The following is a 72,089-nucleotide window of genomic DNA, read 5'->3' as shown; positions in this document are numbered from 1 at the left end:
CCTTGGAGAAAAAAGGCTGCTTTGGTGGGTAGACACTATGCCATTATAACCCACTGAAGTCTCTCCTTGCCCCCAAGCCCAACACCCCCCCAAACTCCACCCCCAAATCTCCAGAAATTTCCCAACCTGGAGTTGGCAAAAAAAAACCACCCAAAAAACAAGCAAACAGTATGCTATAGAGACTGGAAGGCCAGACCAGGATCTGTGGGTAACCCAGGGTCAAATGTCCACTCAGATCCCCTTGGGCCAGTCAAACATGTGATGTTGTCTTATACTGAATCAGACCATTGGTTCACGCAAGGTCAGTAATGTCTTCTAAAACTGAGAGAAGCTCTCCAAGGTTTTATGTAGAAGCCTTTCACATCCTTTTAAATGGAGATCCTGGGAACTGAACCTAGGATCTTCTGAATGCCAAGCATATATTCTGTGTCACTGAGCTACAGCCCCTCCAGTCATTCTCTCCCAACCTAACCTGCCTCACAACCTTGTTGTAATGGTAAAAAATGGAAGAGGTGAGAGCCCTGTATGCTGCCCTGAGCTCCTTGGAGGAAAATAAAGGTACAGATTAAGGTGTTGGAAATGTAAGAACAAGACTGCTGGCTGAGATCTGTGTTAAGAACTGAAGGTTCAAAAAACCTGATATACATTTGGGAGCTTTCTGCTTGGTGGACTAAATGAATTTTCATCATTGCCAATATTAGCTTTAATTTGGACTCACATGCCCCCCCAAAATGCATTTTTATATTTATCTTCTTCTGAGTATTAGTGCTAGGAGACCCCTAAAATATGCTGAATTTGATCTGGGACTCTCTCCTGAGATGCTTAGCATAAATTTAAAACAGGATTGACAAAGCATAGTCCAGCTGCAGAAGCTTTATTCTCACTCTGAACAAAACCCCTGTCTGATTCACTCCTTTTTCTGCTTTTCTTCCCATCGTTTAAAATGAACAGTCTTGTGGGATTTATCATTTGTGATTCTGCATGAACTGAGCCAACTCTGAGCCAAGCATAAGAAAAGGTCCCCCCTACTCATTCCATTCCCTGACCTGGATGGCCTAGGCTAGCCAGATCGTTAGACCTCAGAAGCTAAGCAGGATGGGCCCTGGTTAGTACTTGGATGGGAGACTCCCTCTATGAGCCCAAAAGGGCTTTACGATCTGTCAATCAACATCTTTGGGTGGTCCCTGACCCCAGGGATGCCCGTCTCACCTGGACTAGGGCCAGGACTTTTTCAGCCCTGGCCCCTACCTTGTGGAATGAGCTCCCATACGAGATCAGGGCCCTGCCGGACCTTCTACAGTTCTGCAGGGCCTGCAAGATGGAGCTCTTCCACCAGGCTTTTAACTAGGGCGACAGAAGTCCCTCCTTCCTTACTGGGCCTCCCCTCAGCAGGACAGAACTGCACACCAGAGATGGTATCTGTGAGGCCTTAATTTTAACGACAACTGCACTGGATAAAGGATAGTGTTGTATTTTGTTGGTGTTTTTTTTTTTTTTTTTTTGAAAATCTATTTATTTAATTTTCCACCAATTTTCCCACTGTTTAACAAATATCAAATTCATTGCTTTACATTCAATCAGAACTTGTAACATATTTCTTTAACAGTATACATTTCCTTCTTCTTTTTACATATGATATTCAATATAATTTCAGTTAAACAGTGCCTCGCGCTTAAAACTTTCCCTTATCCTTACTGTGCTAGTCTATCTTTCACCTGTCATAATCCTCTTTATTCCTAACCATTCATAAACAGGTTTCCATCTTTCCCAATATTTCCCTTCTGGTTTTTGTTGTAACTCCATATTAACTCTATCCATTTCCGCTATTTCTAAGATCTTATTTTTTAATTCTTTTATTGAGGGTAATATATTTGATTTCCATCTTTTTGCAATTAGTATTCTGGCCGCTGTTATTATATGTATAATTATGTGTTCCGATTTCCTAATATCATCCGGAAGTATATTTAGTAAAAATACTTCTGGTGTTAGTGGTACTTTTATTTTAATATTTTTATTCAATATTCTTTGTAATTTTTTCCAAAGGCTTTGGATCTTCTTACAGTTCCACCAAATATGCATATATGTTCCTGTGTTATTTTTGCATCTCCAGCATTTATTGGAGGCATTTGGAAAACATTTTGCAATTTTGTTGGGTGTCCAGTGCCATCTATAGTACATTTTATATATGTTTTCTTTAAGTGGCACTGCTCTTGTCATTTTAATTGACTTCCATACTTTCATCCAACTATTTTCATTTATTTTGTGCCCAATTTCTTTCTCCCATCTTATTCTAAGCTCTTTACCTTCATCCTCCAATTCTCCATCTTCCATCATTTTTTTATATATTTTTTGTATTAGTTTGTCGCTTGTCGAAAGCCAAATTTTATCTAATTCTGTTGGGCTGCTATAGAAACCTCTTTTCTTATCTATATTAAGTCTAGTTACCACTATATTTTTATCCCACCATGTCAGTTCCACTCCTTGTTCTTTTAATGTTTCATCCGATTTCAATGTCATCTCTTTTGTAAGTAGATTGCTGTATATTTCCTTCGTTCTCATTGTTACTAATGTTGGTAATGTAAAAGCCTCTAAAGGTGATACCCATAGTGGCAATTTAGTGTAATTCTTTTCCTTTATTACATTCCACACTTTAAATAATGCCCGCCTAATTATATTTGTATGAAAGTTTGCGTGTATTTTTACCTTATCATACCAAAGGTATGCGTGCCATCCCATTGCTAGCCCTTCCCCTTCCAACGTTAGTGCTCTTTTATTTTCTAATTTTGCCCAATCTTTTAACCATACCATGGAAGCTGCGAAATAGTATAGTTGCCAATTTGGTAATGCACATCCACCTTTGTCTTTTAATCTTTGTAGATTTTTCAACTTAATTCTAGGCTTTTTGGACTCCCAGATAAACTTCCCTACTATTTTATTTAATTCATTGAAGTATTTATAAGATTTTAATATCGGTAAATTTTGCGCTAAAAATAGAAATTTTGGTAGTATGTTCATTTTAATTGTTGCTATCCGGCCTAATAATGATAATTGTATTTTACTCCAGCGGGTTAAATCTTCCTTTATTTCTTTTAACAACTTCGTGTAGTTATCTTCAAATAGTGTTGAGGTATTGTTTGTCAGCCAAATCCCTAGATACTTAACTTTCTTAACTATCTCCATTTTCGTGAGCTTTTTAATCTTTTGTATTAACTTTTCCTCACAATTTTTAGTAATTATTTTAGTTTTTTGAAAGTTAATTTTTAGTCCTGCTACTTTACCAAATTCTTGTATTTCCTCAATTAAATATGTCAGGGATTGTTCTGGTTCTTCTGTAATAAATATTAGGTCGTCTGCAAACGCCTGTAGTTTAAATGTTTCCTCCCCTACCTTTAATCCTCTTATAAGGTTGTTATCTCTAATTCTATCTGTTAATGTTTCTAACGCGAATATAAATAATAAAGGTGATAGCGGGCATCCTTGTCTTGTACCTTTTAGAATTTGTATACTATTTGTAAGTTCACCGTTGACTATCACCCTCGCATGTTGTGATGTGTATATCGTCTGTAACCACGTTATGAAATTTTCTCCACATTCCCACTTCCTAAATTTCTGTAGCATAAATTCCCAATTAACATTGTCGAACGCTTTTTCAGCATCCAACAACATAATTGATACTGGACTGCCCGGGTGAAGTTCATAGTGTTCTAAGATGTTTATTACATTCCTTATGTTGTTTTGTATATTTCTTTTAGGGAGGAATCCCGATTGATCTGTATGGATTATTTGTGCCAAAACTCTTTTCAGTCTACTTGCTAAAATTTTTGTAAATAGTTTGTAATCCGCGTTAAGTAACGAGATTGGTCTATAATTTTTTATTTCTGATTCTTTAGAGTCTGGTTTATGTATCAAGGTGATACTTGCTTCGTTCCATGAAGTAGGAATTTTCTTGGCTATCACTATATTTTGTAGCATGTCTTTAAATGGTTCCACTAATTGATCCTCAAATGTTTGATAAAATTCCATAGGAATTCCATCTGGGCCAGGTGTTTTCCTTTTCTTCCCTGCCTTAATAGCTTCAGTTATTTCACACATGGTGAAAGGTTCATTTAATTGTACTACCTGTTGTTTGCTAAATGTTTTCTTTTCCCACTTATCTAGGTACTCGGAAATTCCTTTATCTGATGTATCTGTTTTGTTATATAGTTTCTTATAGAAATTTTCCACTATCCGTTTTATTTCCTGTTGATTAGTTTTTTCCTCTCCCCTTTCATCCCTTAGTATTCTAATACTCTTCTTTTCTTGCTCTTTTTTAAGTTTATATGCCAGCCATCTGGATGGTTTATTGCCATATTCAAAGTAGTAAAATTTTGCTTTTTCTATTTTTTTAGCTATATCCTGGGCTATTATTAAGTTGAGTTGATGTTGAAGTTTATTTATTTTAGTTCTCTTGCTACAGTCCTCTTTCATTTTCCTTTCTTCTACTGCCATTTGATCTTCAATCATTGCTACTCTTTTCATTTCTTGTTTTTTCTTCCACGCTCCCTGGTTTATCCACCACCCTCTAATATATGCCTTAAAGGCATCCCATATTACTTCGCTAGCCGTGTCTTGCTGTTTATTTAACCGAAAAAATTCTTGTATTATTTCCTTAGTTTTATCCAGAATCCCTTTATCTTTAATCAGTCCCATATTCATTGACCATCTCGTTTTCTTCTCTACCGTGCGGAGTGTAAGCATAATTGGACAATGGTCTGCAAACGTGTTTGGGAGTATGTCTGCATCTTCTATCACCTGAGTTAATGAGGTCGATGTCCATGCCATATCTATTCTAGACCACGTCTTATGTCTGGCCGAATAAAACGTATAGTCCTTAGTGTTGATGTTTCTTGTTCTCCAAATATCTACTAGTGTATGCTCTTCCGCGATCTGTAAAAAAGCTTTGGGTAATAGATTTCCTGCTTTCTTTCTCTTTCTACCCTGAAATTTTTTATCCAATTCAGGGTTAAAAACTGAATTGTAATCGCCTATAATGCAAATTTCATCATGATGAATTTCTGATAACGCCTGGCTTAACTGTTTAAAGAATTTCTTTTGTTTTTGATTGGGTGTGTATATATTAACTATTAATAATGTTTTGTTCTGCCTTTTTATTGATACTGCTATCACTCTTCCCTCTTTGGAACTAAATTCAAGTTTTGGTTGAAGGTGTTCTTTCACGTATATTGCTACTCCTTTTTTCCTTTTTTGGGGGTCCGAATCCGAGAATAATATACCTAATTTATTCTCTTTTAAATACTTTTCTTCTCCTTTTTTTATGTGTGTTTCTTGTAAACAAACTATATCTAAGTTAAGTTTTATCAATTGGTGCTTAATTCTACTCCTCTTTTGTGGACCATTAAGTCCATTGACGTTAACCGAGAGTACTTTAATCTTCTTCCAGTTCCCCATCCTCCGTGTTCTTAACATACTTTCCTCTTTCCTTATGTTGGCGTCTAGTCAATACACTTGATGCTGTAGTTTCTGTCTTCTTCCTTCCTCTCTTTTTCTTTTTTTCTTGTGTTTCCGTTGTTTCTACTGTTTGCATCTCCCCTATTTCTTCTGCTGTTACTTCATCTGAACTTCCAGATTCTTCTTCCTCATCTTCTCCATGTTCCCCCAATTCTTCTCCGTAGTTTTCTAAGAAGTTTTCCATCTTGTGTATCGAGTTAATGTTGAATCTTTTACCTCGGTACGTGAACAGCACTCCTTCGGGCAAAAGCCACCTGTATACTATACTATTATCTCTCAGTAGCCGTGTAAGCTTCGTATATAAGAACCTTTTCTCCCTCACCCTCCATGGCGTATCTTTTAAGAATTTTATTTCATCTTCTCCTACCATCACTGATTTCTGGTTAGCATTTCTTAAGGTTTTGTCTCTAGTCTCCTTTCTGTTGAACTTAATGTGGATTTCTCTCGGAGTTTTGTTCCTTTTTGCATAGGAAGTATTTTTCCTATAGACCACATCTATATCTTTATTTACATCTTCTTTCTCACCTATTTCCAGTTTTTCTGATAGTAATGTAACTATTTCCTCCTTCAGATCCTTCCCTTTTCCTTCTGGCACGTTTTGGCATCTTACCACCATGGAGGCTTTTTCAATTTCCAGTGTGACTAGTGTTTGTTCTAATCTTTCAACATTCGCCCTGTGTTCAAGAAATTCTTCTCGGATTTCTTTATTTCCTCTTTCTAGTTTCTTTATACTTTTAGTATTTTTATCAATTTCTTGTTTGTAGCTATCCAATTTGCTCTTGACTCCTTCCGTTTCTTGGAAAATTGCATCCATTTTTCCCTGCAGTGGTTCTAATTGAGCCTTCATCACTATCGGCAACATGCATTCCAACGTTTCTTTAACAGCTTCTCTGACTGAAGTTTGCACTGTCTCTGTCACCATTTTTTGAACCCATTCTTTTAAATCTACTTTGAGGTCGTCTATTGTTGTTGCTGGTTTTGGGTTGATCGTTTGTTGTATGGTTGTTTGAATCTTTGGGGATGGAGCCGAACCTTTCCTAGGGGGTATACCTGAAGCCATTTCGTTCTTGTTGATTATGTAATATTTATATTTTGCGATTTTCGTTTGTAATTTAATCCGATTTTTTAAATGCAATTTTTGGAATCTGTTCATCAACTTTCTTTAGACAGCTTGGATAACAAAATTTGGTTTTTTAATTTTTATATATTTTATATTATTATTTTATTGTATTTTTAGTATATTACTATCCTATTAGCCCTCCTTATAATCCAAACAGTCTTCTTTATTCCTTCTTATAAACTATCCCTTTTTCTCTAGAATTCTTAGCTTCCTGTAGTCACAGAGCCTCTACCTCTTAAGTTTTATATCAAGTCAATTAACAGAACACAGAGCACAATAACCCAGCAATAACAAAGCTCTATAACCAAGCAATGCCAAAAAACAAACAAACAAACACGTGACTCTAGCAATGTCAGTATTGAGTAGTTCGCCAACTATCAATGGTCCTCTTTTCTATCTTCTTTCCACCCCACCAGTGCCGTGCTCGCCTCCTCTGGCTCTTCTTTCTGCTTGCTTCCAGTCTTCTTCGCTCATCCAATTCCACTCATACAAAACAAGCAAAAACGTCAGAAATTAGTTTTGTCCCTTAATCCTCAACCCCTTGTCAACCCCTTCTCCCTCTTTTCTCGCTGTTTTACCGCTTCTTTTTCTCCCCTTATTCTTGTATATCCTTACTGTAGCATCCACGCTTTATCCATGTATCAGCTTTTCTAGCCTTTTAAATCAAAGATAGCAGGGATATTTTTAGTTTCTCCTCCCCTCCCGTCCTTCTGTTGCTTCTCGTTCCCCGCTAATGCTTTATACTTAACTTCTTAATTTTCGGCGTTTGTTTCTGGTCATGCTGTGTTCTCCGATGCACTTCCCCTCCTCACTGGGTTCCGTCACGCTCTTTCGCACTTCCGCCACTACTCTCCTCGTCTTCCGCCTCCAACACCACACCACGCCGCGTCACGTTGCTTCCAGCTCCAGCCCCGCCCGAATTACTCTCCGGTAAGCTTCTCTGCACTCTTCTTACTCTTTTGCCGACCCTCTGTGCAATTTGCAAGCTCTTGCCTCTTTCTCCTATCTTCCTTGTTAGAACTTCTCTTTTTGCGTGATTTCGCTAGTAGCCGCTCTTCTTTTCTTTTAACGCCTTAAACCTGAGAAAGAGACTTTTATTTTTATTTGCCCTTGTTCCTCGCCTTATCCCTCACTTAGCTTTACCCCTTTTTAATTTCCCTCATTAAGACCAACAAGAGAAAAAAAACAACAACACTTATCTGCAGTTTGTTGTTTGTAGTTTGTGGTTTGTTAGTTCAGTCTGTTTTATTTACTAGCCGTTGTTACTGGTTAGCGCTGGCCACAACGCTCGCCTTTCCCCGGCGTTTCCTTCGGGTTTACCCTCTGGGCTTCTCTGCCTCGGTGCTACTTCAATAACTCCACAACGGTTCGCTCCACAGTTGCAGTTGAAGAAGCTCCTTGCTCCCCTTCTTCCCAGAAGCGGTCTCAGGAGATCTCTTGCCTCCTTATTCAAGAGAAAAGCCCTGGTACAGCAGGTTGTGTTGGAGCAACTCCACACACACCTACCCTCGGCAAGCTCCGGCGGCCATTTTGTATTTTGTTGGTGTTTTAATTGTGTTAATTTTTGTATATTATATTTTATCAAATCTGATGTAATCCTCCCTAGCCTGCTATGTGGGGAGGGCAGAATATGTTGAATAAAATAAATAAAGTCCAGGGTCACTACACAGAGGCAGGCATACCACCTTTGAATGTCTCTTGCCTTGAAAACCCTATGGGGTCACCATAAATCGGCTGAACTTGAAGGCACTTTCCACCACCACCATTACCACCACTCATACCATATCCATCCACATGAGTACAAGGCCCTGAGAACTTATCACACAGTGTGAGGATGCCTTTATCCTGGGAAACCACTCTGAACTCATAGCCCCTTTGCACCCATCTCTTCTCATGTTTTTGTTCATGGTACATTTTCTCAAGACACACTGTGTTGACAACAGGCTGATAGATGCAGTTCTTTGCAGCTTACATTAGGGATGCCAACTCTGGGCTGGGAAATACCTGAAGACTGTGGAGGGTAGAGTCTGAGCAGGGCAGATTTGGGGGAAGAGAGGGACCTCAGTGTGGTATAATGCCATAGAGTTCACCTTCTAAAGTGGACATTTTCTCCAGGTGAACGGATCTCTGTCACCTGGAGATCAGTTTTAATTCCAGAAGATCTCCAGCCACCACCTGGAGGGTGACAACCCTATCTTACACACTATGTGTTAATCTTTCTGCCAACCAGTTTTTTAGAACCTTTCTTATCAGAAGTCTTATTTAACACGAGGCGGGGTCTAGGGCACAACGATGGTGGACACCTTTCCCAGTTCTCTGGGAAGGCGCACTGCACAGCAGCGGGGGGGAGAGGTGCCGCTGGATCGGCACCCCGATGGGAGTTTGGGGGGAACTCCCAAGCCATAGGGCTTTTGAGGGTGAGCCTCTTTTCCTGCTAACTACAGGGAGGCTCCCCTCCGCCCTGACGGTCCCTCTCGCTGACTGCATCCTCTTAGCGAGGCCACAAGCTGTGTCGACCCGATCAAGTGCAGGAGATCTAGTGGAGGAGTGATTAAGAGCGTGGTCAAGATAAAGACCAACAATGAACTGTGAGTTAAGGAGCGAACTGTGAGTTAAAATGAGTGATTTGTCTTCAGAAGAGAAAATCCCTCCCCAAAGAAAACTTTCTGAGCGATTGGAACGTGCTGAGAGAGGGACGCCTCTCAGATGCATTTACATAAATGAAGAAGGGGGGGAGAGAGAAACAATTGTAAATAGATACTTGAAGCAAAATCCCCCCCCAAAAAAACCCCTTAAGCGATTAGAGGGGGTGCCCCTCTGTTGCATTTACATAAACGGAGGAGGGGAGGGGGAGAGAGAGAGACAGCTGTAAACGGAGTAGACGTCATTGCTCTTGTAGTGGGAGCCACCAAGCCGATTCTGGAGCAACTTGTTGGTATTAACCAGCAGCTTGCCAAGATAAATCAACAATTTGTGTCCCAGCAGCTCCAGTTGGCGATAGTAGAAAAAATGGAACTGAGGGCTTTCAAAGCAAATGAGATGGACACTAAATTAAACAGCAATCTCAATGAGAAAAGGAGAAAAAACACAAGAGAAACAGGAAAGATTTACAAGGATTCAACTCCTTCCTTGCAAATGTTTTTAGAAAGTGTCATCTTAAATCCTGCTGAGAAAAAAGAGCTGGAGTTTCCCTTCACAATCAAGAAACCTTTGAGATGCCACAGGGCCCTGAGGGTGAGACCAGAGAGGAAGAGGCTTAAGACTGGCGGTTTTATCCCTTTGGATGGAAGAAGACTGGGCTGCAGTGAACGTCTAAGAAGCTATTAAGATTTTAGAGAGTTTTAGTATAGATGTAAAGGTGGAGGGACTTTGGAAATTGCCTTTATGAAGCGAGTTGGAGGAGATGCTCGGGAAATCTTCTCATAACAAGTAACAAACTAACATATAAGCTTAGAAAGACAGGTCCTCACAAAGTATATTGTTTATTGACAGCTTTCCCCCCCCCCCACTAACAGTAGTTTAACAGGGAATGATCTCCTAACCTTGGGTTTTTAGTTTAGTGTGGGTTGCCTTTCCTTTCTCCTTAATTGTAGTTCCCCTATCCCTATTTTTTCTTGGTAGTTTGTGTAGTATTAAAAAAATAAAAAATCCCCTCCAGGGGCTTATTTTAAAAAAAGAAGTCTTATCTAACACTTATCTAACAATTCAAGATAGAAAGGAACACGTTATGACCAAAACCACAGGTACTTAGTAAAGCGTAATTGAAATACAATTATGAATCAGCCTACCTGCTTGGCAAATCGATTCAGAAAGCCAATACAAGCACATTTCAAACTGCTTTACTGTTTTTCACACATCAGAAAACCTGTTACTGCAACATTTAGAATTGGCTTTCTGTTTTTCACGCGTGTGTACCAATGGCAAGAGAAGGGCAGAAAAGCTCTTCAATTGGCACATGCAAATGTGGCCTTTCTAAAGGCAAAAAGGAAAGTGGTATGAACTCAAGCATGTAAGAAAATGTGAAGTAAAGAATAATAGAATTATACTAGCACTTTTACAGTATGTAGAGATGGTCGAACTTCTTAATTAATGATTTATACCACTGATTTCTGCGATCTGTCCTTGCATTTGCCAATTGTTAGAGGTCATGTTTATTTTCATTCTTTTCTTGCCTTTGTCGTTTTCTTGTTTTTCAGAGAAACAAAATGTTCCCATTCCTGAAATCTCTGCTACAAAACATTTGAAATGCATTTGAATTACATGCACCCCTTTTTTGTCATCTCATTTACTTCCCCATCCCTTTTTGTCACCCTTCCTGAGGCAAGAAACCCAAATAGGTCCTGTGTAATTGCTGTCAAGAGAACAGAACAAAGTGTGAATCCAATGACACCTTTAAGACCAACTAAGTTTTATTCAAGGTATAAGCTTTCCTGTGCGCACACACTTCTTCAGGTTTGAGAGTTCATACCTTGAATAAAACTTTGTTGGTCTTAAAAGCTGCCACTGGATTCGATCTTTGTTCTGCTGCTTCAGACCAACAGGCTACCCACCTGAATTTGTCAAGAGTGTGTTAGTGATGGCAATGCTGCCATCTATTGGCCAGGGAATGAATACAGCTCTGTTATGACCAATGCTTGACTGCGGAGCACTTTAATAGAACATTAATCTCTCCGTGTCCCATTTGCTCTGCTGCAGCATAAAGCATCCACCCTGACATTGTTGACTGTATCTAAGAGCTAACTGGCTGGTCCCCTGAGCAGATTGTGAAAGCTGCACAATGAAGCCGCCCACAAACAAACAAAGGGTCTCTACATGTTTATGAACATCCCTAGGTATGAGCAAAATATTGGGGTGTTGTTGACAAACAATCTTATGGGGGGTTGCTAGGGTTAACACAGGAGTGTGTTTTGCAACACTGGAAATTGTGTTTAGGGCTACTACCGTGCTTTTGACTTTGCTACTGGCTGACCAAATGATCACACCTACCTTATGTTTGGGGTTAATCCCAGTGTAGCAGCATTGGATCGCTGGATCCTCCTACCTCCTTTACAGTTTATTTTGCTGATAACAGAGAGAAAACTATGCCCGGATGCAGCATTGTCCATAGGGATATTACAAAATATAAGTTTTTCAGATGGTGGTGCAGGGGTGTAGACTTTCCAATTTCCCGGGGGGGGCTGGGGCTTGGCCAGAGGCACAAGACAACCAGTACAATTTTTCACGGCTGACTGAAATCAAAGGGAGGCAGTAATGAATCCAGCGACCAATTTAAATTTACAATTTGTAACACAGCCATTCAGAAAGAGCCCATAACCCTGCCAGAAGACCCATGCTGGCCTTGGTGCGCTTGTTTAATGTTAAAAAAATACTTCCCCACCCCATTCTTCCCCCCCACCACCACAGCCTTTCTTTCTTCCCCCCCCCCCAAAAGGGAAGGAGGAGATTTTAATGAAGAAAATCAAAAGGGCTTCACACACACACACACACACCCCATCTGACAGAACGTTTTCTCCTTTTACCATCATACACCCAATTAAATGGATGGACAGTAGATCCTGGAAAGGCACAAAAAAGTACTTCTTTTGCAGAACGTCTAATGATCGAAGCTTCTTAAAAGCTTCTTAAAAGCAGATTAAACAAATTCAAGGACAGACTATCAACGGTTATTAGCAGGCAATTGACAATAGCAGGTGAATAACAATAGCAGGCGTTGCTAGATTTAGGTAAGACATGCAGCAGGATAATCGGTGTGGTTCCTAATGTCAGAATGCTTTCTTTAAATTAAAAAAAACCCACAAAACTAAACTGAACATAATTTGTAAGCACCAAATGTACTACATTCACGTTTGCAGGCAAGAGAGGGAGAAATGTTAAAACAAGCGGATTAGCTCTGAAGGGCAGAAATGCCCTAGTCTGAACTGAGCCTGGGAACTCCTGCACTGATTTCAGAACAGCCCCAACCACCTTCCTCCCCTTATCTGTCCCGTCAGCCAGCAATGTCACCACTGATTGCTGTAGCCTATAGGGCATGATGGGAATTGAAGTTCTTCATCATGCCCGAGCCAAGGAAAGGTAGGCCACTTTCCCCTGTACTAAAACTACATTTCCCATCTTATCTTTTGCTGCAAGGAAGCCGACGACTAAAGCCATGTCCTGGTGACGGGAGGCTAAGCTCTTCTCCTTCTGCGGCTTTGCGCAGCAGTGCAGTCAGGGAGGGGGAGAAACCACTTTATTGCTTGAGGAGGGGGGAGCCTCGGCTTCTCCCCCTCCTGCTCGGGGAGCCATGGAACTGCCAATGCCCGGGCGTTTGGCTGGGATGAGCTAGTGCAGGGCTCCCCAGCTGGAGTGTGCTTTCCCCTGGGGTCTCCCCCCAGTCCCCGGGGCTTGATTTATCCCACCCCACCCCTTCATTTTCCTTGATCGTTAACCCTTGAGCTCCCCCGTCCCCTCAACCCTTTTCCTTTGCAACTCCCTGCCTCTTGATGGTTTGCTGGAAGCCTTTGGAAAGGGAGGGGAATGCCGTCTCTATTGCTCCCCGTCTCTCTATGCAGCCTCTCCCATTTTCCCGCGACAGTTGAAGCCCTTTGCTTTATTGCAGTAAAAGGAAGGAAGAAAATCTGCTCTCTTCATTCCCTTGGTTCCCCTGCGGCGGATGAGGGATGTTGCCGCAGCTTTGCTCTTCCTCCTCTTCGCAGATCATTCAGTGCAAAAGTTAAGACCAAAAGAGCCCCGGCTTCCGAGGGCGAATCCTCTGTCTGGGGCGGGGCAGGGAAGAGGAGAAACGAAACTAACCCCCCCCCGGCGTGTGGGGTTCACTTACAGGGTAGGGGACTCAATCTGCAGCTGCTTTTGCTGCTGGAGACTAGTGAGCGTGGAAGGCAGCTGGGTCCCGGCAGCAGCCGAGGTCCAAGCGTCGGCCCCACCGCCCCCTTTGGAGAGCAGGAAGAGCCAGTTCATCCTCCCCTCCTCATGCGCTCGGGACCCCGGAATAGGCCTAGCAGGGGAGGGCGGGGCACACACGTGTTTCCACGATGGCCGCAGGGCCGCTCTTGGCGGGGGCGGGGCTGGGGCCGGGCGGATAAGTCCTTGGCGGTCCCTTTCCCAAGACTCCTTCCCTCCCTCCCTCCCTCCCTCCCTCCGGCAGAGTCCTCCGCGGCCTGCTGGGCTGGCTCCTCCCTGCCCGGGAGGCGGCCCCAGGGCTCTCTTCCACGTCGGGCTCCGGAGTGGGCTGCGCGGCGGACAGCAGCTGGGGCGCCCATAACTTGGAGGCTTGGGAGGGCGAGGGGTGGGCGGGGCTTCTGGGGAATTTCGGGGGGGGCGCCAGCCCCCCAGCCCCCGCGAAGATTACGCCGGTGTGGTGGTGGGAAAGAAATTGTGGCCCCAAACTGGTCGAGATCTTGTGGCTAGAAAGTCCCCTTAGTGCAGATGCCATTTCTTTCTCTGGCCCATGTGTTGGAATCATAGAAGCCCTGTGAACATTATCAGGAATGCACCTGTCCCAGCTTCACAGGACAGCTGCCTTAAATTGGTGAAGTCTAGAATCTCTTCAGAATATCAAAGGGAAACTGAGAAAAGTTTAGTCATGTTTAAAGAAGACAGAATTTTGTTTACTTCTTTATTGTTCAAAACCAGCATGGTTTGTCCAGGCATATGTTTTAAAGGTGATACCCGACTTCCTTTAGATACAAAGAGTTTAGAATTGATCCAGTAGCGACACAGGCAGGATGGTCTATTAACTGTACTCCACTGGGGGAAATCTGCAGATTTGTCCTAATTCTCCTTGCTGCTGTATGTCTCGTATAACCTGGAACCAAAAGGCAAAGACATTCCCTGCTAGACATTCCTAGTTTTTTCTCCAGGAAGCAATTGCTATTGATGGCCTATCTGAAATGGTCAAAAGAGCATCTCTGACGGTACAAAATCAGTAGCCTATATAAAATATAATTAATTCTAAAAGACAATTTAATAAATACTTTATTTTAAAAGGCCATTTTCTAAACTTAAAAACAATAAAGGGGAAGTCATTCCCCCCATAATTAGCACACCATTGGAAAGACACATTACAGTCTGTGAAAGGCAACAAGCTAGCCGGACTCTGCCCCAGAAAATCTGGGCAGGGAATTAGAGGCCATCTACAAGAGAGTTGGTTGAAACGGAATCCACCGAAGACGGAGGTCCTGTGCCTGAGCCGGGGTGGTATGGGTTCAGGAATTAGGCTCCCGGCCCTTGACGGGGTGCCGTTGGTGACTGCGCCATGGGTTAGGAGCCTGGGTGTGATCCCGGATGCCTCACTTTCTATGGAGGCCCAGGTCACCACCATTGCCAGGTCTGCCTTTTATCATCTTCGGCAGGTCAGGCGATTGGCCCCTTATCTCTCTGCCCAGGACCTGGCCACAGTGACCCATGCAATGGTCACTTCCAGGCTAGATTACTGTAATTCACTCTACGCAGGCTTACCCTTGAACCTGACCTGGAAACTCCAGAGGGTGCAAAATGCAGCCGCTCGCCTGCTGACTGTGATGCCAATGCGGGCCCATATTCAGCTGGTGCTCCGCCAGTTGCACTGGCTACCAGTTGAGTATCGGATCTGTTTCAAGGTGGTAGTGCTAACCTTTAAAGCCCTTAGTGGCCTGGGAACCGCATATCTAAGGGACTGCCTCTTCTCATATACCCCCCGGAGAGCCTTGTGCTCCGCTGATCAACATCTACTGGTTATCCCTGGCCCAAAGGTCTACTTAACCTCAACCACGGCCAGGGCTTCCTCTGTCCTGGCCCCTACCTGGTGGGACATGCTCCCACTTGAGATCAGGGGCTTGTGGGACCTACTACAGTTCCACAGGGCCTGTAAAACGGAGCTGTTCCAACAGGCTTTCAGTTGAGGCAGTGGACACCCAAATAGTTGGCCTCCTTGCACAGATGTTCCCCTGACTATTTGCCCTATGCAAAGTCTGGGTATTATATGAGCAATACTGGTTGACTCCAGTTACCATCAGTCTGACTTATGGGAGTCTGAACTGTTATATTTAATTTGCCATCTTTTAATCATTTGATGTTTTAAGAATTAGTTCTATTACCTGGTTTTAATTGTGCATGCACTTGTTGTTACCCACCCTGAGCCTGTTATGGAAGGGCAGGATATAAATTTAACTAATAAATGAATAATAAATAAATAGCTGTTTGAAGCTGCATTGGCTTCCTATTGGGCTGAGAAGGGCTGGTTGGAGCTGGAAGAAGCAGTTAAACCAAGACTGTAATAATAATCAATAGTCTGCTACAGAGAGCAAAGAGGCTGCCAGGGGTTGTAGCGATCAATTTTTCTAAGCTGGTATGCAATTCCAGTTTAATAATTGCTTGCAGACTGTTTGGCTACCCATAATCCTGCCCTTATTAGTTTGAAATGCCAGCAGCTATATGAGCATCATATGAGATGAGCACACATTCAACTACAGAACAGTAAGGCTTTGGGGCAGTGTCCTTACCTATCTAAATAGATGTTCAGTATCTAATTAAGGTTGTGTTTACACAAAACATTTTTTCCACAGGGCAAAACTTCCCAGCAGGTAAAATATTCTCAAGAAAACACAGACCTTTTCCTGCTTGTCCCTTCCCTGATCCAACTGAAATATTGGGAAGCTTGCTATGTGACAAGAATTCCAAAATCCTCCAATATGGATCCCCCTCCTCCTTGGTACCTTGAAACACAGCCATCAAGTTGAGTTGGATTTTAATGAACAGCTTGCTGTTGATTCAGATGTGCATTGACAATGTGCATGGGAGGCTGCTAATGCATGCAGATCTCTTTTGCTGGATTGTGCAGAAGATGTGTGATGGAACTGCACATCAAAATTGTCAGGAATAAAAGCTCCCAGGTTTCTTTAATAACTGGGATTTTGGCACTGGCACCATTCCCAGACTTCTACTTGATTTCGCTGCATCAGACTAACATGGCTACTCCTCTGAAACATTATTATTTACTTCATTCATACCCCACCTTTTTTTTTCCCTAGCAGGGACCAAAAGTGTCTTACATTGTTCTCTTCTCCTCCATTTTATCCTCACACCGATCCTGTAAGGTGGCTTGGGCTGAGAGTGCAGGACTGGCCCAAGCTCACCCGGATAGATTCAGGTGGGTAGCCGTGTTGGTCAAAGCAGCAGAGCAAAGTTCGAGTCCAGTGGCACCCAGTGAGCTTTCACGACAGGGTAGGGATTCAGATCTTGTTCTCCCAGACCATAGTCTGAGCCTGTAACCACTAGTTGCTTACAGCTGTTTCTGTGATCATTCAGTCACCCGCGTGAGTCAGAAGATACTTATGGCTCACACACATTGATAAAATAAGTAGTGCTGCAATTCAGCCACTAGGCAAGCGTTATAAAGACATTCTCTATAGTACTGAAATTAATTAGGAGCTGTCTTCATGCCCCACCATCACGAAATGTTGTTCCATGGATGCTGAACAACAAAAACACGGCAGAATCTCAGTTCATCTTGTAAATCTGCCATCAGCACAACTCCACTGATCATACTTTAAACATTTAAAAAGTATTCCCCCATGTGGTCATAAAAGAAAAAAAAATGGATACTGAGAGGCTGTATGTGTACTGAAATATCTTCAGTATCTAAAAAGGTTAATCCCCCCCAGCAAAGGTATGTCACTGTCCCTTGCTCAAAGTTGCTTACGACAGAACTAAAGAAATTCCAGAGTCAATATTTAACACAAGTTGTGCACTAGAATCCATACAGAAAACAAATGTGACACAGCAAACATGATATTAGGCTGAGGGGTGGGGAATCGAGCTGGACTATTTCCCATGTGCCTGAGTTCAAAAGGACACTAGTTCCTTGCAAATGTCTCTTTAGGGTGCCACCGAGATTACTTCGCTGGAACCTGCGGAGCTTTCCTATTGACTTCAGCAAGTGCTGGATTTCGCAGGAAAACCTAGTGTCCTTGGCTTTTATATTCAGAAGTTCCAGGAGTTAAAATATAGGGTAAGTATATGTCCTGAAGGAAAACGTTTCCAAATATAGTAGGAAAAACTGAACTCTGCTTGTTGTGCTTATCCAGGTCCAGGAGATGGCACAATTGTACAGCAGAACGTAAAAGGAAATTTTAAAAGAAAAGGACAGCCAATACAGGCAGGTAACGGTAATGGCTACAGTAGAACGAGTGAGCATGCTATATTCATGCTGGCCCGGGAGCCCTTTTCAGTAACGGAGTTTTGTTGTTTTTTGTTTTTAATAAAACAGTAAACCATATTTACTTTCCCCGCCTTGTTTAGGTATAAGTAGCATACTGCAGAGCCCCTGCGTCCCTTTCTCCTAATGCAGACATATTTTTGGATCTACCTTTTCTAAGCTACAGCGTAGCGAAATCTCCTCCTAATTACGGCAAAAAAGAGCAAGCGGTTTCGGGTGCAGCTAGGGAACAGGTTCCGCTATCTTTGAGCATGCTCAGTCGCATTTAGTGAGAACTTCGGCCACGCTCTTACGCTCCGCCCCTTCCCTACAGGAAGGAAGAGGATTCAGGCGCCGGTTCGAGTTGTGGATCCCGCAGGCAAAGTACGTGTGCCGCGGTTCTTGTCTTCTAATCTGAGTGATCTAAGGCGAGAAGAGGGACGTGGTGCTGCTGCTGTTTCCGGGGTAGAGCCCGTCCGTGCCGCTCTTTCCAGGGGTGCTAGGCACAAGGAAGGGTTAGGGTTAGCCTTGCCCCTCAAATGGAGAACATTTGTAGGCCAGGCCATTTGCTTGGCATTAGCTTTCCTGAATGTACAAGACAGCAGGAAGGGACTCTTTGAAGCATATCCAGGAAGGGAAGTGCTTCCTTGGAGAATCCACTATCGGGAAGGAAAGTTAGCAGGTAGGGTTACCAGCCTCCAGGTGGTGGCTGGAGATCTCCCAGAATTACAACTGATCTCCAGGCTGCAGAGATCGGCTCCACTGGAGAAACAGGCTGCTTTGGCAGGTGGGGGCTCTATGGCATTATATGCTGCTGAGGTCCCTCCCCAGGCTCCGCCCCCCAAATCTCCAGGAATTTCCCAACCCAGAGCTGGCAACCGTATTAGCAGTTAGAGTGACCGACAGTTTTGTGGTCAGCAGAGGCTCTGTGCTTTTTCTGTAGAAGATTTAATAGCGTGAGACTAAAATTTAAAAAGTCATGAGAGTGCCGGGAGTGGCGAACCCGGGTGAATTTCTGCTTCCTGTTTGGATGTTAAAGACCCCATAGAGAAGCCCTGGCCACAAGTTTCAGTGAGTGCTTGTGCAATCTGTGGACAGTGTACACTTGATTTTTTCTTTGTACATGCATTGAGTAATTCTCATGTTACATTGAATGTATGTACAGCTGAATGTGTGATTGAAACCACACATTTATCCATGTACTGGTCTTCAGTTTCTTTAATAAAATGAATGGACATTGGCTCAAACAGATGTACATGCAAAATGTATGTGCATTCGCTGTAACATGTCAACAGGGCTAGAGTCTATCAATAAATAATGTATCTACTGTACTACTAGTATATGCCTCTCAGAAAGTAAACAAGAGTCTTGTGGCATCTTATAGTCTAACAAAATTTATTCCAGTATAAGCTTTTATGGACTAGCTTCTTCAATTTATGCTAGGTTTTGTTGTTATTGTTTTATAGTGTGAGGTTCTGTAACAGAATGGTTATCAGAAAGTGATGCTGCTGTATGTACATTTGATACGCAAGCCCAGGAGAGGGCATCATAGCATAACTTTATGATAAACACCTTTTAAGAATATGTTCCAGATACATTGGATGCTACTCTGTATTGTGAGCTTCATTCCAATATTATTTAAACACAGTTGAGATTATCTTTGCCCTATTTTGGTTTGACTTTTTTGTGTTTATCTGTTCAAGGATTCAGAATATGGGAGATGACACATTGTGTGTTTCATGCTTCTGCAAGCCATTTATTCTGCCTCTGTTAAGCTGCCTGATCTGTTTGAGTCTTATGGATAACTGAACTCTTCTTTAACATAAATGGTGCGGTGAAGTAGATAGGAAATAGTCTGTGGGGATGTGTCAGCTCTTAATAGTACATGTTGGAATGGAACATCCACAAATTCATAGTTTAGTAGATTTTCTGCCTTGCACCAGATTTAATTCTGAGCTAAGTAACAAGCACTAAATATAAACTCCATGTTTGCTTGGGAAGACTAATATTCAGATACAGTCATTACACTAACTACTTGGAATACAAATTAGACCTCTAGTAATTTATAATGATAGATTAAATGGCTGCCCTTCCTATGTTTGCTGTTTGATTTTTATAAGAAACAAACATTGATGTGGAATCATTCCCCTCAGTTAGTTGGAATGGGGAATGTGTGTGTATTAAGTGCCGTCAAGTTGCTTCCGACTTATGCTGACCCTATGAATTAATGTTTTCAAAAACGTCCTCTTAGCAGCCATTCTCAGGTCTTGCAAACCGAGGGCCGTGGCTTCTTTTATTGAGTCCATCCATCTCATGTGGGTCTTCCTCTTTGCCTGCTGCCTCCACTTTTCCTAGCATGATTATCTTTTCCGGTGACTCTGCATCTTCTCATAATGTGACCAAAGTATGAGAGCTTCAGTTGAGTCATTTTAGCTTCTAGGGGAGAGTTCAAGCTTGATTCAGTCTAGGACTCAGTTATTTGTCTCTTTGGCGGTGTGGCGAAATGGGGACCCGCCCCCAGCCCTGGGAGACTGAGGTGCCATCCTGTGGCTCGCAAGCCCCTGTTTTGGCCTTCCCACCCTGCCTGGTGGGACTATTTCTCTTTATTAACGCTGCCACCACTCACTGAATTGAGTTACCGCCTTCCTTGAGGGACAGTGAGACCCCTCTGGCTAAATTCTCCACCTTGTGAAGTGGGTACCTCGATCTTTGGGCGCCCCCTGGAGAGTTGGCAAATTCTCAAGTTTAGGTCCGTTTGTGTTCCCTGACCTCCTTTTGCCCCTGGTAACGTGCAGAGTGGGGAGGACTATGTGGTTAAGGCACACCAGGCTTTTTAAACTCAAAAAAGGAAGATTTATTTAACTATATACATATTGGGCACAGAAAATAAACACAGGCACTTCAACACAACTGGGGCACAGAAAATAAACAGGATAAAAACGCAAGTCCTCTGTCCCTACCCACACACCCTCTCTACCTCTGTAGTGGGTTGTGGCCTCAGGCATCTGATCACACAGTATGCCTATATCATATGTGCCCTTTTCTGCTTGGGGACAGGGTGGCACCCACTTTCGTACCATATGACGGCTGTGGCCTCCTAAATGTACTCTAAATCAGAGGTGTCAAACATGCGGCCCGGGGGCCGGATGAGGCCGCCAGATTGCTTCTATCAGGCCCACAGTGGAACTGGCCATCTCCTGCTTCCAATTCTGCTGCCGCTGCATCATAGCTTGCTTCGCCAGACTCTCTTAATCACTCAGCCATTTCATGATTTAACCGGGGTCCTAGACTCAGAACTCTGAGCATGAGATTTCTATGGTGAATGTCAATAAATCAAAAGCAGGTTTGCAGCTTACAGAGCTAATGTTAAACGCATGTTTTTATTTTAAGTAAAAAAAATCTTTCTGTTTCTGTCCTTTATAAAGTTTATATCTCCGCTACCTGGCATTACATTTTATGACACACATGGCCTGGCCCAACAATGTCTCATTTATGTCAGATCCGGCCCTCATAACAAATGAGTTCAGCACCCCTGCTCTAAATGGTTTGTAGTGTTTCTGAATATTCCTTCATTTACTGGATTCATATTTTTCTTCCAAAGTTCCTGGAGCTTTGCTGTGGTAAAAAAAGTCAAATAATAATGTGAAAACTTCTTGAAAGAGGAGAGAACTGGTTTCTGCCTTTGGAATGTCCAGTGTTAGTCATTACTATGAAATCTGATGAGGTTATAACTACTGTATGTTTGCTTTCCTGCAAGGAATGGGTGTCTGCTTTTAACTCAGTGAGTTTAGGCCCCGTTAGGTGAATGGTCAGAGCAGGCAGAATGTAAATGTAGATATTTTTTTTCTAATTATAGGCAGGAAACCGGAAAGGCAGATACAAAAGACTTTGTGTTCCAAATGTGAGAAAAGGACCTTTATGTTTCTAATGGCGACCTTGCCAGAGCCCAGATGTGTTATATTAAAAGAATTACATGAGCATGCATAAACTGAGAGAAGTGAACAAACTTTAAAAGGATTAGAGCATGGGAATTTGAATGTTTGGGATGGACACGACTCTGGTCTGGAGCATGGGAATTTGAATGTTTGGGAAGAAATCTGCTCTGTAGGCTAGAAAAGCTGCAAATCTCTGCAGTGTTCTGTTAATTACATTGGCTTGGTATTGTTCCGTGTTTTGTTTCTGCTCCCTCTTGAAAAGCAGAGGAAAAGGAGAGAATGAATTCTCTTTCTCCCCAGCCAGCCATGAGCCTGAGATATTTCAGATCTTTACCCGTGTGAGTAGTCTAACAACGCATGGGCTGCTCATGGAGCCTTATAACCTCTTGAGAGGAAAGGTTAGTCAGAAAAGATCAAACACTCTCTCTCTCTCTCTCTCTCTCTCTCTCTCTCTCTCTCTCTCTCTCTCTCTCTCTCTCTCTCAGCTGTACAATTGTGCTAGCTGTGCCTTTGTGCTGCCTTGTAGTAGCTTCATAATTTGCATTTCAGATGAATGAAAGCCATCCTGATATCATCCATCTCCTTTCATTCCGATCTGCCGTCCTAAGAGATGGAAAATTTCTGCTGCAGAAGAGAGCTGGAGTTCTAATCTGCACAGTCGTAGTATATAAGCACACGCCTACTGTAACGGAGTTAACTCCTGAACGTCTAAACGCTTGTGGTTCCAATGATTCCCATTCATGGAAGTCCTCGGTATTAACATTTATGTAGGACCAGCCATTCAAAATGCAAAATCTTGCTCAGCAGCATTAGAATGATAAAGTCTTAAATAACAGGATTGACCTCCTTCAGTAATACAATACATTCATTAAAACAAATTATATCATTTGTACATGTTTGGTCAACAGAATTCTTTCAGTCTGCAATACATCTCCTCTGTAAAGCTCAACTGCACTTAATACTGGATGGGCAGCCACTATTCTAGTTTTTAATTATAAATAACAATATTAACATAAAACATGAGGTATAAAGAAAATTAATTCATTCTGGATGCCTTGTGAGACAAAAAGTTTGTGGATAAAGTCTTGTCGCTCCGCCGTGACCTCCCTGCCACAGTTGAAACAGTGAGCAAGCTCAAGGCTCCATGCACGTCTTCGATGCCAGTTTTGGATCATTTCAGCCTGCTCAGCCTAGGGGAAGTTGACAAACTGCTCCTAGCAGTTCGCCCTATCACAGGCTGCCTTGATCCGTGCCCATCATGGCTAATTAAAGCTGGCCGCGATGGGTTGCGAGGCACCTTGAGGGAGATGATCAACAAGTCCATCGTAGAGGGACAGTTCCCTGGGGTGCTCAAGGAAGCAGTGGTTCGCCCTCTCTTGAAAAAAACATCATTGGATCTGGCTGAATTGGCCAACTATTGACCGGTTTCCAATTTGCCCTATTTAGGCAAGTTAATAGAGAGGGCAGTGGCAACTCAGCTATAGAGCTTTTTGGATGACGCTTCCATCTTAGACCCTTTCCAGTCCGGCTTTCACCCTGGACATGGGATGGAGACGGCACTGGTCACCCTCACGGATGACCTCCGAAGGCATCTGGATTGGGGTGGATGGGCAGTGCTGTTGCTGTTGGATCTGTTGGCAGCGTTTGGCACGGTCGACCATCAGCTACTGACCTGCCACCTCGCCGACATAGGAGTTCAGGGGCTTGCCCTGCAATGGCTCGCTTCCTTCCTCCAAGGTCGGGGACAAAGGGTGGCACTAGGGGAACAGCAGTGAAGGAGACACCCACTGGATTGTGGAGTGTCTCAAGGGGCACTGCTTTCCCTGATGTTATTCAACATCTATATGTGCCCCCTTGCCCAGATTGCCCAGAGGCATGGGCTGGGGTGTCACCAGTACGCTGATGACACCCAGCTTTATCTGATGTCGGGCGGCCGGTCTGGCTCTGGACCGGGCATTACAAGCCGTGGCTGGTTGGCTTAGACTGAACCGTCTGAAACTGAATCCAATGAAGATGGAGGTCCTGTGCCTGAGTCAGGGCGGGGCAGGGGTAGGAATCCCACTCCCGGCCTTCGATGGGGCACCGTTGGTGCCAGAGCTGGAGTTGAGGAGTTTGAGAGTGCTCCTGGATGCCTCCTTAACAATGGAGGTCCAGGTAGCAGCCACTGCCAAGTCAGCCTTTTACCATCTTCATCTGATTAGGCAGTTGGTTCCCTTCCTTGACTGCAACGATTTGGCGACTTGGTGATCCATGCAATGGTCACCTCGAGACTAGACTACTGTAACGCTCTCTACATGGGGCTGCCCTTGTTGCAAATTCGGAAGCTGCAGCTAGTGCAGAATGCTGCGGCCAGGCTCCTGATGGGTCTCCTCAGGTGGGAGCACATCCAGCATGTGCTAAAGTCACTGCACTGGCTGCCAATAGCATACCGAATTTGCTTCAAGGTGTTGGTCCTTACCTTTAAAGCCCTATGTGACCAGGGTCTGACATACCTGAGGGACCGCTTTTCCCCATATATACCCCAGAGAGCACTATGGTCAGGGTCGCAAAATCAATTGACCCGGGTCCCAAGGATGCCAGGCTTGCTACTGCCAGGGCCTTTTCAGTGGCGGCTCCATACTGGTGGAACGAGCTCCCGGAGGAGATCAGGGCCCTGCAGGATCTTTTGCAGTTCTGCAGGGTCTGCAAGACGGAGCTCTTCCACCAGGCCTTCAACTAACGAGCCGCTACCACATCAACATCAATAACTTTAATTACAGAGCCCTGGCCCTTGGCTTTGACACCTAGCCTGCGCAGCCCTTGTATGAGGAAGATCATGAGCAGAATGAATGTGAGATCTTTGTGCATACTCTTAAGTAAGCCATCGTAAATAACTAATCACCACTGCCAGCACTTTAGGAACCACAATTAGTTTAACGGAACTGTTTTTAGAGGATTTTATGTGGTTTTAATTGTTGTTTTGTACTGACTAGTTTAAGCCGCCCTGAGCCTGCTCACGGGGAGAGGGTGGGGTATAACTCAAATGAATAAATAAATAAAATGTTTTGCAGTTGTTTTGCAGACAAGTGGAGAGTGTTGACCTGGTTGGTCTCTTTCAGGAGCGAATTCCAGAGGCTGATGTCAGCAGACCAATGACCCTGTGGGCTTTCTTGTTTACAGGGGCCAGGAGCAGAAACTCTTAGATGATCTGGGAGGCTGCAGCAGGAGAAGGCACTCCTGGTAATATGATGGGCTAAATCCTATGGATTTGTTCTGCTGATGGTAGTGTTCTGCCTCTTGTGTTGGGGGAAGGCACCTTGTGCTGGAGGAAGGTGCGACCATTTTTGCAGAACAGATCTATAGGATCCAGCCTCTTGATTCCAAGCCATGTTGGGTTTATACATTAAAACTAGCACTTTGAATTGGTCTCAGGAACGAACTGGTCTAATTTATATTAATACATGTATTAACCTTTGATATTTTCACTCTTTTTGCCTTTTAGTTTGTATCTGTCACCAGTGGAGATTTCCAAGATAATGGTAAGATTCATCCCTGTTTTTAGTGATAACATTTGGCATGTTAAAGCAGACTCAGAAAGTGACCTACACTTCAAAGTGTCTACCATGTATTTGAATTGTAAGTCAAACACTGATTGCACCGGACAAAAGAGCTAGCTGCCTTTTTAAAGATCTCTACAGTAAGGTAAAGATAGAGAGAAGAAACAGCAATCTGACCTAGACACCATCCAGCCCCTGGGGGTTCCAGCTAAGGTAGATCCTCCCGACCATCGCAGGTCTGCTTGTTCTGTGCAGAAAAGAGACATTAGAACAGCCTGTCAGGTTGGTGGGCTGAAGAGGGCAGCACGAAAAACACCGGTGAGAATGCATACGGAAGTCACCAGATAGCTTCTGACAAATAAGGATTCATTGCACATTGTAAAATGGTGAGACAGATTATAAATCCAATAAATAGGTACATTTTAGCAGAGGAATTAGATGACAAGTTCTTAGTGGCCAACTAATTTTTATTCTAGCATAAGCTTTCACGAACAGCAAAGGTGCCAGAAGATGCTCTACATCAAACTGAAGCTTCTTTCTCTCTTTCCTCCCACTTTCACTCATTTAGACTCTGAGCCATTTCACACATTATGGAGGGCAAACTCAGGTTTGCTTCCACATGTACCCTTAGCAAGAAGTTTCAGCTAGTCTTGGTACTCTGTCGAACGACTGTGCTTTTAAACTTATTTATCATGTTGACAATTCCACACTTCAGATGTGCAGCAAAAAAAATGTAATATACGAAGAGGCCGGTAGTGGGAGATGGACAAGAAGGCAGCTGAGAATAGGCGTAGAACCCAACAAGTGGCTCAATATGAGAACAGATGTTCTTAAACCAGTCTTGAGTTACTCTCACATTTGGCTTCAGAGGTGAGAGTCTGGATAGGGACCTCAGAAAAGAAATGTTATAAAAGCATCCCTTAGTTTCACAGCTGCTGTTCGCGTGGCAAAGTGTCCTCTCTGATTTCCGCACTGCAGAACTTGAAGCGCATGTTTGTGCTTCTGTATTATCTAACTGACTTAGCTGTACTTAATAATGGGTTTTTTTCTGTTCCATTTTAAATGTTTAAAAACCTCTGTCTGATTTTGTTTGTAGTATTCATTTTAACAAATGTTTCTCAGGGACATTTCTACCCGTTTTCTCATTTCTTCTCCTCCACCCCCACCCCCCACCAACCCTTTGGCTAAGCACCAGAATCACAATTTGGACTACTTGAAATGCTCCTTTGTGTTTTCCCTCCTAAATTAACAACAGCTAGGCAAATCAGCCAGCTGTATTCCACTTTTCAAGTGAAGTTGCCACCAAGGTCTGCTTAAGAAACATTTAAGTTAAAAAGAGCAGCTGATAATATTTTGCATTTCAAAATTGTCTTAGGGCGAACAGAAGACCCCGGTGCTTTCAAAACTGCTGTTTGCTGAGGCTTTCTAAACAAGGAAATGGATGGACATGTTGTAAAGATACCTTATTAAATTATGCTGCAGTTTTTCAAAATGGACTTACACAATGCCCTTTGACTTGGCTCTGCATGGCATTCATTGCATAGTCAAAGGCTAGAATCCCATGCATACTTAAAAAGGAGCCTTCCCATAGAATCTGGTCTGATTTACTGACAAGAAAAATTGGTTTAGGATTGGGCTGAAGGTTATGTCTCTCAGTTGTTCACAGCGAATACAGATCTTGTATTATCTTTTCACCTGCCTCAGTTTTATAACAAGGCATGTTGCCTGATCTGAAAGCATTTGCGGCGAAGGAATATCTACCACCATATTCAGATGTATCCACAGTAGAGTATCATAAAATTTGGTTTTTTAATCCTTGCAAAAAAAATCACCCCCCCCCCCCCAAGCACTCCAGAAAAGTTTAGGACTTCATATTACAAAGAGCAATAATACGGTTCTATAAAATTGTGAAGTGACTGAAGAAAATGTATAGAGAGGAGAGGGTTTTTTTCCTTTTTGTGTTGTAGTACCGTACTACTATTCTAGCAGTGCAATCAGTTTCAGGGTTACTTTGGCTGGAGCCCATGGGCTTACCTGGAGCAACTTTGGGGTTGTACTCAGTGTTCCCCCTAAGCAGAGTTAGTGTGAGCTAGCTCACAGTTTTTTAGCCTCTAGCTCACACATTTTTGTCTTAGCTCAGGAAGGATGGTTCCAGAGCACACTAATTTATACAGTAGCCAAATCTCTCGCTAACAACTTTAATGCCAGTAGCTCACAAAGTAGAATTTTTGCTCACAGGACTCCATAGCTTAGAGGGTACACTGGTTGTACTGTAGATCAGCCAGTGAAATTGACTGGGAGTAAGGCTCAGGATGGGGGGGGGGATGTTCCTTTACACCATGGACAGTTTATTGCCACGGACATGGTGATGACTACTCAATTTGTTTGCTGAAATCTTTCCTGAAATCTCCATGTCTGGAAGCAGTATGTGTTGGATCCTCAGGGCTGTGAATGCAGATCACAAAGCAGATCTTCCCTTTTTCATTTCAGCCTGCTGTGCTTCCTGGAATGCAGGTCATGGGGGGGGGGATCCTTGGGTCCTTGCAATATGGAGTCTGCCGTGGAGAATTGCTGCCCCTTCTTGTGCAATCAGAAGTGCCCTTCTGCTCACAGAAGGTGACTTAGACTTCAACCCTGTATCCTTTTTAGCTAGTCTATTTGACAGATAGAAAGGTGCAACTGTTACCATCTTGCTGTGATTGTGTGCTTCCCTGAGGCACCTGGTTGGCTGCACTTGGAGACCATATGCTGGGGGAAGTAGACATCAGCCTGATCCAGCAAGGCCTTTCATCTCCAAATGTGTGTTAGGGATGGTAAGTGTGTCCCCAGCCTTCATTCCTCCCATACATAGGAATCAAGCATGTTGTGGAAAAGGCCAGGCGCCTTTTGGTGATGGCAGTTTCAAATGAACCGTCACCAACTTGCCTTCTGGGGTGCTATAGTCCTGGAAGAGGACTGTACCAACAGATCTGGAACTGCTTGGAGTGGAGCGGTCTGCGTCTGGGTGTGCTGTTTACATTCAGAATGTGGTATAACAAGCCTGAAACTGAATTCAGCATCCTTAATTGCAAATAAATTGCTTGATTTTTTTTTTTAGAATGAAGTATATATATCACTGTAGAAGATGTCTATAAAGAGAGTATATAAAATAGCATAGTAGTCGGAACAATTTGTTCTTGCAGCCAGAGAGAGCTGACTTCAAAAGGATACAGGGCACAGCCCAGCGCTGCTAAAATAATGGTAATGTTGCTATTCAGTGGAATGCAGATTGAACCCTTTGTTCATTTTTTCCCCCTGATGCCATTGAGGGGTGGGGTGGGTGTGGAGGGGGGAGATTTTTTACTTGTATTCAAGTATGTCTGACACACACAAAAAAACCCTGTGTCCTAGTAGCCCATGGGAACCAGAGAGTAAAATAGCCGCAAACAAAAGAAGACTGACCTCTTAAGAACCATTGTCAGACTTAAATGGAAAGAGTAAATACAATTAGGTTTGGGGAATTCACTCTTTCTTAATAGTTTAGGATGGCAAACTCACCCGGCAAGAAGTCAATGCTGTTGACTTCAGCAGTGCTATCACTTTGCCTTCTAAGTGCGTATCATAAATATGAGTTTTTTTAAAAGCTACTCTATTACATTGGGTTTTTTGGCCGCATCTTCACAGTACAATAAAGGTGCAGCCCTTCTCACTGTGGCTGCAAAACTGAAAACGTTAGGGTGGGCATTACTCCTTGAATGTAATGGGGCTTACTTCTGAGGAGCCCACGGACAGGATTGTACAGTGCCTTCATCCTGGGAAGCTTGATCAGAGTCTGCTGCCTGCTCCTGTAAAGCCGGACTTGCGTCTTGGCCCCATGCAGGAGTCTCACAATGCCCAGAGGAAATGCAACCTCCTAGGGACTTCTGCTTTTCAAGTAAAAATGCCTGACAAAGTAATTTAAAAATACGTTGGCCATGATTATTAGAATTATTTGCCCCTTCTCCGTTCCGAAGTTACTTTGTCTTTTTTACCCTTTCCCCGTTTAATCTTCTGTATATACGAATCTTGCCCTCTCAGAGGCTGATCTTATAGTCTCTAAGGATATAATGTACTTCCGCCTCCGTTTTTGCTTTCCCCATATTCATTTTCTCTCTGCTCCCTCTTTAGTCTTTATTTATCTGAAACCTACTAGCAAAATAGGGTCACCATTCCCCAGTTTGGGGCGGGGGATCCCCCAGTTTTGCAGGCTTATGCCCGCTGCTGGCCAGCTGTGAGGCAGGAGTAAATTCCCCCCCCCCAAGAGCAACATCGGGCAACGTGCCAGTGTTACCTGGAAGGGACATAGGCACGTTGGTGACATCGTCCCCCCCATCTCCCACCTGGCAACCCTATACCAAGATGCTTCCTTAATAATCCCAAATATCCATTTGTTCCATTCTGAAAGCACCTTCCACCTCAACTTGTGCATTCTTCCTATCATGCCCTGTATTTTTTAAAAAAATATTTTTATTGGATTTTCAATACCATGCATACACCTATAATATGTTTGAATAAACAGTCCCTCCAGTTATTACCTTATATAAATAATTTCTAAACAGCAACAGGTTCACCCACTATTACCTTTACCTTCTTAATCAATCATAAACATAAACTAGCAATAAGTCCACCCAATATTACATTTACCTTCTTAATCAGTCATAAACATAATCTAGGACAATTTTTCCAGTACATACATTCATTAACAGCATTTTATAATTCTCTTTATCAACCTTATTTTCTCAAGACAGTCCACTATTTGAATTTCCACTTATTCAATCAATAATAATTTCCCTACCATTTAAGGTTTTGTCATTTTAAATTAACTTGTTTTTATTCTATTTTAATTTTTTGTTTCTTTTTGTTTTAATTTTTCCAATATTTTCATTGTTTACCTCCTGCCTATTCCAGTCAGGATTGTTCTTTAAAGTCATTGAACTTTAAAAATATTCTATCTAATATTTTAACCCTGTATTTTTGAGTTCTTTCAGCAGCCATGCTAGGAGATGTTGGGTAGCCACAGTGGCCATGTGGCTGCAACAGGGAGGGGGAAGGGGACAGAATAATGGAATGGAGCTGTGGTCATGCGGAGGCAGAAAGGGCAGTCACAATACTTCCTCTCCTCACTGCAATTGCCCTACCTGTACGCAGGTTCTGTAACCCTGGAAAGAAACTTTCCCAAACTTAGAAATGACTCCAGGGTTGAGGGGATGGCAGGGAAGATCCCAGACCGTCAGCACCTTCCTCTGGCGGTTTGCAAGATCCAATGCCCTGTCTTCCTGGTTCTTGGATAAGGAGAAGATATCTGTCCTTTAATTCACAAGTTAGATTGGACTTCCTTACAGCAGAGGGAAAGGGTAGCCTCCTTTCCCTTCACACACAATAACATATGCACTGGGACTTCTTGTGAGTGTTTGATCATGCAAAGGTTCTGCTTACATAATTTCACTCCCTTTAAAAGGAGAAGGAGAAAGTGTACAGTTGGGGTTTCCATACGTTCAAGGCATTCGCACAGAGACGGGAGAGGAGGCAGTTGGGCTACTTTTCCTCCACGTGCAGATCCCAGAGTTTCTCCCAGTTTAAATGAAACTACTCAGTTTCTGCCCGTTTAAATGAATAGGCAAGGATGTCTGTGTGAATTGTATCCAACAGCAGTCCCTTTAGAGCCTCTCAGTCCTGTTTCAGGATATGAATGAAACCTCATCACAAAAATGCTTGGGAGTCTCTATACAGCTCTCACTTCCAACTGCTTTGCTGGGACTTCCTTGAGCTGCCTTTTGTTTCTTACAAAAATTAAATCCTCAGCCTTATATTAGTGACGAAATGTTAACTTACAACTAAATTTATTGCCACAGTTGTTATGCATATCGTATTACTAAGGCTCAGACAAATGTCCAGTCCTTGGATCCCAACTTGTTTTAACCTTGCCGTACTTGAGATCATCTTAATCTGGCCAGGACAGATATTTCAGCATTTATCATTGAGAACAGGAGCAGAATTATTCGGGCTAAACAAGAACGATGTGTGCCGAGGCTCTCTGTGCTTTTCATCACATTGAGTGATGTGCCGGTTGTGGCTGTCAAATCCAGTCACAGTGCACATGTGAAGCTACCCTGTGTTTGTACGATTACTTCATCTGTGCTCCATGACTTGGATAAAAAGGTTGAAAGTATCTTTACCGGATGTGCAGATGACCTAACATTGGGAGGAACAGCTGAAGACAGAAATAAACGTCCAAAGGATCTCGATAGGTTAAAGAGCTGGGCCGAAATTAACAAATAAAATTCAGTAGTCACAGATACAAAGTTCTCCATTTAGTCAAACATTTCAAATCAAAAAGGAATCAGAGCTGAACATATGATAGAGCTGCAGGAAAAATAGCTAGTGAATTTTTAGGCTGCATCATCAGAAGTATAACATTTGTGGGGATCCAGGGGGTCCACGGCTGCTCAGTCCTCACTGTCCACCTCCATGGCTCCAGCCAAGACCCCAGGGCAACAGCCACTGCTGCCACCTCCTTGGTCTGCTGTTTGGCCTCTCATATGGGCCAAGCTTAATCACCCACATGCCCAACAGCCTTCCTTGACCCTCCACACCTGTTCCCCATTTGCCTGATAATCTAGTCAGTCTGCCCCAGCTGTAGCTGTTGCGGGCAGCTTCTTAAAGGAGCTGCTCAGTGCTGTATAGGAGGTATGCATTGCTTGGCCTGGGAGTCCTGGCCTCCTTGCTGTCAGGGTGGCCGTAGGAGCTGTTGGCAATCAATAGGTTTGGCCAGGGTCATGGCTGTCTGGTGTTGTCCAGGTAAGTCCAGGAGAAGGCGCAGCCACAGACACTATCTAAGTCATAAGCAGTAATCGTTCTACTGTATTCCATGCCAGTCAGACCTCATTTGGAATACTGTGTCCAGACAAGCTGCAGCAGATTCAGAGTAGGGAAATAGATGGTCAGTGGTCTGGAAAAGTGTAAACTGAGTTCATTTGGCATGGAGAAGACTGAGGAAAATATGATCACACTCTTCAGTTACTTAAAATGTCACAGTGATGAAGGGAAAGGCTTTTTCTCTGCAGGTCTAGAAGGCAAGCCTAGATTTAGTGGTTTAAGCTAAAGATGGGTAGATTTTTGTCAGATATTAGGGAGAAATTCCTAATGGTAAGAGTAGTCCCACAATGGAACCAGTTTCAGAGCGTTGGCTCTCTCCATTGCTGAAGAACTTGAAGCAGAGGCTAGAAAACGGTCTGTCAGCAATATTGCTTTGGATTTCCTTGAGCAGCAGGTTGGACTGGATAGCATATAAGGGGCTTTCAGTCTGTAAGACTGTAATGTATATGGCCATAAACATTTAAAGTGGCTGTTATGTTCCGGGGAGGAAGTTGTGTGATTTGCTGTGTGAACATCTGACTTTAGTCCCAAGGCCTTGTTAAGTCAGTGTTTCTAGTTGTAGTTGAGGGAGCTCAGCAGGGATCTTTTCCTTAGAGGGAGAACATAGAATGTTTTTTATGGATACAACTTTCCATTCTAACAACCTCCTAAGGAAAAGATGATTTGTGACTTAAGGCCTACTGGTTCACATCACATCGCAGACTAATGCAGCAATACAGCATCCATCTTACTAAAGCATTCTCTGTGACTCCTGTGTTCTTCTCTCAGCCTCTTGATGTCTCTAGCTCACTATTGTTAGCAAATGAGAGCTTGTTGTTGTTCATTTGCACAGTCGAGTCCGACCCTTCACAGCCCCATGGACCACATCACGCCAGGCCCTCCTGTCTTCCATTGTCCTCTGGAGTTTGCTTAATTTACTTGTACTTGCCCTCTGCTCTTCCCCCAGTAGCATATTGTGGACACCTTCCAACCTGAAGGGTTCATCTTCTGGCGTCATATCTTTTAGCCTTTTGTTACTGTCCATGGAGTTTTCTTGGCAAAGATACTGGAGTGCGTTGCCATTTCCTTCTCCAGTGGATCACGTTTTGTCTGAGAGCTAGCCCTGGGTCCTTCTTTGTGGGCTGTGAGGTGTTCCATAAGATGAATTATGAGTGTGATTCTCATATGCTTTGGAGGAGGAAGGATTCCCAGGTGAGTAGGGGAAGCTGGCAGAGTCCACCATGTTGGATTCCTAATTGCAGGGCAGAAGGCTGTCGCTGTCTCATTGTTTTCTGAGTCAGTGACAGGAATGAACTCCAAAATGTGATTTTATTTATTTTTTGCATCCCCCATGAGTTCAGACTTCCATAGCAAGTCAGTTCGATCTTAGTAAAGTATCTCCTGTTGTAGAATTAGTCCTTGGGTCTATTGAATTTTTGTTCCTGTGCCTTCATTTCTAGGAGGATTCAATGTCTGAAGATGTAGGACCGTGGTACTCACAAAAAATATATGCTAGATACTGGAAGCATTACAACCAAGCTATGCAGTGGATGCACAGGCACAAAATTGCTTACAGAAAAGCAATGGAGTCCTTTTATCACCCGTCCATCTTCCCTTCTGATCGTTCCAGTCAACGTCACTCTGACTGGGATGAAGGTAACCCCCTGAGAGAGGGACCCTGTTCTGCCTACAGCCGAAGTAGCAGGCATGGGCACCCACCCAGGCCTCAACTGGTATCTCATGGCAAAAACAGAAGAGTGGGCAGAGATTCCAAAATAGAGTCTGAAGATGAAGAGGCAATAGAGTATGACCTGAGCAACATGGAAATCACAGAAGAACTCCGCCAGTATTTTGAACAGACTGAGAGGCACAGGGAAGAGCTGCGTAAGTTTTAAGCCATGTTGTTTCATACCAGCTGGTCCTAATATTATTGACCTCCTTATTTATCACATTTCTACCAGACCCTTCTTTTAAGGACTTAGTGATGGTCTGAATATATGCTGTGGTGTATCTCCTTAAAACTGTGAGTTAGTAAATCTGTGATATTATCACTGACCATGAGTAAATGAGGATTTGTCCTGAGGTCCAGCACACTATCTCGTAGACTATGCTGGCATCTTGAGTCTTTTGAGTAGATTTGAGTAGATTTGAGAAATTGGAGGAGGAGAGATTTCTGCAATTAAGAGTTTTTGAGGACTTTTTTTAACGTTAATTTTAATAGTTTTTATGTTGTTTATGATTTTATCATGCTTTAGTTTGCTTGCCACCTTGAGCAGGTTCTCTGGAGAGGCAGCACAGAAATTTTGTAAGTAAACAAATGAGAGTAAGTATTAGTACTTGCATCCAAGTACAATACATAGAATAACCAGCAGTAGCATGAAGATGGCTTCTAGAATGTTCACAGCAGCTCACGTATATTATCACAGCAATCCTGTTAAGTTGCTTAGTGATATTATCCCATGTTTAGGTTCAGAGCAGAAGCTGAGAAAATTGTGTCTTGCTTTTGGCCACTTTAGAGAATTCATGGCTGAGACAAAATGTGAACCGGTAGAATCCTGACTCCTCAGATCTGTCATTTGTATCTAGCCTTTCCTCCTGTGCTAGTCTTGAGACACACTGTGAAGGGAGTATTGCCAAAAAATCTACAATATATGTGTGCTGAGTAATTCTCATGTTACAGTCAACAAAGGTACTGGTTCTGGGTCCGTTCATTTCATTCATTGATTGCTATTTTTGCATTTGTGTTTGTGTGCATGTGAGTGTGTGTGCCCTTGCTTGGAAGTCCTGGTGACTCCTACAGGGGCATAGAGGACATTCAAAGAAGTGGCTTGATAGTGTGTCTCTGCCTCCCAGCCCTGGTATTCTTTGGAGGTCTCCCATCCATATACTTGCCAGGGTCAGCCTTGCTTAGCTTTCAAGATCTGATGAAATCGGGCTTGCCTGGGCTATCCAGGTCAGGACATTCAGGGTTCATTTATAAAGTGAATGCTCATTGGCTCTTCCTTACAAATGGATAATGCACATACAGGTTGGATGTATATGTATTCATTGTAACACGTGATTAGGGCTATGACACGTGTAAAATATATTATGAGTAAACAAGAATGCACGACAGTTCTATTCTACACTGAATTTAAGAAGGAATCTAGATTCTCTTATTCAAGCGTATGCAGAAAAGGCACCCTCACTGACTGAATCCAGAAGTTCGTACATATCATATACTGCTTAATTGTCTATTTCATGACATTAGTCTGAGCGTACAAGGGATACTCAGCATGAAACTGTGAAGGCTAAAAGCATGTTGTCAGTTACAGAGTCAGTGTTCGTTTCCTGGGATTTAAGATGGCAGACAACAGCTATTCATGAGAAGTTAGAGATCAGAGTTGGTTTATGCTACAAGAATAAATTTCTCAAGGACAGTAAATGTAGATTAAGACAGTGAGAAAGAGAAATGTTTGATTGGAACTATTACAGTCTTAACTAATTCTGGCTAACATGCTAAATAATGAAACAAGACCTAGAAGAATACATGCATTCTGCGTTCTATGCATGGCTTACATCAGAATCCATAATACTCTGGGGAGGTTGAAGCCCTGGATGTGCTTCTCCCCACCTTCATTTTATCTTTGCAACAACTCTGTAAGGTAATTTAGGTGGAGAGAAAGTGACTGGCCCAGGGTCACCCAGTGAGCCTCCATAACTGAGTAGCAATCTGAATATGGGGCTCCCCAGCACAACAAAAACAACAAAAAGCTCTAGTCCACCAATGTAACCCTTACGACCACCTGGCTCTCTAAATGCTTTTGGCAGTGTTTAAAACGATAAGTGAACTTGCCTGTTAGGTGTTTCTGAAAAGAAAAGTAATGGTGGTGCAGTTACTGAGAAATGTATGCTCTCATTCATTGGGGCAAATGAAAGGGTTTATATGGGAATTTCTGAAGCCCAATCAATATGTTGGAGTTTATAACTTTACTGTTAATTGTAACTCTTATTATTGGGTGTTTTTTCCCCCTCTTACTGTGATATCCGGTCATTTACCCTCTTTTTCTTTCTTTCTTGTAGTACTAGTTTTCTAATTTCTCCTCCAAAATGAAATTTTGAATTGCTCCAAAAAACTTTACTTGACTGATAACTTGGAATCCTAAATGTGTAAAGCTGAGTTCATACATAGTTTTTTTGTTGTTGTTGCTGTTAATCTGGTACTTACATAGTTAAATTCAACAGCTTCTTGGAGTAGCCCAAAGAAAATTCCTAGCTCTGTTGTTGAAATCAGGAGGAAACTCTTACGTAGCATTATAATATGGACTGGCCATTTGCTTTCTCTTCCGCTGGCCCTCGTCCAACAGTGTAAGTTCCAAGACTTCTTTGTCTCTTTGGGTTCTTCTAATTCAATGCAGTACAGAAAGTTATCTCTCCCCCCCTTTTTATAATTGGATAGAACTCTACTTTTGAGAGGCTTCAGGCAAATCAATAGTGTTTTCATCCCAATGTAATACTTTATTGAAATGACTTGGGTTTGGAAGTGCTTTTATGGGTTTTATTTGATTGGCGCAGTTCACAGTGTGAAGAAAATCATTACTGCCATGTGAGTTTTATATTGAGGCATTTGCAAAATGTACAGCCTGTGTTGTAGGATAACGCAGCTTCTCACTCGGCAAGAATCTCAGCTGCCGGAGGGTCTCCTGAGAATAAAAAAGGGAGTGCTATTTTTCCAACTCTGTTATAATTTGGAAAGTGGTACCGCCCAGACAGTTCCCTGGAGACATGGTGTAGAAGTGATACACTAGCTCTCTGTTTAATTACATGGGGCTATTGATTTTGCTGGTACAGTTTTGAGGCAAAACAGAATTTCAGGATGGAGTTTGATTGAGGGGAATGCAGTAATGGCATCTTTCATTCTCTGCAGACGATCCTCATATACTGAAGGAAGGCTATATAATGCCAGATGTCATCAAATTATCCATCTTGAATAATTCTACCTTATAATCTACAATAGTAAGACCCTGGCTGGTTTATTGGCCTTGTGACTGTGCAGGAGAGCAGGTCCAGGGCACATTAGAGATTTACAGACTGAAAAATGGGTAGAGTGGTTTGTTCATTTTTCTCTCTAATGGAAGAAACCTAAAGTGGCTCGTCACATAGTTCTGCAATCTTCTGTTTTGTCCTCACAAGAACAACCCTGAACACACACATGGAGCTGCCTTATGCTGTATCAGATCTTTGGTCAATCATGGTTGGTATTGTCTACTTAGACTGGCAGTGGTCCTTTCTTTCACATCACCTACTACCTGATCCTTTTAACTTGAGATTCCAGAACCCATGACCTGCACGCAAAGCAGAGGCTTGTTTAGTGAGCCACAGCTCCTATCTTGTGAGCAGTGTTCCTTCTAAGCTGAGTTAGTGTGAGCTAGCTCACAGTTTTTAAGTCTCCAGCTCACAGTTTGTTGTCTTAGCTCAAGAAGGAGGGCTCCAAAGCAAACTAATTTACGCAGTAGCCAAATCGCTTGCTCACAGCTTTAATGCCAGTAGCTCACAAAGTAGAATTTTTGCTCACAAGACTCCGCAGCTTAGAGAGAGCATTGCTTGTGAGGTAGGTTAGATTGACAGAGTATGATGGGCCCATGGTCACTAGTGGGCTCCCAAGGCAGAGCAAGGATTCGAACCTGGTTGTCCCTTGTCTTAGTCTGACAATCAAACCATATAGCATGTCATAGTGGATCATACCTTCCTGTATGTCTTGGAAGTTATCTATCTTCAATATTTTCACTCCGTGTATAGCCAGCTTTGTTCATCCATAATGCTCACGTCACCTGTCACAGATAGTGAAATCATGGTGTCGATCGGGGATCAACAGCCATCATGTCCAACTTCTGCTTTCAGTGCAGCACTCGTACAATGCAGTTACACCTAATGTGCTTCCTGTCTAATCAACCCAGAAGCAGCAAAGCATGTGGAAGTAAGGTGTCCAAAGATAAGCTACTTTCAGATGACCCCTTAATGGTGTGATCTCCTTATTAGTTTCATGATTTGTAGCCTTATATTTTTCTTTCCTTTAATTCTCTGACATTCTTTTCACCCTTTCCCTGGCTTCCTGAATCTCTGTACTATCCATTCAACTTGTGTTTGCTTCATTCTTCTCTACCTCTCTAATTATTCCAAGCTTTTTTTTGTTATATACCAGATGCAAAAGGCCATTCCTAACTGACCACCAGAATGCATCATAAAATTGTCTTCACTGCTTGAGGTGATATTGGTTTTGGTCATCTTAGCAAGGGGTTGCATGCATACTGGATTAAGTAGTGATCAGAGTATCTATCTACATCTTTTTTTCCCAATGCCATCCTTCCTCCAAGGGGCTCAAGCAGCTTACATGGGTATAGAATCATAGAATCAGAGAGTTGGAAGGGGACATACAGACCATCTAGTCCAACCCCCTGCCCAATGCAGGACCAGCCTAAAGCATCCCTGACAAATATTCATCCAGCCTCTTCTTGAAGGTTGCCAGTGAAGGGGAGCTAACCACCTTTCTAGGCAGCTGATTCCACCTTTGAACCACCCTGACCGTAAAAAAGGTTTTCCTAATATCCAGCCGATAACCTTTCTGCATGTAATTTAAACCCATTGCTTCGGGTCCTATCCTCTGCTGCAGCTCCTTACCCTCCTCCAAATGACAGCCTTTCAAATATTTAAAGAGAACAATCTCTTTAGGGTTCCCCTCCTCCATTTATCCTCACAATAACCCTGTAAGTGTCATGACTAAACAGGCATTTGAACCCAAGTCCAACACTCTACCACTCCAGTTGTCATAATCTCTGAAAAGGGTGAGAATGAACGACTGTGGACCTATTTTGACCAGTACCTGCTGCAGCATCCCAGACCCCCATCCCTGTCTCAGTGTTCCTGAGCTCCCTTCTCATCACCTTCCTTTGCACCAATAAAGGTGCACTGCACAAAATGATGACCTTCTTGGAAAGTGTCAAGGGTGTCATACCAGGGACTGTGATACAGTGATGACAATGCTGTCACTTTGCAGGGGAGATCCTGACTTGCTCCATACCAAATGCAGAGTTTGCTGGACATTCAAGTATTGAGGAACTGTATCTGTTTACTCCACGTTCATTCCCAAACGGACTTGGGCACCTATGCCCATAGCTAGTAATAAGTTTTCTATTACTATGTAGTCCTCTGTATTTGCATATAGAATGCTGTGGACAATCCAGAGAAGTTATCATGTGTGATTGAAGCTGGATTGAATATAATGCTTTCATCATGTCCTTGTGGTCATTATTAAAGAAAAGAGAGAAAAATAGCCATTGGTCCTAAATATTTTTCATTCCTTCTTTCCATGCTTTCCGCCCTCACCCCAGGAGCCTCTGCAAATTTTGACAATCTGTGGGTTTCTGTACACTTCATTTTTGGCATCATGCACTGCTGCAGCTCTAACGTTGACAGTGAAGCACTGAAAACTGGGAAGTCCTGAAGCTCAGTGCCTGATTTAACACTCCAGTAAGGATGGCATTTTTTTTCTCACTAAGCCCACTCTTTCTCAGAAAGCTTTCTTTTCTTTTCTTTGAATTCTTCTCGAGTGCTCTCCAGCTCTTTGTAATTCACATCATGTGCCAGGCTCCTGGATGGCCTCAACCTAGCTGTATGAACAGTGCTTTACTGAGCCTTTATATTATGCCAAGTTATTTACATCATTATACTTGGATGGCAGATGCCCCAGGTAAAGTATGGCACAGCCATTTAAAAAACAAAAAACAAAATACCCTTTTCCTTTCCTGCCGACATCATTCACTTTCTCACTTTCCTTCAATAAAGGCGTACAGAGAGCTTTCATTCTGTGATACTTTCCCCATTGTTTATAATTGTTGAGTAGTTTTAATTATTCGATGGTTTGGATGCTTCACAGTGGCTGCTCTTTCTCATTGTTCCTTTCAGAACTGATAGTTCTAAGCAGCAGGAAAGTTCTGTGGTTGTGTTTAAATGGCCTCCCAGAGGCCATGTATGAAAAAGCATGAAGTCATTTTTTCTTAGTTAATGCACCTGTCAGATGTATCGAGCATTCTCTGGTGAAGCTCTTCAGGAATCTGGGTTATAAAGAACACGAGACAGCAGAGGAAACCTTTTAGATCTGCAGAGAGCTCTTTTTCAAATTAAAATAACTTGAATAAACATTCCAACAAAAATTTGCAGAAGTCTCTCATTGTTGATCATTTACACTGCGGTCCCCAAAGTGGCTCCTTTGGGCACCATGCCATCTGCCGACAACTTTCCTGGCACTCATCAAGTGGATTTAGAAAGTGGAAGAGGGGTGGGAGGATTGCCCAGCAGGGCTTCTGACTGGCCACTGGAGAGCTGTACAGACTAAAAAGGCATCCTGTTCAATGTGGCTTCTGCCTGAAAGACTGAAGAGTTACTATTAGTGTTATGCCAAACCTCACTCCCTGCCACTTTGTGGGTTGGCTCTGCCTCCTGCAGCAGCCATTTTGTAGTTGGCTTCATCTCCTGCAGCAGCCATCTTGTATTTATGTCCATCACCCAGTGTCAGAATTCCAAAGGTGCCTGCAGGCTCAAAAATGTTGGGATCCCTGGTTCATACCGTATGTGATCAACTTCAGGATTTTTCTCAATCTGCTTTTTATTTTTCTTTGTATAGTGTAATAAGGCAAGAATAAAGTGAGGAGACAAATGGAGGGCGGTGGCTGCTTCATAGCTGAACAATGGAGAAACTCCTGCTCTAAAAATGTGGCATAGAAATATCTTCTGGAATTTGTCTTCTGTTTTTTAACTGCAAAAACTTGAACGTTAAAGGGAGTGAATATATCAGTTTGCAGGATTATTGTGTGTTAGCTAGGATTATACTTAGTTCTCTGTCCTGATCACAAAATCAAAATCCATATATAATACATTTTATTAATAACAAAAATGACATGAAACAATGTGTGTATTTCCAGTCCTCTGGGACTCTTCATCTGGAGACATCAAAAGCTTGTGTGCTGTTCTGTGTCGTTTTTGGTTTGTTTTAATTACATGGGTCCTGCTATGCAGTGTATCAGCTAAGAAATTAAACTGTACTCATATAGAACATAACAGATGCATGTCACAATTGTACCATAAGCAAAATACCTTGCAAAGGAAAAGTCATGCCACAGGAGAAATCTGTTTTATGAAGAGAACATGCCCACTTTTTGTATGTGTGTGTTTGAAAGGAAGTGGAATAGAGTCAAATATAGTGGAGGCCTAAGGTTATCAGATCAATGTTTCAGGTAGAAGTGGCACACTGAAGCAAAATTGTCTGAAACAAATGACAGCTGATTATTTATTTTTATTTATTGAAAACATTTCTATGCCACCTTTCCACCCTATTCAGGGTCCCGAAGGTGGCAAACACTAAAAGATTTCAAACATTAAAAAAATTTCAGACACTAAAAGGCATTTAAAATACAAATATACATAAAGTATTTAAAACAAACATAATATAAAAGCATGCAAACAGGGAGGAAAGCTAATATGAGGGAATGCCAAACAAAACAAAAAAGTCTTCAGCCACTGGCAGAAGGTGAGAGAAAGAGATGGCTTAATCTTTGTGCGGAGGGAGTTCCAAAGTTTTGGCACCATGAACAAGGAGGCAGTTTCTCAGGTTGCCACCTGTCTAGCCTCAGGTGCCAGGGGCATCCAGAGCAGGGCCTCCGGAGATGACCAGAGAGGTTGAGTATGTTAATATGGGAGTTGGCTGTCCTTCGGGTATGCTGGCTCCAAGATGTATAAGGCTTTAAAGGTCAACACTAGTACCTTAAACTGGGCCCAGAAGCAAATTAGGAGTCACTTCTGGACACAGCACAACTGTTAGCATCTATAACACTAACGCAACAGAAAATTGTACCATCCATTACTGCTACAAAGATAATTAAAGGAGTACAATAACATGAGTCTGTTATTGCTGTCATGTTTGGTGTAGTGGTTAAGTGCGCGGACTCTAATCTGGGAGAACCGGGTTTGATTCCCCACTCCTCCACTTGCAGCTGCTGGATGACCTTGGGCAAGCCATAGTTCTGACAAGAGCTATCCTTGAAAGGGCAGTTCTTGAAAGAGCTCTCTCAGCCCCACCTACCTCACAGGGTGTCTGTTGTGGGGAGGGGAAGGGAAAGGAGTTTGTAAGCCGCTCTGAGACTCCGAGTGAAGGGCGGGGTATGAATCCAATCTCTTCTCTTCCTCCTCCTTCTTAAAATATCTAAAGATAAGCAGGTAACAAGCAAGGAGCTACTTCTGATTCCAATTCAGTTTAGATTCCCATTATAGGTTTTTAAAATTATCTTCCAACAATAGCCAGCTCTCCCACTTGTTAAGAGCACACATTCTTGGCTAACATTGTCTTATAACTTCAAACACCATACAAAGTTATCTGTACAAGAATATCTTAAAATATTTAAAAGCTGTTCATTCTTGCCACTTTTTATTATAACCACGTGTATTTAAAAATAGTGATTACAAGTTTCTCACACATGGGTATCAGTTTCTCAGCTAATGCACCTCATCTTCTCTTCTGTGGTGCTATTCTCAGACAGTTCTCTCACCTGGGTCCCAGCACACATTATCGTCTAATGTGGGTTAGAGTGTTTCTAATCTACAAAATACCATGTTTTTATGTTACTCCTTTGCTTCTTACTCCTCTCCAAGACTATTCTTTTCCAGTCTCTAGACTCCCTTATTTGGCATGTTTAGCTAATAGTGTTGTCCAGCTCTGTTTCTGACCTCCATGATCTTTTTTTGTCAAGACCACCAATTGTTCCCCTGTATTTCTGGCCATACCCATGAAAGGTGCCTCCTAGGTCCAACTCCAAAAGGTGGTCCATGGAAAATCAACAAATTTCCCCTTTCCTTGTCCATATCCCAGTGCAGGTCATCTGCCAGGGCAACCCAGACCCTAGAATTGGGGTATAAGTAACGTTTGTGATAATGGAGCCATTCAAAACAAGGGGAACCTGACAGTGGCCTGAAGAAAGCTGCTATATCTAGGAACTTGGGGAGTTTATTTTAAATAATTTAGAAACAGAGTTTTCCTCACGATTTTGAATTTTCGCACCCTAAGCATTCTTTTTAAACTCGGCCTTTTTATGGCTTTATTCTACCAGAGTCGGCAGTTGTCCTTAATGGCTTCTGTAATTTTTCCTCCATTTTTTTTTTCCCTCCAGAGAAGTCTGTGAGAACAGCTGCTGGAGAAAGAAACAAGTAACTGCCAGGAACGCCTCTCAGGAAAAGTCATTCCTTGTCAGAGGCTCTTCCCCCCCCCCCCCGACCTTGGAATTCTGTTTCAGTTTCCTGTACTTGCTCTTTTCCCAGGAATGTCTGTCTTTCTCTCAAGCCTCTTATTTACTGTATAACATTTTGTGGGGGAAATTATAGGACTGCCCCCTGGTCTACCCCCAAACTGTAGCTCCTAGATTAGAATGTGATTGCCGATTACTTGTTGTATATCGTAGGTAATTCCATACATTCCTTTGTCTCTTGGTTTGCAAGTGAATGGCCAGGTAGCAGCACACTGTCCCAAGATAAGGTAAATGTGGTCAGAGGCCACCGTTTTCTGTCTCTGTCCTATATTTATTCCATTTACAGAACTCCAATATCGTGTTCATGGAGCCATTGAGGCCAGCCTCACTTGGGTTCGCAACTGTGGAGATGATTGTATTTAGTAGGGGGAAATATGGAAGGCGTTGCAGAACAGATGACACTAAGAACCACAGCACCATCAGGAATTCATACATTTCCTTTTGGGGGTAGGGGTGAAATCTGCATGCCAGGATTTATTTTTTAATTCATTATCTCATTCTAACTATCCTGCCAGAAAATTGTATGAGTGTATTTTATTGTATTTCCCCCGGGATTTTATTTCATAAAACACAAATGTTTTCCAGGGACAAATTCTGGCATTCTGCTTTTTTTTTTACAAGAGTTATTTGCATGTTTATATGCTAATATGGTTTCCAACTGATCTGTGAAATGAAAACTGTTTCTGAAGCACTCTAGTTTGTTGGAGATTCTTCTAGTATAATGAACTAAAGAATTTTGTGGTGCTAATGAAATGAGTGGCTGAGCTTCTGTGATGTCATGAAATTTCATGAGCATTCTGGTTGCTAAGGGAAAAGAGCTCTGAGCTACATATTGTTTCCAAGGGGACCAACTGTTGTGAGGTAACCAAAGCCCAATTTGGCTATGCAAAAGAACAGACAAGCCAGGGACAAAAGCTATGAAAGGTGGACTGGAAGGTGACAATTGAGGCAGAGCCTAAGTGATAGGCAGTTTAAAGGCTGAATGAACAGGAAAACATAGTAGTGACCTTTGAAATGCATTCCCAAAGAGTAAGTGGAAGGAGGCAACCAAGGTCAAAGGAGAAAATGGAGATGGAAAGGAGAGAATCTTTGATTACAGAAGAAACTTGCATAGTATCTAAAGGCAAGGGGAAAACTTGTTTGTTTGAAAAGCATTTCGGAATAAGACAGATGAGTGCTGTTCAGGCAACTAGGAGACCTTCTGAGAGTTCAGGTGGCTTATAAAGATTAGAGTAGGCTATGGGGTATAGAGCCTAAATTTGAGGAAACAGTGGGAAGCAGGAAGGGGATAGTAGAAGTTTTCTAGGCAAGGAAGTGTATTCTCAGAAGACTTGAGGGTCATGCAGCTTTGTCTTATGGATGTTTAACAGTTCTACAACAATACCCAGCACAATGGTGAGGGTGGGATATAAATCCAATAATATAAATAAAAAAATAAAAAACACATCCAATTTTTTATTTAATATATATTTAAAAAAAAACCTTGGGTTTCCTAGATCCTAATCTGTAACCATATATCATATTGGCTTTAGTGGGGTTTCTCCTGTTGACCAGTAGCTACCAGCAAGTCTTGGGTGAGTCATGCAATTTGTGTGGTAGCATGTCACCTGATGGTTGCTGCCAGGCCTGGCCCTGATGAGTTCTCTTTAAAAGAGCAAAACAATCTTGAAAGGGCCCTGCCCATGCCTTTTACTGACAAAAGCCAAGGCTTTAAGGCTTGCAGTACTGTTGTGGTTGCCTAGCAATGACCACTGTGGGCATTCATTTCTTAAAGCTACAAGTGCTGCTTCTAGGCTTACCAAATCTCGCCAAATCGCGGCGGGGGATCCGCATGTCTTTGCAGAATCCGTGCTGTGAGGACGGCAAGACGCATTGCACCCGCCGTCACCAGGACATGACGCTACGCATCGCTCTGGCAACGGGGCTGTTTGGAGCCCCGTTGCCAGAGCGACGCATAGCGTCACATCCTTGCAACGGCGGGTGCAACGCGTTTCGCCATCCCCGCGGCAGGGATTCTGCGAAGACATACAATCCCCTGCCGTAACTTGGCAACCCTAGCTGCTTCTATTAGTTGGGTGGAGGTTGACCCCCACCTCCAGTTTTTTTTTTTTTGGTTTATTTGTTTTTTAAGATTTCAGATTTTTCTGCAAACCTGTGTCATTTTACAGGCTTGTTGAAAGATCTGTCTTCCTTATTCATGGCTCCAGCCTCCAGACTGAAGTATCTACAGGTTTGGCCATATTGAGAATTAGATATACTGATAGACTACTATTTTCATTAGCCAACTGCTTCTATAGTTCTCTCTTTGTAGAACTTGTGTATTTGTGTTTATATATGAACAAAAATTAAATGGCTTTGAGGGGCCTTGCTGAAGTAAAAAACTTTGTATGCAGGATTTGTATGTTTTTGCCTAACGGTCTCTAGTAGATTAACATTCTTTTGCTCACTCAGGGCCCTGTTATGTTTATGACAGATCATTCAGCCTGCCAAATGACTATTCCCTGCCTATACTTCTGGTCAGGTGCACAATGCACACCTGGATGAGGGAGATTGTAGTAATTCTTGTCTCCTGGGGAGGTTTCGTGATGGAATATGGTTGGAGATCAGTAAATTAATCAGGGATGTGAAAACACATTAGCAATATTTGGAAAAGTTCCAGTGAAACTGTCCACTTAGTGATAAAAATGTCACTTAAAATAATTTGCTGTTCATGCCACAGCTGGATAGCTCCACAGCTGGCTGAATTATATTGCCATTGTAAAATGCTGCAGTGCTACATAATTGCATTGTATAGGCTGAAACAGTTCAGCTGCTCAGTGGGAACTCTTATCTTTTGTTTTTCCCAGGGAGATTTCAGCAACTCTGACCAGTTCCCCCCCCCCCCTTTTTTAAATAAAAAGATCCTACTAGTATATTCAGTCTGCTAAAATTCTCACAAACCGTAAAAATTTCATGGATTGCTTCAGGGTGGGTTTTACCCTAAAAATATGCATTTTCCAAAAACTGTAATGTTCCCTGGGTGACCCCATTACATGGATTTTTTTTTTATCCGCATGGAGTGCAATGGTGGCTGTTGTTCTTTGGTCCCATGTTAGTTTTGTCCAAGTGCACATGGGGACTGAAATTTTGTTGCAGGATTTGTTCTTTATAGGTTTTTATATTTAATTATGCCACCTCTCCAAGAAACCCACCTGAGATGGCTTACAAAATTCTTTGGTTTGTAGCCCCACAAGGTGACCCATTACTACTGAGGAATTTATGTTTCTCTGTGGGGATAGGTTGGTGGGGCTGTCTTATCCAAAGCCTGTAAAAGGAGAAGGACCATTTCCCAAGACTGGCTGTTGATCCTTGAGAAAGTAATGAAGAGCTTTTAGTGTTCATTTGCAAATTTGACACTGAGGAATTTGATCTCAGCAAATCATGAGAATAACCAGCTACTACTTGAAGCTGCGGTGGCTCAAGTGGTTAAGATGCTGAACTGCAGGCTGTGGAAGGTCAGTAGTTCAGCAGTTCGAGACCTGGGTGCCGCAAGACGGGGTGAGCTCCCGTCTCTAGTTCCAGCTCCTGCCAACCTAGCAGTTCGAAAGCAAGAAATTGCAAGTAGATAAATAGGGACCACTTCGGTGGGAAGGTAACAGTGTTCCGTGCACCTTGGTGTTTAGTCATGCCGGCCACGTGACCACGGAAACGTCTTCGGACAGCGCTGGCTCTTCGGCTTTGAAACGGAGATGAGCACCGCAACCCTAGAGTCGGATTCGACTGGCTTTCGAGCAAGGGAACCTTTACCTTTACCTTTACTTGAAACAATAGTCCATCTTTAGCTGTTCATTTTTACTATTTTTACTATGCCTGTTTATGACTCCAAGTGATGAAGTAGGTTACAGTCATACCGACTGGATCATTGTCCATGTAGCTAATGAAGCAGACTCTAGTCTATGGGAATTTGTTTCATTGAGTATCTTAGTCAATAATAATGTGTAACATGCTCATTCAAACCTTCAAAGTGCTTCATGTAGGCCTATTAATTCTTATTAATAATAATATGACCATGAGCATATATAATACTTTACTGAATACATGAAAGCCAGACCCTGCACTGAGGAGTTTACAGTCTAAAATTTGCCATAAATGAGACAACAAAGTGAAGGGAAGGAGCTAATGTTGGTCCAGCAATACACTTTGGCGGAGTTTCAGCTGGGATGGGAAGCTAAGAGGCTGAGAGCAAGACTTCATTGGGAAATCTTACAGGGTTGTACCCATAACATAGATGGGGTGGGCTGAGCCTGAGAAAGGGTGTGGTTTGCCTGAAGTTGTCTAGCAAGGTCAGGGCAGAGCGAGATTTTAATCACAGGACTTCCTGGTTGGGAGCTCTGTCTCTTGTCTCAGGGTTGTGCCAAAAGGAAGGATAAGGACTGCAGGGGATTAAACCAGCATCCTAAACAAATACTTGAGGCCAGGCTGCTTGCTTGCCTGATTTGGTTTGGGAATCTGATTGGATGTGGGTAATATTGAGAGAATGTTGCTTTACTGCTCTCCCCCTCCCAAGACATTTTGTCATGCTTGGGCCCGGTAGGGAAGTTGCCCCGACCCATGCAACATTAATGAGCTGGGTGGTTTGCTGTTCAGCGTTTGGGCCATCATAATCAAAGGAAGAAGCTGCACTTAAAAATTGCATCAGTGAATGCTGACTGGCTTTTATATCCTTTTTGGGTATGTGCGTGTGTGTCAGCTGGACATGGCTGATTCAGCACCTTCAGCCTAAGGAAAGACATGCTATAAACAATTTAGGTGTTTTCTTAGGGAGTCAACCTAGCTGGCCCTTGCTGGGAAAGCTGAACATTCTTCCCTAGAATTTGCCTGGGCCTCCGGAGAGCCAGGGGTATGTTTTGTATATATGCTTATGCGTGTGATGTAGGGAGAGGTCTGCCGCATTTTTTTCAAATATATTTTTCGTATTCCTCCCTCCCATTCCATTTTCTGTTGGGACAGCCAAGCTTCAGTTTTCATGAGCAGAAATTACGTTCCTTCCAGCTACATGGCTTTGCAGCCCATCTTAGTCCTGTGTCATTTATATAAGTCACGGGCCCCGAAACCAAAACCCAGCATTGGTAAAAGATGCAGTTGAGTTAGCGCATAGATTATCCTTGAGAATGAAAAACCTTCCACAGTTTGCCTGCTAAGAATATCCTGGTGGCCACGTTAAAGGCAACTGTATGGTAGCGAGTGGGCAGTGGGCCTGTGCATCCATTCCTACTAAACTCGTACACTTTAATTGCACCCTCTCAAGGGGCCCCCTTGCAAAATTGACAGACAGGATGGCCTGCTGTGTTGCCAAGAAGCATGGAAACAATTTTATTTATTTTTTTACTTCCTGAGACCAGCTTCATCCCGATCAGTGGAACTTATTTTATCTTTTGTGTCTGTACCAATAGTTACTCTGACAACTGCTAGACAGCTGGAGATACTATTCTTGGCATTAACATACTTGGTGGGGGGGGGGGTAAAAATAACATTGTACTTGACAGTCACTACTTTTTAACACTTAGAACTTTTTACTAGAAATAATAATTAAGTCTCTTTATCATATTTCTGTCCCATTTAAAACCTAACTTTGTAACAGAACTGTTTTAACATATGAAAGGGAACAAGGGGCCTTTTAAAACCAGTCTTGCTTATTTGTTTGTTTGTTTTGAAGCCATGTTCATCATTCTGTAGCTGTGTGCAGAATGTTGCCTCTTTTATACCTCAGATCATTTACTTCCAGGTATGTTTGAGGAGGGGCCATGGCTTAGTGCTGGGTACTTGCTTTGCATGCAGAAGGTCTCAGGTTCAATCCCCAGCATTTCCAGTTAGAAGAATCCAGTAATGGGTGATATGCAGGCTTTTCCACCTCAGATCCTGGAGAGCTACCACCCATCAGAGTAGACAGTGCTGACCTTGATAGACCAAAGGTCTAAGTCACTAGAAGGTACTTCATGAGTTCATGTTCCACTGAAATTAGCTACTTCCTAGTAAATGTACTTAGCACTGTAGTGGTAGTTCATTAATCGTTATTCAGCCTGCAGACCAAAATGACGACTGACCAAAAAAAGATTGGTAGAGTTTCTTTTGTATTTAACAATTTAACCTCAATTTAGCATATAATGTGCCAAGAGTAATCCTCCAACTAAAGGTAGCTACTGGCTTTGTTTGGTGTTAGCGCCGTTGGCTGAGACAGACTACAGGAGAAGGGGAGACAGTGCCGTCAGTCAGTCTGCCTGTCATTCGAATTGCTGTAGACATAATCTTCTCTTCAGGCCTGGGCCTGGTCCTGAACAAGTTTTGAAGAAGTAGTCAGTTGTCTTCTAATTGTATGGAAGAGCTGGAATGTACCTATGATGGGATTCTGAGATTCAAGATCGATGGTCGTTTTGCAAACACAAGGGCCACATTAGTAAAAGAAAAATATCTTTACTACAAAACAAAATAAAGCATGGGTAAGGTACTTTGGATAAAAGAAATAAAATGGAAAGGATACATACTTGCAGTTACTTTCAGTACTAAATGCTAACAGCTACATCTTTCTATCTGTGTTGGCTTCTAGAGAGGAGTTTCCTCTCTGCTTCACACAAAGAGCCATAAACCTTGTGAATACATGAATGCTAGATCAAAGCATTTCCTCAAACAAGTTGTTAGTTGACCAATACAAAGGTTACAGTTCACTTCATTAGGATAAGCAACTCCCACAAACTTTCCCACCGTAGAATACATTATGTAACGTAACATCCTGTTTCCTAACAAACAACATTTAACTCTGTAATGACTGAAGTGTAAGCAACTTGAAATTCCCACAACCTATGAAGTGGATGCCACAGTAATGCCTGTGGTTCTCCAGTGCCTCCCCTGGACTGGGGCTGACAAATGTCATAGTTTGCAACAGATGCTTTTGGCCCTTAAGACAGATGGATGTTTCTGACTCCTAAGCAAATGTCCCTTTTAAACCAGAACCATTGGCCCCTGGATGGGACTTGCAATAATGAATTTAAATTAAGGGCAGGGAGGTACTGGCTGGACATTAGGAAAAACTGTTTTACAGTAAGAGTTGTGCAACAGTGGAATCAGCTGCCTAGGGAGGTGGTGAGCTCCCCCTTACTGGCAGTCCGCAAGCAGTGGCTGGACAAACACTTGTCGAGGATGCTTTAAGGTAATCCTGCATTGAGTAGAGGGTTGGACTAGGTGGCCTGTGTGGCCTCTTCCAAGTCTGTGATTCTATGATTCTTAACTTGGTATGGTCCATCTCTTTCTGCTTTTTGCTAGCTTTATCTGGGTTTCCAGTTATTTGTTTGTTTGTTTGTTTTTGTGATTTTTATCCTGCCCTACCCTGGAGGTGGGCTTAGGGTAGCTTACAAGGTGTCATAAAACCACAAACAATTCCATACAACAATAATACATTAAAACGTTAATTGAAGCAAGACTAAAGTTTTAAGAAGAAATTTAGAAAGTCCCTAAACCTAATGGCAGCTTGGTGATTAGTTCCATTCCGGGGTACGCTGAGCTCATGCCAGGGGCGGGTGGTGGTGGTGGATGACTGATGGAATTAAAGCACTGCACCTGGCACCCATGATGTAAGTGGTGCCATGGAGCACTTGAAGCAGGGAAGGCCGATGTTATTCGATGTCTGTCACCTCAGCCAAAGGCCTGGCAGAGCAGCTCTGTCTTACAGGCCTGGCAGAACTGTGACAGATGCCACAGGGCCCTGATCTCAATCCCAGTGCTGCCATGGATGCTGCAAAAAGGCAGCATCATCGGCATGGACATTGAAGTCCTCCAAGACGAATAGCCAAAGGTACTCCAGCGCCCAGCCTGATACCACCTCTAGCAGGCCCTGAAGGAGAAAGACTACTGGATGAGCAACGCCATCCCCCCTCCCATTAGTCCGAGACTGATGAAGGACCATGAAACCTGGGGAGGATTAAGGATTAAGGGCAACAGTCTCGCCCTCCCACACTCAGGTCTCAGTCACACATGCCAAGTCTACATTTTAAGCTGCAAGATAATCCTGCAGAGTTGAGGTCTTACTGTTAATAGACCTGGCATTACACAACATCACTGTCGGAGAAGGGTAATCTTTCCTAGCCCCGTTACCAGCGTCCTTCGGGATGGAGCAAAGTTTGGAAGGGAACTGAGCATAGCCATCCCTCCATCTCCTTCCTTTATAATACCTTGCTCCACCACCATACCTCCCATGCCCCCAATCACCAGAATTTCCGACATTACTGCAACCTACCCTGCTAACTCCTCCCAGCCCAGATCTAATCCTACCTAGCATTTACAGTGATACAAAGAAACCTTCCTAATACAGCAATTCATTAATATCCAGTAAAACTAACCAAGGAGTTACAATTAAGAGCTAACAAATCTAAAACAAGTAGAAATTTCCCTCTCCACCCAAACCTCCCGTCGTACTCCCACCCCCTCCTCCAGTAAGAAAAATATAAACACAGATAAATAAATATCATTGATGGGTGGAGATGCTAAACCTGTTAGCTGCTCCTATTTGGGCTTACCTAGAATCAAAAATGCAATACAGGCGAATCCCCAATAAGTGCCTGGGGGTTAATACTATCCAAGTATCACCCTCCAACGGTATTCTCAATAGCACCAGTGTTTCATACCAATGATGGTAATGCTCTAATCGAAAGGGTTGCGAGCAGCTAACAGATCACTCGTCTTAGCACACCCACAGTCTATACAATCGTTCCTGAGCCTCCAACAATGATCAAAGCCACCATTTTCACCACATTGGGTGATGCTATGCCACTTCCTCAATCTCTCCTCTGACTCCCACTGAAGGGGTGCAAGAAAGTGTCACCCCACTGTCCAGCAATGTTAAATTGAGGTTTCTGTCCCCAACCACCCGACCCTCGAAAATATCCACTGAGTCAGCCACCAAGGCTCTGCTCGTCCAGAAATGTCCTGGGAGAAACCAAAGGCAGCTCGCAGCCACGTCTCACCCACATGCTCTTCCCAGGCCAAGCTGCCTTCCTCAGCATCGCCCACAAGCCATCCAAGCAGGAAGTTCAGTGACAGCTACCTGGCAAAGAGCAACAAGCCAGCGAAAGATATTAATAGGTTAGCAGCAAGAGTCAAAAACTCAGGGTTACTGACCCGGGAGACTACAGGTCAAGAGTCAGCAGGCCATCAGAAATTAACAAGCCAGCAGATGATGTCAGTAGGCTGGTGGTGAGAGTCAAACAGGCTAGGAGTAAGCAAGAAGAAGAAGGCAGGTAGACAGCTGGGTGGCGAACCCGCATACTGACTGTATGGTGACTTGCCTCCCTGGTGCGAAGGTAGCGGACATTATGCGTGTTTTAGATAGGCTGGTAGATAGTGCTGGGGAGGAGCCAGTGGTCATGGTGCATGTCGGCACCAACGATGTGGGGAAATGCAGTTGTGAGGTCCTGGAGGAGAAATTTAGGCTGCTGGGCAGGAAACTCAGGTCCAGGTCCTCCAAGGTAGCTTTCTCGGAAGTGCTACCTGTTCCACGCGCAGGGCCGGAGAGACAGGCACAGATCAGGAGTCTCAATGTGTGGATGAGACGATGGTGTAGGGGGGAAGGTTTCAAGTTTGTTAGGTACTGGGATGCTTTTTGGAACTGGGGAGCTGTACAGGTGAGACGGTCTCCACTTGTCCCGAGAAGGAACCAGGCTGCTGTCGCTTAAAATCAAAAAGGTGGCAGAGCAGTTTTTAAACTGAATACTGGGGGGAAAGCCGACAAGAGATGAAAAGTCTCTGGTTCGGGTTGGCTCATCTCAGAGAGATGAGGGGGTACCTGTTGCTTTTCTACAGGGAGGTGGATTGAGATTGCGATTGTCCACTGAGATTGTCCACTGAGATCATGGCTAGTGACATGGACTGCCTGACAAGGTCTCGAGATAGCGAGAGGAAGGTTTGCCTGACAAGGTCTCGAGATTGCAAGAGGAAGGTGGCAGGCTTAACCAGTATGGGAAATTACAGCTGTTTCTATACAAATGCTAGAAGTGTTCGAGGTAAAATCGGGGAGTGCTTGGTGTTGGAGGTGGAAATAGACATTGTGGGTATTTCAGAAACTTGGTGGGATGAGGAAAATCAGTGGGATACAGTGATTCCCAGTTATATATTATATCGGAAGGATAGGGGGGGAAGGGTTGGAGGTGGGGTGGCTCTGTATGTCAGAGAGGGTATAAAGTCCAGAAAGATTGAGAGGCTAAGAGAATTGGATTCGCTATGTCAGAGAGGGTATAAAGTCCAGAAAGATCGAGAGGCTAAGAGAATTGGATTCGCTTCTTGAAGTTCTGTGGGTTGAAATAGGGGGGCCAAAAGGAAACTTAACACTGGGAGTTTGTTATCGCCCACCGGATCAAAAGATAGAGGAGGATTATAAAATGATGAATGAATTAAAGATAGCAGCTAGACAAAAACACTGTGTCGTAATAGGTGATTTTAACTACCCACACATTGATTGGGTCAATATGTGTTCTAGTCGAGAGAAAGAGATTGAGTTTCTAGACACTCTAAATGACTGTGCTATGGAGCAGATGGTCATGGAACCTACCAGGGGAGAGGCGATCCTTGATTTGGTCCTAAGTAACACTCAAGACCTGGTGAGAGATGTAAAAGTGATTGCACCGCTTGGGAACAGTGATCATAATGTTGTTGAGTTCAACATTTGTACAAATAGGGAATTGGCCAAAAAGACTCACACAACCACTTTTAACTTTAAAAGGGGTAATTTTTCTGATATGAGGGGACATGTGGGGAGGAAACTGAAGGGAAAAGTAGAAAGGGTCAAAACCATTGGGGAAGCTTGGAAACTGTTTAAAACTACAATTCTAGAAGCTCAAATAAAATATATTCCGCAGGTTAGGAAAGGCACAAACAGGTATAAGAAAAAGCCTACATGGTTAACAAACAAAGTAATGGAAGCTGTAAAAGGTAAAAAGGATTCCTTTAAGCGGTGGAAAGCTAGTCACAGTGAGGCTGATAAAACGGAACACAGACTATGGCAAATAAAATGCAAGTCTGTGGTCAGGCAGGCAAAAAGGGAATATGAGGAGCATATAGCAAAAAATGTAAAAACCAACAATAAAACTTTCTTCAAATACATTAGAAGCAGGAAACCAGCCAGAGAGGCAGTGAGGCCCTTGGATGACCAAGGGGTAAAAGGAGTACTGAAGGATGATAGGGAAATGGCTGAGAAGCTAAATGCATTTTTTGCCTCCGTCTTCACTGTGGAAGGTGAGAAGTGCTTGCCCACTCCAGAACTGCTGATTTCAGGAGGGGTGTTGAAAGATCTGAGTCAGATTGAGGTGACGAGAGAGGAGGTCCTAAAACTGATAGACAACTTAAAAACTGATAAATCACCGGGCCCAGATGGCATACATCCAAGAATTCTGAAAGAACTCAAATGTGAATTTGTGGATCTCCTGACAAAAATATGTAATCTTTCCTTAAAATCTGCCTAATGCTGTCTTCTTGGTGCTAGGGGAGGTCAACAGTGGAGGGCTTCTAATGTCCTGGCCTCACTGGTTGACCTCCTGATGGCACTGGTATTTCTGGCCACTGTGTGACACAGAGTGTTGGACTGGATGGGCCATTGGCCTGATCCAACATTGGCATGTTCTTATGTTCTTAAGAAGAGGAAGAGATTGGATTTATACCCTGCCCTTCACTACCCAAGGGAGTCTCAGAGCGGTTTATAAACTCCTTTTCCCTTCCCCTCCCCACAACAGACACCCTGTGAGGTGGGTGGGGCTGAGAGAGCTCTGACAGAAACTGCTCTTTTCAATGACAGCTGTTATCAGAACTACGGCTTGCCCAAGGTCACCCAGCCAGGTGCAAGTGGAGGAGTGGGGAATCAAACCTGGTTCTCCCAGATTAGAGTCCGCGCACTTAACCAGTACACCAAACCAAGAGAGGCAAGCAGGCCAGTGGCCCACATCAGTGGGCTGGCATCAGCACCAGGAAATATTGCAGCGGTACAGGCAGTACAAGCGAGGCTCAGGCTTCTCGATGGATTCTCAGTGGTGATTTGCCCTTTCTGTTCTTTCCGTCCGCAGCCATGTTGAGGATGCATCTAGCCGGATTAGATGAATCATCCTAAACACAAGATAAGTCTGTGAAGCTATTCCAATTGAATTACAATGAGAAAAGGATTTAGTTTATGAATCCGCATGGGAGCTCTAATTCAGTGCTTCTCACTGGCCACCGTTATACTTTCCCAACAACGAAGAGTTTGATATATTCAGATCATTATGCTCTTCAAATAACAACACAGTGACAATCCCAGGGCCAAGGAATATTCGCCTGGCTTCAACCAGAGTTAGAATCTTCTCGGCTGTAGCTCCAGCTTGGTAAAATGTGCTTCCAACTGAGATCCAGGCCTCTGTGGAATTTGGTACAATTCCACAGGGCCTCTAAAATGGAAGTATGCCGCCAAGCATATGGGTGAGGCCAGGAGAACTCACATTTATGCAGATCTCTGCCCTTCCTCCCCCTTTCTCTCCCCCGGGACAATGTTATAATGTAATTGTGTGTCATCCATTCAGTTGTAAATGTTTAGAACGTTTTTTAACTGGTATGTTTTAACCATACTTTGATTTGCTTATTATATGTTGCGATCCATTCTGAGCCCCACAATAGTGGGGGAGAGTGGGATAAAAATCAGATAAATAAATCAGGCAATCATAGTGCATAGGAAATTTGTGTGAAGGGTTTTCTGTGCTCTACCACTGGCACAGCTCAAGGGAGTGTCAGAGTTGCTTATAGGAACTCCTAATCTCCTGTTCTTGGCTCAGAAGGTTGAGCTTCTTTGTCCACATAGGTGTGGGCTACATGCAGCATTGGCTGGCTGGCTGTTTCCATCTCAGGGTGCTGGTTCTAACCGTTAAAGCCCTGTATGGCCTGCTTCATGTTCTTTCCACCTTCAGAAGTGAGTTGGGCAGCCACAAACGACAGGGACTTCTTGGTAGTATAATCCTCTCCTTGAGATATCTTCTGTGCACTGTCTTCATCTAGCTCTGTCACTGACCATTTTTAACTTATTTATTATTTCATTTATACCCCACCTTTCTCCCCATGTGGACTCAAAGTGCTTTATATTGTTATACTCCGTTATACTCCTTTTTATCCTCACAACAACCCTATAAGATAAGTTAGTGACTGACCAAGTTCACCCAGCAAGCTTAAAGCAGAGATTCAAATCAGGGTCTCCCAGATCCTAATCCAACCACTGCACCACCCTAGCTTCAGATACCAGGTGAAGATCTTACTGGCTTTTGATTAGGGGCTAATCCCTTTTTTATTGCCTACCCCCTCCTCCAGTGCTTTATTGATCAATCTCAGTTGCTGCTGTCCTTAACTTTGGTGTTAGATTATTGTAAGTGTGATCTTATTGTTTTGGGGGTTCTAAATTTGTATTTGTTATGCTGTGAACCACCTCAGATGTGACTGCGCACAAGCAGAATGTAAATGAATGTCATTCCAAGTACATGACTATTGTACAACTGAGAGATTGGAAATGAGGCATTGGTTTCTTAAAATTAATCTCTATAAAGACGAAAAATGCTGTGGAAGCCTTTAAAACAAATACAAAAAGAGAAAGCCCTGGTGCCTTTGTGTCTGTCGGTCATTTTTAAGCCCAAGGATTTCTAAAATGACTCTCTGCTGTTTGTTCATTAATCCTTTCCAAGACCCTGTGAGGTGGAAAGTAGTAATCGTTCTACAGATCAATAGGCATGATGAAGCCCAGAGATGCAGAGCTATTGTCGGTTCCTTTCAAGATTATTGGAACACTCATTATGGCGATATATCGAGGACTGCCCTCTCTGTAACGGTTGCCCTTGATTTCTATTGTTGCATGCCTTCCCCTAGAAAAACTTCTCAATGTAAGAGACGTGTTAGTAGTCAGCACTTGGGAAATCAGTTATGTCTCTGCCATAATGGATCGCCTATTACAACTATATGTCCTCTCTCTCTCTCTCTCTCTCTCTCTCTCTCTCTCTCTCTCTCTCTCTCTCTCTCTCTCTCTGTTTCTGTCTCTTCCTTTCTTTCCAGGTTTCCTCTAATATTTATAAAATGTTTCCTACTGGCTTGTCCAGGAAGACTCAATCATGCCAACTGCAGGTTTATGAGAGAGTGCTTTCTCTTTCTCATTAATTCACTGCTGGACCTCCTGATGGCACCTGTTATTTTTGGCCACTGTGTGACAGAGTATTGGACTGGATGGGCCTTTGGCCTGATCTAACATTGGCTTCTCTTGTGCTATGTTCTTATGTTGACTGTTTTGGGGTTTTTTTTAGTTATAATGGTTTAGTTATAAAATAATGGTTATTTTGGCAGTTTGTGTGTAAATGTTTCTTTGTTTATCAGGAAAGGAAATGGCGGGTGTTTGAAAGAGAAGGTGCACTTCAAATCCTTCTGATACTTTCAGTTTCTTTGTAATGAATGAGTGGCTCTCACTCTTCTTGCAATTCGCAAACTATACAAAACTGAAGTGTTCTGGAGATCATTCTTACCCAAGTAGTAGAGCTTTATTTTAACAGAAGGCATCAGGAAGAATGGTTTAGTAAAGGGAAAGAGACTTTGGCTGTACTACTGTGTATAGTATGCACTATCTATTGCTGCATGCATTCTCCTACTATGTAATTTCTGCATCATTTAATATGCCATGTTAATACTTAGGCTTTGTTTCACCTTTGTTCCAGATTTTTACTTGGGTTTAATTTCTGCAATCCTAATCCTGTTACACTGCTTATTGGGTGTCCCATCCTGTTGATTGTGTTGATTTACACAGTGAGCAAGGCAGACCTTTAAATAATGTAAATAGTGTTTGGCTGCTACTGAAATGCCCTTGCAATTTGGGACAGCCCATCTATTAAACAGGTAGCCGTGCCCCTGTTCCTGTCTAAACATTCTCTGCTGGCCTTTTCTTCTGTAGACATGACGTAAATGTGACATTTAGAGTGGGGTTACCCTCAGCTTAGTTTACATGAAAGGGTGATATGTAGAATAAACATGTCCTAAACATGTGTGGAAGGGCCATACAGCATATGTCCACACTTCTCCTTTGCATGTGCACAGCTAATTAACTTCTTCATTTATTGTGCTCTTATATCCTGTCTATCACTGGCACTCCTCCAGGCTGTAAGACAAAATAAGCCATTTTGTTTGCCAGTTTTGATGTAGTAGTTTGCTATGGTTTGTTGAACATCCAAAAATAACTAATTATCTCACCATGCGTTGGGGGGGGGGGTGAAGCAAGGGCATATGTGGGAGGAAGGAGGTAATATGTGAGCCCCCCCACACTCTTGTCACATAGCAACAAGTCACAGTTTGTCTTCATGTCTAAATAATGCCTTTTGAAAGAACTTTTCACTTTTATCCATATTGTGTATATTCAGGACAAGTATCCTAATGACAACATCGATCCTAATAGTCCACTGAGAGATGGTGAGTGGCCCAAGGTCAAAATGAACTTCTCAGCTTTCTCCAAGTCCATTCGTTTGTCATATGGCACAGTGACTTCCCAGTAGAGTTAAATTCCAACTTTCTTTGGCAGTCAAGACCATATGTTCTAACCAAGAAAATATCACCCTTGTAGCACTTGCTACTATTTAAATCTTATTTTGTTTTAAAGGGCTGTTTTAATTTGTGCAGCCTTAAAATACTGTGTATCTGGAATCTAAACACTTGAAAGGAAATCTTTTTTCTAATACGAATTGTTGTTGTTGTATAACTATGCCATTATTATCCTTTTCTAGGTTTGCCACTTATTGGACTTTACTGCTTAAATGGCTCATCCTGAGAGAGAGAGATGTGAAAGAGCACATCATTGGCACAAAGATAGTTCCAGTTCCAATCCTTGCCATCTCCAGTTAAAAAATCCCATGTAGCAGTTTATGAGCCTAAGACACTTGAGGGCTACTGCTAGAGTATACAGTACTAGGATAGGTGAACATTGGTCTGAGGAGGTGTAAGGCAGTTCTGTATGAGCATAATGCATTCCTGAGTTTTATTTCTGTGAAACAGAGTTTTAAAAGGCAGGTTTGATAGTACGTGCACCAATGGTTTATTCACTTCATCTTTGTAGTTGAGGCCTTGCAGGTGGCTTGCCTATGAAGCTTTCTGGAAGTATAATGTTGCCACAATTGTTAAGTCGGGGTGGAGTTCCCCCCCCCGGGGCCCGATCCGCCGGCGGCGGGCAACAAGCCTCTGGGGCGGGGTTTTCCCCACCCCCCGGGGGGACTTGGGAAGCCTAAGTGGGGGTGGCATTCTTTAAGGACAGATTCTTTGTAGCAATGAGTTTTAATGTTCAGCAAGTTTCAAAGTGCTCTAATTCCAGTGTTTCCAACGATTTGCCACAACTGAGATTGAACTGGGGGTATATAATGTTTTGCGCTGGGAGCTGTTGAATGAAAAAGTCCCACTGGCTAATTTGTTGGTTCATTTTGCAGGCACTGGTGGAACATTTATTTGATTTGGATTGCCAGTTTGTCATGAAGTTATTGTACATACTGTGATTTTAAAGACTCTCTCTAAAAACTTGTTTTTATGTTGCTACGTGGCTAAATAGTTGCTTACGACTCCATTGATTAGAAAAATAGCATTTTTTTACCTTAAAACTTTTCTGCAAAAAAGAGAAATGGATGCCAAGATTTTTTTTTAAAAAAATAATACTTCAGTGAAAGACTTCCATAGCTGCTGTCAGTGGTCGTTGCTGAATATTTGAAAAGTCTTGAATATACATACCGTATGCATTTTATCCCTGAGCTGTCTAGACTTGCGGGAAACACAGCCCGGCCCAAATAAAGTTCAGCCATGCAGAAATCATTTAGACACTTTATTGTACTGAAGGCTGTTAGCCGGCACATTTTTTGTATTGTTCTAGAGAGTTGCATTAAGAGCAAGACAAAGCAAGCAAAGAAATCAGTAAGGATAACAATTAAGGGGCTCTTCTTCTTTACCACTCCCCTTTCCACACCTCCATCCACAACCCCCACTTGCTTAGGCTGATGAAAAGGGGATAAAATGGCAAGCTGTAATGGTGAGGCAATACTTTCTATCCACAAGCTTTGCAACACATGCCAAAAATTGAAGTTCCAGATTGTATAGTTTAAGTATCTATTTTCCATGAATGAGGTACAAGGTATAATTTGTTTTTGTGAGCCAGACAGATTGTCAGTAGGCTGTTACACGTGTGTGTGTGTGTGTGTGTGTGTGTGTGTGTGGTATAAAATACACTGCAGATGTTTTGAACCAGATTTAGCAAGATGTTTAACTTTGGTCTGTGGTATGCAGATAGTTTTAGTGGAGAATTCACACCCCTGGCAGAACTGCAAAAAGGCACACTAAGTAAATCCTTGCATCGTCTTGAAACCTGATACATATTTCAAATTCAGGTATGGGAGGCAGTATCCATTGGGTCAGCAATATCAGTGCTTTTGCCTCTAATCAACTCTTTGAATATCTGTTGGAAGGTAAGCATTAGTGGCTGAGGGAATCAAAATTTCCCTGGGTAGAGTCCTGTCTCTCCTGTGAGTTAGCTCAGGGAGGCCACGGGAAGTCTCAGCCTCCCATCTGCAGTATGTGGATAAAGACACTGGCAGGGTGGTTGTAAGGGTTATAGTGTGATAATGGATGTAAAGCGTGGAGAACATTGTAAAAGTGCTATATAAATATTTATCATTATTGTTACTTTTACTATTATTAGATATGTCAGCCATATGTTGTACTGCGGTAGCAAATGGTTTCTCTAGCTAACCTGTGCAACGGCCTGGGTCCAACCATTCTGCTCAGCAAAGTCTGAAGCCTCTTTCCATCCTAGGGGACGTTTCTTTAATTGAAGTGCCTCTTCTGCCAGTTGATAACTGCCTGTGTATGTGGCTGTAGGAAGTTAGTTATCAGACCCCAGGCCTTCCAGTTTGACCCTCCTTCATTGGACGAGGACAGAAGTCTCTATCATCTTGGGAAGCAGGGATAACTTCCTCCCTTCCCATGATGCAGTGCTCTGCTAAACAGGACACGTGGATTAGCCTTTCATTTCATGATGTTACTTGCAGCACTCAGGCACGTGTGGACAACTATAGTGATGTTCAGCCTGTTGACACTGATTACTTGTTTGTTCTTAAAATTAAAACAAGCATGCATATTTGTCTGTGCCTTGTTCTACTGTTGTCATGGAAACTGGTAATCTTCCCTGTTCACTGATGCAGGTAGTACACATAAATACAGGCTGATGCAGCTTAAGGGATGGGCACCTGTTGCTAAGGAAGGCCTGTGCCTCTGGCTCTTTTCTGCAAAAGACCACATTTGGCAAAACTGACCAAGCCAATAGAACAGCAGGCTTGTGACCGCTGATATCTGCACCTTTGACTTAAGGCATACCTAGTTTTTAAAGTGTGTGTGTGTGCCTGTATGTATTTTAATTGTTAGCGGCATCCATCAACTATGTGTTAAGGTGGCTTCTTTAGTGTTCCACAGCTCTTCCAGTATGTCTTTTACAATTACTAAATTTATCTTGTTTTCCATATCGTAAAAAACTGTGCGTTCAGCTGACTCCAGTGAGAAAATTTGCCAGAGAAAACTTGACCGTGGACTCTTTGCATGGTGTGCAACACCTCAATATTTAATCATGTTTACCGGACATTAAAGTCAGGCAGGCAGTGAGGTGCCGGGGTTTGTGTGCCTGAGTATGGGCCATGGCTGCCTCTACCTTGAGGGGAAAGGATGAGTGCCTGTGCAAGCAGTCAGGAGTGTGTGAATTTGGCAGGCTTGTGTCAACACAGTGCCAGCAGCTGTGCGTCGCAAGACAAACTTAGTTTGGCCATGTGTGGCAGGCTGAGGCTTATGCCTCCCCTTCCAGTGGAAAATATCAGCCGCTTTCTTTGGCAGCCATTCAGCTAGTTGCATTGTCCTCTTTTATCATTTCATCACCACAGCTGCAAAAGCATTTAGGCCCCTTGGTTCCATTTTCTGGGGAAATACGGAGTGAATTTAACTTTTGTGCATGTCTAATAGATTAATTTTTTTCCTATGCAAAACCAGCTCCATTATTTTGTGGATTTGAATACAATGCATTTTGCTCCCCTCATCTCCCAAACCAACACTCTGTACATTTTAACAAGTGCATCCTGTTTCTTATATTAATGGCTCATTTTATTTCTATATTGTGTGCAAATTGCTTTGTGTTTACAGTGCAACATCTATGGCACGCTTTGCATAGGAACTGTATTCTTCATGCTGTCTGTGAGAAGGGGTTCAGCACCCTTGTAAGGCTCACTTCTTACCTGAATGTGTTAAAGGCTTGTGTACCTGTAGACAGGAAGGAGACAGAAGCTGAGGTAGATGTTATACACCTAGCAACATGCTCCCCAAAGCTCACTCCCTCTGCTGATGATTAAAACACAGCTGGCATTGCTCTTTCTCCCAATAACTTCTGAAGGGTTTTGTGTGTTTGATTTCTTAGGAAAACAGCAGCAGCTTGAGGCAGAACACCAGGACACATATGTCGAGGCGGGCCACGACCTTCACCCATCAGTTGGCCGATCAGCGCAGCCCCCAGCTGAAAAGCCTGGCGAGAGGAGGCGGGCTGAAATGAAAAAGCTCTATGGAGTGGGTGCCAGCAAAATCCAAGCTATGGAGACCACCATGCAACTCAGCTTTGATAGGAACTGTGATAAAAAGCAGCCCAAGTACTGGCCAATTATTCCTCTGAAACTCTGAGCTGTGTGTCTTGATCTCTTTTAGGAGACTCAGGGCTGCATATCTTGACGCTCAACCAAGCAGAAGGATTAAGCGAATGAATCCAGAGTCAGCAAAAAGAGCCTTTTTTATTTTCCTTTCTCCTTTCCAATTCTGCTTTGAATCTGTCAGCCAGCTTCCAGAGTCCGTTCCAGCTCAACAGGAAGAGCTGAATTGGTCATTTGTACTGTAGGGAATACAGAAAATTCACTTCTTCTAAAAATAAAGTATATTTCAGCTAATTGTAACGTTGGCTTGCCTTGGCCGTACACAAAATGGAATAGCATTTGTTTTTACTTAGTTGTGCTTGGGGGGGGGGGGGGGGTTTTAAAGCATAGACAAACTATTATTAATTGCTAGAAATCAAGTTTGGTTTTTTTCATGTTTATACAACTTTTGCCATTAAATAGATTTTTAAAAAATATTTGCCTTGTGAGCTGCATTTACAGTTACTCTGGAGGCAGCTTGAAGTAGTTGGCAAACCTATGATGTATTCAATAACTGTAGTATAGCTATTTAAATTATTCCTCATTCTTTTCAATAGGACAGGAAGTTTCTGCTTGAGACCAAAATGTGTCCTGTAAGGTTTCCGTTCAGACCCATTTTTCCCCATATTGGTTTGTACATCATTGCTCTGTAACTAGTCAATAAACATTTATAAGATTAATATGGGTGTTTGACTCACTTCCCAGATGCATTAAGTAGGTTAGAAAGCAAAGCAATCTTACAAGTAAGCATTTCTCTTTTTAAAACACAGTACTGATTTCTTCGGGAAGAGAGCACCCCTCAATAACTACCACTCAAAAGAGCAACAGAAAACACCCTGTAAAACTGAGGAAACACTATGTATCACAGATGCCTGCTGCTAAGAATTTTTGTGTCTCATGCTCCAAAATTTGTATGCGTGCACTGAAACTGTTACGGCCTTCAGTGCTCTCTGTAGAAAATGTTTCCCTAAAAGCACCTGTATTCAAAGCAGGACTTTTCCAGAGGCATGCCTGCTGTACAGAGCTTGCTGGTATGTTAACTCTCTTGAACATACATTTGGCAGTGTACTATTCAGATGTTTATCATGCTAACCGGCTGGTAGGCAACCACCCTGATATTACCAAGTGGCATGAAGGCACGTATTTGTAAGTATGTGTACTGTTCCTATGCTAACTCATTAGGGATTCCAACAAAGAGCTTACATGTGGTGACTCTCACATTTTCCAGCCCTATTTTATTACACTGTTCACTGGCATCTTTAACTGGTTTAAACTCTGGACTTGCACATGTAGTTGTTGGTGGTATACGCATGATTGGTTCCATGACACAGTGGGTGCGTTCAGCCGGGGTGTTTCAGCCGGCATAAACTGTACCGGTTGGAACCGGTGCAGTTTATGCCGGCTGAAACGCGACCACACTTACCTCCTGTCTGCGCAGCCCATCGCAATACGCCCGTCCACACTCGTTGTCGGCTTGGGGTTTTTTTAACTTAGTTTGCGCATGCGCATAGGCAGCCATCCATAGAATGGCGAACTTCGCGCATGCGCAAAAAAAACTGTCTTACATTTAAACTTTAAAGGTAAGGACTTACCTTTAAAGTTTAAAGAGCACAGTAGCCTCCCTGAGGTCCCGGATGCCTCCGAAACACTACAGTAAGGCCCTTTTTTTCTTTTTTTAAACGGCAGGGCGAAGCTTCGCCCAAGCGCATATCGCCGTCCTTTAAAAAAAATGACGGGCGAAAATCGGAAGCCTCAGGCTTCCGAACGGAAGTAGCTGTGCAACGTTGGAGAGCGATCAGACAGCGGGGTACAGCGTTTACAACCGTTGTACTCAGGATACCACCACTTGGGGACCTAGTGGCAGAGTACAACAGTTTACAGGGCTTTACAACGGTTAGGGACGGGAGGCAGATGTTCGCCGTGTGAACGCCGGTAAGTACACCGGTTGGAACTGGCACCTATACCGTTGTAAATCCCCCGTCTGAACGCACCCTATATGTCACAGTCTTCTCTTACCTCTAGGTGATGGGCTGGTTTTCACATTAGATTTTCTGACAGAGGGTTGAATCCCTATAATTTAAAGCATTAATATCCTGATGTTCGCTTAGTGCCACAAATCACACTGTGCACTAATGTACGTAGGGATTGTAACATCCACACTTCCTATCATCTTTCTGGTCTGTGCCTGTAGCTTATGCGTTGCCATTCAGACTCACGGGTTGTCATTCAGATGTTATCAGATGGAGAAACTTACTGACACATATTAATCCCAGTGTTAGGGGGGAAATTGTCTCCTTAGGTTTGACATAAGTTTGATTCTGACTCAAGTCTGTGCTGTGCTAGTATTGCCATTTTTATTATTTAACGCAGTTCTGTTTACTAGTGTGCTTTATGTGTTTTTTAAAAAGCTGAACACCCCTAAATTTGCTTACAAAATTAGGGGGGAATTACACACAGGTTTTCTCTATATAGGACCATAGTGATGATTGTGCTCTTCTAGTGGGGCAGTCTGCACAGGTGAAATCTGTGAAACACACTGATATGATTAGAACAAAATTGCAGGGATTGCACACAAAAGCAAAGCATGGTTTATCATTAAATGAAAGAGCCTGAGGGATCCTTGAACACAAACCTCTCTTTACTTCATTCACAGCCTAATGGTATGAAAGTGTCATTTGTAGGCTGTTCTCTTTCCTACAAACTTCAGCTTGCAAAGAAGAGGACAAACCGTAGTTTGATTCATGCAGAAAAACAAATAATGGCTTGGCTCTCTGCAAAGTGGACGGTTTTCATTATCAAGTCGGTGGACCAGAAATGAGAGGAATGAATCCCAGGATCCTCCAGCCCTCTCTCTCAGCATGACAAGACATTGTTGTGTTAGGACCTTAGAACCTATGGAGGGAGAAGCTGGAAAAGGTAAAGTTGATACGTTGTGTTATGGACATTATGCTACTGCTTTGTGGTTTGAACAAGTATCATCCAGTATGTAATCTCAAACATGACTGTTTCTATTTGCAGCCTTTTCTGGCCTCTGACGTCTTCATTTAACAGTCCTTTTTTTGTTTTCCCTGTATCGACCCTACCATAGCCTAGTAGAAAGGTTCATTTTACAAATGCTGAGGGAGAGAAGTGTGCAATACAGCAAGTTGCCTTTGGTAGCTCAGAGATCCCTTTTGCAGACTGGAACCCAGGGCATACGGATCAGCATGTAATCATGCAAAGTCTCTCCATCCGAGCAAACAGAATAGATTATGAAATGTTAGAGAATCCTGTCTCCTTCTTGCCTCCAGCTGTATGATAAAGACCTCAGTTACCAATTGTTACAATGTATTCAGTCCTACAGAGCACTGAAATTCATACCAGCTATGTACATGCAGGCATCTTAAGAAGTTCCAGCCCACTCAGGGCAAGGTTGGTGACTTCAGTCAAGCTATTGACCGAGCTTTCATCTCCTTTTTAAAAAACCGTGTTAAGCATGTTTGCTCTGCCATAGCGTTGACCACTAAAAATGTTCTATTGCTTCTCTGCACGAACCCATTATAATTCAGCTCCATAAAATTCTGTCCAAGTGAAAATCCATTTTTTCCTGAAGATTATCTAAATGGGGAAAAAATTACCGTTCTGCCGAAAATTTTTCTCCTCAATTTCTTAACCCTTTTACTCCCTGAAGAGCCAGCTGTGTTTTGCAGCAAATATCTGTCTTCTGATTTGTTTTGAGGGGAAAAGTTGTGATTCTACTTTCCCAACAACCAAAGAGTTTCATACAAGCAATGCATTATGAAATCCCTGCGGGATCCAGTGATAGAACGTATATATCTTCAAACCCATTAACGGTTCATGCCCAGGAATTAAGATCACAGAAAGAGGCCCTCCTGACTGTCCCATCAATCAAAGAAGCTTGTTTGGTGGGTACTCAAAAGAGGGCCTTTTCAGTGGCAGCCCCACAGTTATGGAACGGAGGTGCGCCTGGTCTCCTCTTGATCTTTAGGAGGCAGTTGCAGACAGTTTTATTTAAGACTGCAGAATTTTATTAATATTGTAAGCCACCTTGAGCTCTGGAAGGAAGAAAGGCAGCTAATAAATACTATACATTTATAGTACTATAAAAATGACCCTGCTTTGGCGGGGAGGGCGTGGTAAAAGTCGAAATAATAAATAAATAAATAGTTGTTGCTGCAATGGTTACTCTTGGTAGCAACCGAAGAAATGCAAATAATTTGTGGCAGGAAAGCATGGCAAAAATGTTTTAGTGTTCCACTGTGAAAGCCTCTTGTTAGAGTTGCCACATTGGTCATCATAACTGCCTTGTCAGGACACAGAAAAAGGGGAACCGGCACCATTATATGGCGTAATTAGAGGGCCAACTTTAATTTTACTTAAAGTAGATAGGAATCTGCAGTCAAACACACATCCTGCCTAGCTGCAGTGTGGGCAACTGAGGGGAAGCAGAAGTCAGACCCTCCTCTGTACGTGCATCCCTGGGTGAGGCCACCCTGCTTCCAAACCTGGAACAGTCCAGTTGCGCATTCACCACCCGGGCTCCTCCTTGCCAAGCGCTCTCTGATGCCTGAGGGGAAGTGTTGCCCTCTTCCTTTTTTGTAGCTGAGATGTCCGTGGGTCAAGCATGAAGGGTTCCTGTCCCCACTAGGTCTCTGCTCCGAGAAAAATGTTTCAGATCGGACTTCCGGTACGGCGTTGAACCGGGCGGGCGCGCTGCGCTTCGCCGGGACCTCCGCGGCACCTAGGAGCCACCCCCAGGGGCTCTGGGTGGGCTCCTTCCGACCCCTCTGGAGGAGGGGTTGGTAGCAGAGGGCTTGTGGCGGCCCCTCCCCGAATTCGGCACACGGGGGGGTGTCCGTCAGTGCCCTGAAGCAGGACCGCGGTAAGGGTGAGGCAGGGTTTTCCCATGCCTCTTACAACGACCATCCGGACTTTTAAACTGGTGGATTATTATTATTTTTTTTTATTTTGAGTGTTGATTTCCGTATCACACATTGGAGACTTGTTGCACTATTTTCCGAACTGGAACTTTACCGTCTTATGTTAGTATTTTCCCTATCAGTGAAAAAAAAAATGGCCGGAGCAGATGCAAGGAAACTGGAGAAAAAACGGATCGACGGGGTAAGAGTTAAGACTAATACTGGAAATAAAATCTATTTTATTTGGCAAAGTGAAAAAAATCGGTTGCTTTGGAAGCGATAAGGATCATTGTTACTAAAGAGTCGCTGTAGACCGGTGAAACTCGCTGAGAAAATGGCGGCAGCGACTATTTGCGAGGAAGTAATTTTGAAACTTAAAGAGGAACTCAGAGCAGAACAGTTTCAAGAATGCTTGAGAGAAGAAATAAGTAAAGCATTGCAGTTGATATGGAGCAAGACTTTTGGAAATTCTCAGCCTTTCGTTGTAGTAGACAAAGGTATTGAAGAACCAACTCAAGAGATACATGCCCAAATGAGCGTGCAGGAGGAGACATGGATTGAAAAATGGCGAGAAACGCCCCAATATTTGCAGACAGAAGTAGCGACCCAAAATAGAAGAAGGACAAAAAAACGGTGGTTTAAATCTTCCTGGAAGCGAAAAAATGTAGAAAAGAAGGAGAAAATAAAGAAAAGCAGAAGAAAAGCTGGAAACACCAAACAACTGAAAGAGGTGGTAAACACATTTGGAAAGGACTACTCAGTGACTATGCAAAAAGAGTACAAAAATTCACGGCATCTACGAGAAAATAGAGACAATCAATTTAAAAAGGAACCTTTTGAGACCCATAATAGGCAGAAGATATATGGAAAAGATATTGGGTTAAGTATTGATGGATTGATATTAGTATAGACAACAGAGATACTGGAAACGAACTCTTTAATGAAATGAAATTAGCTTGATGTTAATGTATGTAGCTTTATTATAGATGTGAAATGGAGTATATAAGGAATGCTACTAATCATTATATTGGATAGTTAAAAACTGTTGGACAAGATGAAATTAAGTAATTGACTAAACTATAATCTTATTACACAATTTAAAGGGAGTGTTTTTCCCCTAATGTAGAATGAGGGTAAATATTTGTGCTAAGAGCTTCGGTTTTTTTTGAAAGAATTGTAACTAGATTGGATGTTATTTACATTCTAAGAGATGAAATTCATAATTTAAGATGGTATAGTCCTGAAAGTAGTTGAAAACTAAACAACTATCATATATAGACTAAGAGAAAGCGGGGCCAATAAGAAGAAACTTAATTGATGTTTAAGTAGTATCTTGTGTTAATTGTTGGAAAATATATGTTATATGGAATGTAACTATAATGAGAGATAAGGTATAAATGGCTGGAAAGGTGAAATATGTTCAGATTAATTTGTTAAATGCCAAGAGAGGTATCTGTATTTCCAGTAGGTTTTATGTTTTATGTTTTACTTTTTCCTTAAATCCAGATGGATTGGATTAAATTAATCAGAGGATAAATTGCTGGATGAAAGGTATTAAGATTCAGTGCTAAATAATATGTAAGGGTCAAGAGGAAATAATATGGATTATGACTTTGCATTTAAACCAAAATAGGGACCAATGTGGTATGGGAAGCAATAGAGAAAATATGGTGTGGGTGGTTATGTTTGTTGGTATGTATGTTTGTTTGTTGCTATTGTTTATTTGTATCCCACTGAATATAATCAGAGGGATGGTTTTTTCTGTTTGAAAATCAATAAAAATATTATTTAAAAAAAAAAAAGAAAAATGTTTCAGATCCAGGATTCAAGGAGGACACCTTTACCATTATTCCTCATTTTCAGGTAGGACTTTACCATTTCAGGATTCAAATCTATTGGGGGGGGGGTTCCCCCAGGTTCTGGCTGTTCAGGACCATTATTTTCAATGGGGGAACAAATCTGAGGGTCTGATGCAGCTGTTTTTAAAGATTATGGCACCAAATTTGCACAGAATGTAGTCCTCCCTCTAGTCTAAAACCCTTTAAGTTTCAAGCAACATGGACAAAGAAGTACAATTTTACAGAGTCCCTTAGTAGGTGACCCTTGGCATACTCCACTGTTTGCAGGAGAGGGGCAGCAGGAGAGCCCTTCGTTCACCCCAGAACCAGGCCCTCAAGATGTCCAGGCTGGCCAGTGCCAGAAGATTTCTATTCCAACCAGGTGGAGGCTCGCAGGCTGCAAGGGAGTACTAGAAGCAGCTATTTCCACAGCCTGCTTCTCTTTCCAAGTCACGTGATCAGCTGATGCCTCATGTATAACCAAAGATCGTGCTGGCCATCTGATGGCTGGCTCAAAGGGTAGTACCTGGGACCACTGCTAATGGCACATGTGGATGACTCCTGTGAACTGCCCCAGCAGGGTCAATGTATTAATAATCAAGTAGCCAGGTAGCTAGTCCCCATACCCCCACAAGACCATTACTGGGTGTCTGCCCCTACTGTGCTTGTAGCAGATACATCGACCATAATTATCCAGTATAGGTCCTCAAAACATGGGGCCATTCATGACACATCCCCAAAAGGAGCTACTGAAGAGACCACTGCAAAGTGACATGCACGTTTCTCAATATAAAGGGGTCACAAGCAATGTTCCCTCTAAGCTGTGGAGTCTTGTGAGCAAAAATTCTACTTTGTGAGCGACTGGCATTAAAGTGGTGAGCGAGCGGTTTGGCTGCTGCATAAATCCGTTTTCTCTGGAGCCCTCCTTCCTGAGCTGAGACGAAAATGTGCGAGCTGGAGGCTAAAAAACTGAGCTGGCTCATACTAACTCAGCTTAGAGGGAACATTGGACAAGATGCAGCCAGCTATGAGCTAATTGATTGCAACAGTTCAGATAAACAAGCGGGAACCTGCAAGGATTTGCAGGGTGAGTTTCCTTCTCCCCCACTATTTCCTTTTTTCGCATCCTTGAAAGTACCCTCTCCTGCCTCCTCCTCTCCTTCCCATCCACCAGGCACCCTACCTTCTCCCAGTCTTCAGTTTTTCATCCTACCCTATCGCTGGCACCCTCTTCCCAGGAAAACTGTGGCCAGTCATCTGTTGCCAGTTGCCAGGGCAGACCCACTTGCACAATGGGGAACCTGCAAGGACATGAAAATGGCATTTCCCCATCTCAACTCCCCCCCATACCTTTCTTTCCATCCACCTGACAACCCCTGCATCCTCAGCCTTCTCTGTTCCTTCCTACCCACCCACAAACTGTTTGTCTGTCCCTCTGTCTTTGCCTTTGACTATATTATTTATTTACTTCATTTATAGCCCACCTTTCTCCACAGTGGGGGACTGAAAGCACTTTACTTCATTCTCCTCTCCTCCATTTGATCCTCAGAACAACCCTGCGAGCAGGGATGGACTAGGAATAAAAAAAACCCCAGGAAATCCCCAGTCCATCCTGGGAGGGAGGAAGAAGCCGTCTGTCTGACCCTTCCTCCCAAAAGGGGGGGGGGATCGAAGGAGGGAGGAAGGAAGAAGCAGCCTGCCTACCAATTGGCCAGGTGCTGCTTTTCTCTACACCAGTGTGGTGTAGTGGTTAAGAGTGTGTAATGTATTCAGCCTGACATGCCCGGACTTGCCCGGGCTGGCCAGGCACAACTCTTCAATAGCTTCAGGTCCAAAGACAATGGGTCCGTAGGATCCTAGCCGGCCCAATCAAAGGGCCAGCTTCTCAGCCGGGAGACCAATGGTCGCCCGGTTACTGTAAATAGCCTATCGGGAGTAGGGGGTGTGTTTAGGTGTACTTGGTGGCGGGTTTTCTGAACCTATATAACCAGCCTGCGAGCTGGTCCCTTCGTCTTTGTCCTGAACTAAATAAAGGTATGCTTAGCTGAAATCACTCTCCGTCTGCATACTTTTCACTGGCGACGAAGGTGGGATCCACGACCCCATGAACAA

General features: G+C 43.0%; 1 protein-coding gene across 1 annotated transcript; it reads left to right on the top strand.

Moving 5' to 3' along the window:
• The first annotated feature begins 18,128 nt into the window (after positions 1–18,128).
• GEMIN8 (gem nuclear organelle associated protein 8) lies at positions 18,129–63,546 on the top strand. Its single transcript, XM_015429630.1, has 4 exons — positions 18,129–18,185; positions 25,218–25,254; positions 33,606–34,029; positions 62,959–63,546. The coding sequence occupies exons 2-4, from the start codon at positions 25,252–25,254 to the stop codon at positions 63,213–63,215; spliced, it is 684 nt and encodes a 227-aa protein (XP_015285116.1). The 5' UTR covers positions 18,129–18,185; positions 25,218–25,251; the 3' UTR covers positions 63,216–63,546.
• The last annotated feature ends 8,543 nt before the right edge of the window (positions 63,547–72,089 follow it).

Source organism: Gekko japonicus, unplaced genomic scaffold (genome assembly GCF_001447785.1).
Source record: "Gekko japonicus isolate JY-2015 unplaced genomic scaffold, Gekko_japonicus_V1.1 scaffold560, whole genome shotgun sequence".
Taxonomy (NCBI): Eukaryota; Metazoa; Chordata; class Lepidosauria; order Squamata; family Gekkonidae; genus Gekko; species Gekko japonicus.
The sequence above is the reverse complement of the archived record's forward strand: the minus strand, read 5'-3'. Positions and strand labels throughout refer to the sequence as shown.

Coding starts and splice junctions, on each gene's coding strand:
- GEMIN8 (XM_015429630.1), top strand. Junction 34,030..62,958: donor GAGGCACAGGGAAGAGCTGC/GTAAGTTTTAAG, acceptor TTGATTTCTTAG/GAAAACAGCAGCAGCTTGAG.